Raw genomic sequence first — 60,948 nt, 5'->3', positions numbered from 1 at the left:
CTCACTTTCCTTGGTTTTTGTTTCTTGGTAATGTACCATGCCAGGGACCCCGGTAGTTCTGGAATGCAGGGCTCTCGGTCATCGGGTGCTTCTGTAGCCATTCGCTTGAAGTAACTCGTGCCGATAAGCCCCTTTTAAGGGATCACTCTCAAAATGTCAGCGCAGGGTTCATCGAGGCTTCAACAATGATAGGACTCTTTTCTTTTGAAAATAAGTTTCATTTATTGAATACACAATGTTACTCTTGCAGAAGGTCTTTGAGAGTGATAACGTGTAGGGAACAAGCACTAGCATTTATGGGGGTACATCAAAGCCTGGGGGCTTTAAATCATTCTCATAATAAAGTTGCATTCTACTTTCAGAGGTGTTTGATTCACACGCCTGTTATCTCTCTAGTTGGGCCATTTCCACTCCCCCTCCCGGCTGATGTCCTTGCGGCGCCTTGGAAGCGGCGTCGGTGTCTCTCTGCACTCCCAAGCCATTTATTGCCTTTGGCGCCCAATTCCCTCCCACCTTTCTCTTCCCCCCAGGCATGCCTAGAATTCTACTGGGGATCACTGGGGTTAGTCAAAAGCAAATAAACACTATAGGCAATATGGTTAGTCTCAATAGAACACAAGCTGACACCCAGCCGCCATCACTCAGCCCGGCCACCATTGCTTCCTGAAGCTTCCAGAAGCAATGGTGGCTGGGCTGAGTGATGGCAGCTGGGCAATGCAGATGCTCTGAGGTGCAGGTGCCACACCGTCATGCTCACCCATTTTCCTTGCCAAGGAGGTGAGGGTGGGGGGAGGACTCAAGTCGGTGCCTCCAGGCCACACCCTAGCCAGCCGCCTAGGGCTGCCTAACGGACTGGTCTGACAATAAGGGACGAAGGCATAATTTATTTAAATGCCCACAAAAACCTTCTGCATATCAATTACGGAAAATAATTATTTAGAAGCAAGGCACCCTCCAGAATGATTTTTTTTTCAGAGTGAAGCCTTAGGCTATACCACATCGCAATGGTTTAGCTTTGGGGGAAAAAATCATTCTGGAGGGTGCCTTGCCTCTAAATATTTTCAGTAATTGAGACACAGATTATTTTGTGAGCAATTAAATAAATGATGCCTTCATCCCTGAAGATCCACTGCAGAAGATACTTTGCAACAGGCTTAGTACCTAAGAATCCTGTGTGGACTTATGTGAACTTTTGCTCCCTATAGTGATGTAATGTACTTGTGTTTTGTAAACCTTGTGATGTTTCTAGACCCAGTGGGATTTCAGTTCTGTGTACTTGAATGACTGTATTATGTGAATGTATTTGGAAAGAAAAAAATAATAAACACACATATATGAATTGGTGTTTAAAAATTTATTAAGTGCTGTTGCAGCAATTCTTTTTCTTTCATGCTTTATCAGCTGTAATCCTTCTTATACTATAATTAACCTTTCGTAGGGCCTGTAAAACGGAGCTGTTCCACCAGGTTTTCAGGTGAGGCAATGGGCATCTATTCATTAGATCGGTTGGCCTCCCCTGCTGTACTATCCTACTGCACTGTTTTGCTGCATCGTATTGTTATGCCATCTGTCCTGCTGAACTATTCTGTTGGATGGTATATTGAAATTGGCTTTATTGTAATGCTGTTTTATTGTTATGTTGATTTTATTGTGATTTTACTATTTATGTTGTATTCCACCCTGAGCCCCTATGGGGAATAGGCGGAATATAAATAAACAGATGATTATTATTATTATTATTATTATTATTATTATTATTATTATTATCTCTTAGTAGTCATCTATCCTTTCTAAATGTTTCAAGACTGACTGTTTGATGATTTGTTCTAAAAGTTTTCAGGATAGCCAGTAGTTTCCTGGATCCACCTTTTCCCCTTCTTGAAGATGAGGACAACATTTGCCCACCTCTAGTCTTCAGGCACCTCACCTGTTCTCCAAGTCTCTCTCTCTCGGCTTGACTTCGCGAACGAAGATTTAAGAAGGGTGCAGTAGTCCACGTCTGCTGCAGGCTCGCTGGTGGCTGACAAGACCAATGCGGGACAGGCAGATCCGGCCACAGTGGCTGCAGGGAAAAGTCTGATTTGGGGTTGGTGCTGTAGCAGTGCGATTCTTCCTCAATCTCCTTTTGTCCTCAAGACCAGCTATGCGTGCGTTCTCAAAGGAAGAGACAGCCTGGTGGATGGTGTGCCTCCATGCTTTGCGATCTGAGGCTAGGTCAGACCACTGGTGATGGTTGATGCGACAGGTGCCAAGGAATTTCTTCAAGGAGTCCTTGTACCTCTTCTTTGGTGCCCCTCTATTTCGATGGTCGGTGGAAAGTTCGCCATACTGAGCAATCTTGGGAAGGCGGTGGTTTTCCAATTTTTAACATTCGATATCAAGCAATGAAGAGAATGCTTCACTGTTATCTCTCACTTAGTAAGTGCCACCATTTTAAAAAGAAGTAAGTAGTAAAAACTGCGGAGAAAAGGCAGATTTCATCCACTGCTGGTGGTCTTGCAGGCATATTCAAAAATTCTGGTTTTTGGTAGTTCAACAGATCAAACTCATCATAAATGTTAACATTCTACTTTCACCTTTTACCTTACTATTAAATAAAATACAAGATCTAAACTTAGGTAAACAAAAATTGGAACTGATTTTGATTTTAATCTCTACATCTCGATCCACCATAGCGGCAAAATGGACAGAACCTTCTCCACCAAAACTCGCCTATGGGATCAATTTATTTTAAATAAAGTAACATACTACATCCTCCGACAACTGAGTCAAGTAGTATTTCCTTCTGTCCATCCTGAACCTACTGCCCATCTTTTTTTTTTCCCTTTTTGCACTGTTCTTGCAGTGGATTCAGTGGTGTGTGCAAGCTTTTACTGCTGTTGGTAGTATTCTAAAGGTCACGGTGGGTGAATGTAAGCCAAGAAAGAAAGTGCAGACTAGGAAAATGCAACAGTGTGTTGCAGCTGTGTGCACATTGCACACAGTCACTATTGCATACCATGTGCACTTCCACCTCCCCCCCCCCCCAAAAAAAAACTTGGTGAGAAATCCCTCCCTCCAGCCTTGCACAGTGTGGGCCAAGGATCTGGTATACTTCAGTTGGACAGAGCTGAAGCGCATCTTGTCCCAGCTGCTGGAAATTACAATCAAAACTTTGCCCTACTCACTTACCTCAATTTGCTGGAATGGCCTAAACCAGGGTTTCCCAAACTTTTTTCCCCAGTGGCCCAGTTATTTTTACACTTCTCCTTCGTGGCCCACTGAAATTTGGGGGTGGAGCCAGGAGACTTTGGGGGTTGAGCTGGGAGACAGGAATTATGTCATTTCCTGTGGCCAAGTGATGTCGCTTCCAGGGCAACCAAAACTCCACCTTTTCCTGTGGTGTCACTTCCAGGGCACTCCCCCAAACCTGCCTCTTCTTCTGAAGTAACTTCGTTTTCAGAAAAATCTCTCTGAAACTCATGCTGAGCCAAAATGGGGGTGGAAAGTGGGCAGTCGGCAACCTTTTCATACATTCCCAGGGTCCCTTTCATACATTCCACACCCACACATGCATGCCCCTATCTGTTTGTGTATTCTTCTCCAGCTTGCAAGCACTCCTAATGCCCATGTTCAATTGCCTGCACCATCTGCACACCCCTTCCTCAACAGCACTGGCCTGTGTATGCAGTTGGGAGTGCTGCTGCCATTGCAATCAGAAATGCCAGCACTGTATACCACCTGCACTGGGCTCTGGCAGCTGCTCTACCTCAGATATACTGACACATTTAGTAGGCCCTTCCTTCAGCTGCTACTACTGGAACCCTGCCTCAAGCTACAACCAAGCTTCCTTGGTTTCAAGAAAATCTTTTGACAGCTATTTTTCATACTTTTCCTTGGCTGAAACACTGGAAGTTGCTGCAAAAGGTAGCAGAGAATTGTACTACAGTTAATGAATTAATTTCAAGTTATATGAAGTTCATACAAGCTTTTCTGCAGTTATCCCAAAAAGGATATTTATGAGGGGCTTGCAACTTTTTACTGGCTGTGTTTCCCATTCCTTTAAAAGCAACCTGTTGTGCAGACATTTAGCAAGTGAACTTTTTAATATCTACTGGCGGAGTTTAATTTTGGTGTCAGAAAGCTGTTAAAAGCAGGACAAGTAAAATGGTGCCAGGTTCATGGTACCATCACTTCCAGTGCTGTTGAGATATACCGCAGTAATCTCCAATAATCTCTTTCTGCCCCACACCTCTCACTCTCACTCGCACAGAAATCTCATAGAAAGGCCAGCTGGCTACAACTGGGGGTGCCAACTTTTCATTGGCAGAGCTCCTGTGTCTGCAGCAACAGTATGATGAACAGAAAAGTTTCATCCAGTAAAAATGGAAGGAAGGAAAGAAAGGGAAAGGGAAAAAGGGAAGGAAAGGAAAGGAAAGGAAAGGAAAGGAAAGGAAGACATGGAAAGAAAGAACATAAGGACCATGCTGGAGAAGCTATGTTGGATCAGGCCAGTGGACCATCCAGTCCAAAATTCTCTCACTAGGGCTGCCAAGCCCCCAGTCCGGACAGGGTTTTCCCCGCCCGGGAGGTTCCCATCCCACCAGCCCACACTGGGCCAGCGGGGGGAACCTCCCCCAATGTTGTCGGCACAATGACATCACCCGGAAGTGACATTGGTGTGTTGACACGCAGTGGCCACTCTAGGCGTTTCCAGGAAAACTCTACGGTTTTCTTGGACGCTTTAGTGATTTGGGAGGGGAAACTCTATGGTACGCCTAGAGCGGCTGCAAGTGCCATCGCCAGCACGATGACATCACTTCTGGGTGATGTCATCTTGCCAACAACATTGAGGGAGGTTCCCCCCACTGGCCCAATGTATAGAGACTTGAAGCAGATGTTTGAGCAGAAGGAAGTGGACAACCTACCCCCTCATAAACCAACTGACTACTATTGAACTTAAACGGGGAGCTGCTTCTGAAAGCCAGGCTGAGCAGGCATGAGAGGGCAGGCATGAGAGGGCAGAGCTGCAAAAATTCTTAGTGACAAACCTGAAACAATGATTTATCTGCCCTGCTAGTTCCCTACATGCAGCCCCAGTCTTGTTCTGGAAAAAGAAAGATGGGGGACTGAGACTATGTACAGATTATTCAGGTATTAACACAGTATTGATGTCGAATGCCTGAGGAGATATCAAGCAATACTAAATCTATCTAAATCCTTGTAACCATAACAAACATTTGCTTAGAGTTTTTCGAAAATTAAACTTTTTATTCTAATCAGTTTACAATGACATTCTTTGTGGAAAGAGATTGACCGGATTCATACAAGCACTGAGGAGATAGCAACTCTTGGTAACTATGTACTCTTAAAAACCTATGACAAATATCTACTTTTTCTTTTTGAGAAGATATCAAGCAATACTAAATCTATGTAAATCCATGTAACCATAACAAACATTTGCTTAGTGTTTTTCAAAAATTAACCATTTTATTCTAATCAGTTTACAATGGCATTCTTTGTGGAAAGAGATTGATTGGATTCATACAAGTACTCAGGAGATAGCAACTCTTGGTAACTATGTAATCTTAAAAACCTACGACAAAAATCTACTTACTGTTTTTCCATAATTCTATATAGCATTCTATTAAACTTACATTGGTGTTCATAGTGGAAAGAGATTGATGGGATTCATAACAGCACTGAGGAGATATCAATCTACTTACTGTATTTCCATAATTCTACATAGCATTCTTTTAAGCTTACATTGGTGTTCATAGTGGAAAGAGATTGAAGGGATTCATAACAGCACTGAGGAGATATCAAGCAATACTAAATCTATATAAATCCTTGCAACCATAACAAACATTTGCTTAGTGATTTTCAAAAATTAACCCTTTTATTCTAATTAGTTTACAATGGCATTCTTTGTGGAAAGAGATTGTTCGGATTCATACAAGCACTGAAGGGAGAGCAACACTTAGTAACTATGAAATCTTAAAAACCTATGACAAACACCTACATACTGTTCTTCCATAATTCTATATAGCATTCTATTAAGCTTACATTGGTGTTCATAGTGGAAAGAGATTGACGGGATTCATAACAGCACTGAGGAGATATCAAGCAATACTAAATCTATATAAATCCTTGTAACCATAACAAACATTTGCTTAGTGTTTTTCAAAAAGTAACCCTTTTATTCTAATACTGTTTAGAATATTATGTTTTTCCATAATTCTATATCGCATTCTATTAAGCTTACATTGGTGTTCATAGTGGAAAGAGATTGAAGGGATTATTAACAGCACTGAGGAGATATCAAGCAAGACTAAATCTATGTAAATCCAGGAAAGCATAACAAAAATTCGCATGGAGTTTTTCGAAAATTAACCGTTTTATTCTAATCAGTTTACAATGGCAATCTTTGTGCAAAGAGATTCAACAGATTTATACAAGCACTGAGGACGTAGCCGCACATAGTAATTATGTAATCTTAAAAACCTATGACAAACACCTATTTACTTTTTGTCCATAATTCTACATAGGATTCTATTAAGCTTACATGGGTGTACATACTGGAAAGAGATTGAAGGGATTATTAACAGCACTGAGGAGATATCAAGCAAGACTAAATCTATATAACTACTTGTAACCATAACAAACATTCGCTTAGTGTTTTTCAAAAATTAACTGTTTTATTCTAATCAGTTTACAATGGCATTCTTTGTGGAAAGGGATTGATCGGATTCATACAACTTCTCAGGAGATAGCAAATCTTGGTAACTATGTAATCATAAAAACCTATGACAAATATCTACTTTCTGTTTCTCCATAATTCTACATAGCATTCTATTAAGCTTATATTGGTGTTCATAGTGGAAAGAGATTGAAGGGATTCATAATAGCACTGAGGAGATATTAAGGAATACTAAATCTATGTAAATCCATGTAAGCATAACAAAATTCGCTTAGTGTTTTTCGAAAATTAACCGTTTTATTCTAATCAGTTTACAATGGCAATCTTTGTGCAAAGAGATTCAACGGATTTATACAAGCACGGAGGAGATAGCAACACGTAGTAACTATGTAATCTTAAAAACCTATGACAAACATCCACATACTGTTCTTCCATAATTCTATATAGCATTCTATTAAGCTTACATTGGTGTTCATAGTGGAAAGAGATTGACGGGATTCATAACAGCACTGAGGAGATATCAATCTACTTACTGTATTTCCATAATTCTACATAGCATTCTTTTAAGCTTACATTGGTGTTCATAGTGGAAAGACATTGAAGAGATTCATAGCAGCACTGAGGATATATCAAGCAATAGTAAATCTATATGAATTCTTGTAACCATAACAAACATTTGCTTAGTGTTTTTCAAAAATTAACCCTTTTATTCTAATTAGTTTACAATGGCATTCTTTGTGGAAAGAGATTGATCGGATTCATACAAGTACTCAGGAGATAGCAACTCTTGGTAACTATGTAATGTTAAAAACCTATGACAATTATCTACTTACTGTTTTTCCATAATTCTACATAGCATTCTATTAAGCTTACATTGGTGTTCATAGTGGAAAGAGATTGAAGGGATTCATAACAGCACTGAGGAGGTATCAAGCAATATTAAATCTATGTAAATCCATGTAAGCATAACTCAAAACCTTCTCACCATCCCCGGGCCTAAGGAAGTCCGTCTTAAGACAACCAGAGACAGGGCCTTTTCCATAATGGCCCCTACATGGTGGAACCAGCCGCCGGAAGAGGTGAGGGCCCTGCGGGACCTTGTTCAGTTCCGCAGGGCCTGCAAGACAATCCTCTTCCGGCTAGCCTACACCTGACTGAGAAATAAATGTAGCTTATTAGACTTCTGCGAACCATACTGTATAGATTTGATGTTAAGATTTTAAGGTTTTTAGGTTTTTAAATGTTCTGACTTTTTAAAATGTTTATATATGTAATAATAATCTAAACTCTGTTTTATTATTTGCTGTGAGCCGCCCTGAGCCATTTTTATGGGAAGCGCGGGATACAAGTCATAGAATGAATGAATGAATGAATGAATGAATGAATGAATAAATAAATAAAAATTTGCTTATTGTTTTTCGAAAATTAACCATGTTATTCCATTCTGTTTACAATGGCAATCTTTGTGCAAAGAGATTCAGCAGATTTATACAAGCAATGAGGAGAAAGCAACACTTGGTAACTATGTAATCTTAAAAACCTATGACAAACATCTACTTACTGGTTTTCCATAATTCTACATAGCATTCTATTAAGCTTACATTGGTTTGCATAGTGGACAGAGATTGAAGGGATTCATAACAGCACTGAGGAGATATCAAGCAGTACTAAATCTATGTAATCCATTTAACATAACAAACATTAGCTTAGTGTTTTTCAAAAATAAACCCTTTTATACTAATCAGTTTACAATGGCATTTTTTGTGGAAAGAGATTGTTCGGATTCATACAAGCACTGAGGAGATAGCGACACTTATTAACTATGTAATCTTAAAAACATATGACAAACATCTACTTACTGTTTTTCCATAATTCTACATATCATTCTATTAAGCTTACATTGGTGTTCATAGTGGAAAGACATTGAAGGGATTCATAACAGCACTGAGGAGATATCAAGCAATACTAAATCTATGTAAATCCATGGAAGGATTACAAAAATTCGCTTAGGGTTTTTCGAAAATTAATTGTGTTATTCTAATCAGTTTATAATGGCAATCTTTGTGCAAAGAGATTCAACAGATTTATACAAGCACTGAGGAGATAGCAAACTTGATAACTATGTAATCTTAAAAATCTATGTCAAACATCTATGTCAAGTCTGCTTTAACTCTGGTCAAGCCTGCACTCAATCTTTGGTTCAGGAGAGAAGCATCCTGGGTAAAAGCCATACTGTATGCCAATGCTGCTAACTTGAACTCTCCTCACCCCCTCCTTTCCTTTGTTATGTAGTTGTGCTTTGAAATGGGAATATGTGAAAGAGATTATCGTGCCTTCTCAGGCTGGGCATCGGGGGAGGTTGGAGCCAAGGAGACGCTCAAGGCCAAAGCAGGTCTAAGAACGAAATTGTAACATCAATGTGTGAATGTGCCGTGCATAGTACCCCTCCCTCAAGAATCCCTTTGACGTGTACCTTATAAGATTGCATTCTACTGTATGATCTTTAGTCTTTCAATCTCCTTGTAGTCAAGAACCATAATATCAATAAACTAGCTACTTTGTTCTCAACAAGGACTCATTATTGAATCTGCCGACTTGACATTTTGAAAGACTCCCTTTCGAAGCTCAACCTTTCCGGCAACTTTAAAAACTGATGGCCGAAAAGATTCCGGACAACGGAGAGCTTCCCAATGAAGAGGGGGAGACCAAGACACCGTGGCACATCCTTGACTCCAGGAGAACCGCAGCGTCCCCTCCCCAGTTCCAGTTGGTGATTACGCCCCGGCAGTACCAACTGCGGACCTCAACCACTACTATGGACGAGGCCCCGATCCGCCGGGAAGCCATCATGACCCGCCACACCCGGAGGGTCCAAATGGCCGAAACAGAGGCCACCAACCCGAGCACCATTGAGCCGGGGGAAGTGGACAGCATCATCATCGTCCAAGTACCAGAGGACGAGAGCGAGGGTGCCGAGTGCATGGAAGGCGGTGTAGGGGATCCGAGGCCGAAAGACATGCACAATGAGGACTACCAGATGTTCCGTTCGATGGTGCGCCAGGAGGTCGACAGAGTGATGCGGGGCCTGAAGGACGAGATGCGGACCCTAACGGCCCAACTAGGGAGAGCGCTGGGGGTGACCGGGTCCCAGAGACCACCACCGGTCCAACCGATGACCCAAGGCCGCCCGAGCCAACCGGTGCAGGCGGCAGCCCCCGCGAGAGGCGCAGCTCCCACGATTCCCCCGGCCCCGCGCGACGGAGGAAGAGGGCAAGAGCTGGACGCCACCTTCGACGGGGACCCCGAGGAGGTGAACTACTTCACCATCCAAGCAAACAGCTACATGTATTACTGGGGGAACTCCTTCCCCGACGAGTTCAGCAGGGTGGACTACCTGGGATCGAAGCTAAGAGGGGTGACCAAGCGATGGTACGTGAGCTTGTGTGAGGCGATGAGCCCCGATCTGGACTATGTGCACACTTTCCTGCAGGCCTTACTGACCCAGTATGAAGACCCCCTTCAGGAGGCCCGCGCACTGGCGGCCCTCTGTGACATGCAACAGGGGGCCCGATCCATCCGCGAGTACGCGGCCGAGTTCCGGGCGAATGCGGCCAAGGCCCGGGGCTGGAGTGAATTGATGAAGATTGAGCACTTCACCCGGGGGCTCAACGCTAGCATCCTGGACCGGGCGCTCACCCAAGCCCGTCCAGACACCCTGGTGGGTTGGATCCAGCTGGCAGGGGAGGTAGAGACCAACCTGAAGTGGGTGGCGATGCAGCGCCAACACCAGTCAGGCAAGAGCCAGCCGAAAGCCGCCCCGGGGAAAGCCCAGAAGCCCAAGAGGCCAGCGGCGGGGGTGCTGGTGGGACCCCGCCGATGCTTCAGATGCAGGGACCCGGGCCATCTCGCCTCCAATTGCCCCCAACCCCCGGCCGCCCGAGTACCCCGGCGGCCCCCAAACCCGGACCCCCGGGACCCAAGAAGACGACCGGCCGCCCTAAGGATGCAACGAAGAGCAGCGCGGTGGTGACCAAGAAATTGCTGGATGAGGAGGTGCTGGTGTCAGCGAAACTGGCCGACCTTGCCTGGGCGGACGAGCCGGCGGGAAACGAGACCGGCCTGCTCTGAATGGTGCCAACCAGCAGGTCGAGTGGGAAGAGTCACCACTGATGGTGAGAGTAACGGGACGTTTGTATTTTGCTACTGTGAAGTTGCTGAACCCCAAACTGAAAAGGTTCCTGCAAATCCAGGCCCTAGTGGACTCGGGGAGCAACCGAGAATTAATTTCCCCCAAGGTAGTGGAGGCACTGGGGCTCGAGAGCTCACAGCTACCGCATCCGATGCTGTTTGAGCAGATGGACGGGTCTGTGATGTGCGGGGAACCGTGCACATTGGCAACTCAGCCCTGCCCCCTGGGGATCGAGGAACATTGGGACCACAAAAATTTTTCATTGCCCCCTCGTGTTCCTACCCTGTAGTACTGGGTGTGGGCTGGTTGGAAAAACATGAGCCCAGCATCCAGTGGAGGGCCCAAACCATCCGGTTCTTGGACCTCCTGTGCAAAAGCCACCTATGGGACCCGGTGTGGGGGCCGCGCGCTCCCGTAGCCAAAGAGAGGGCGTGTGTATCGGTGGAGGAGGCATACCCCGTCCCGAGCGTCTACCGCAACCTGATGGGGGTGTTTAGTGAGCGGGAAGCCAACCAACTACCCCCCCATCGGAGCACAGACTGCGCCATAGAACTGATCCCGGGAGAGAACTTGCCAAAGGCTAAACTCTACCAGATGGGGTGGGCAGAGAAAAAGGAGTTGTGCAAGTTTTTAGACCAGAATCTGGAATGGGGGTTCATTAGACCAGCTACAGCCCCCCACGCCGCCCCGGTACTTTTCCGGAAGAAGGACGGCTCGCTTAGACTTTGTACGGATTTTCGTGGGATAAACGCGATTTCCATGTCCAACGCCTACCCCATCCCCCTCATCCGGGACCTGCTGAACACAGTGTTGGGGGGGGGAGATTTTCACTAAACTGGACTTGAGAGACGCGTACTTCCGAGTGCGCATCAAGGAGGGGGGTGAGTGGAAAACGGCGTTCAACACCCCTATGGGACAATTTGAATACTTGGTCATGCCGTTTGGGTTACAAGGGGCGCCAGGAGTGTTCAGGAACTTTATAAATGATGTGCTTAGAAAGTTTTTCTACAAAGGGGTGGTGGTGTACCTGGATGACATCATTATTTATTCTCAGGACGAGAAGTCCCATGTCAAGTTGGTGAGAGAGGTGCTCAACACTCTGCTGGAACACCAACTGTATGCCAAACTGTCTAAGTGCGAGTTTCACCAAACCGAGTTAGGTTACCTGGGGTTCCGGGTATCGGGGCAGGGGTTAGCAATGGACCCAGCCAAAGTACAGGTGGTGTTAGAATGCCCCCCCCCCCGAGAACACGTAGACAGCTCCAATCCTTCCTTGGGTTCGCAAATTTTTACAGGGCGTTCATCGAGGGGTTCACCCAAATCACCCTGCCCCTGACCGAGCTCTTTAAGACCAAGGGAAAGGGGCCGGAAGCCAAACGGCCAGGTGCCAGGCTGCACTGGACACCGAGGGGCCAGGAAGCCTTTGACCACCTAAAGTGCTTGTTCACTAGCGAACCGGTCTTGAGTCACCCTGATGAACAGCGGGCCTTTGTGGTGCAATGTGACGCCTCCGACATGGCCGTAGGAGCCATTCTCATGCAGAAAGATGGGGAGGGGAAATTGCGACCCTGCGCCTACATCTCCCAGAAATTCTCGGGGGAACAAAGAAACTGGTCAGTGTGGGATAAAGAAGCCTTTGCAGTCATGTTTGCCCTGAAAACCTGGAGGTCTTGGCTCGAGGGAGCTAAGGTGCCATTCGAAATTTGGACGGATCACAAAAACCTCGAAGCCCTGTTGGGGAAAAGGAAGCTGAGTGAAAAACAAATTTGGTGGGCGGGCTTCTTTTCTAAATTCGATTTCACCCTGAAGCACATCCCGGGAACCAGGAACTTTCCGGCCGACGCTCTCTCCCGGCTCCCGCAACACGAAAGCCAGAGGGAAGAGGTAGTGGACTCTCTAATTCCGCCCTCCCAAGTGGCAGCCATGGTCACCACCTGATCGCAGAGGAGGAGGGAGCTGGAAGGGATTAGCAGCGAATGAATAGCCATGGAAACTGAGAGGGAGGGAGGAATCCGGCCAGAGGGAGTGCTGAAGGGTAAAGACGGACTATGGTACAAGGGGGAAAAGCTTTACATCCCCGAGGGACTGCGAAGGGAGATCCTACAGCTCTGCCACTCCTCCAAAGTAGCCGGGCACTTTGGTTACGTAAAAACCCTGCACCTAGTCAACCGGCAATTCTGGTGGCCGTCCCTCAAGAAGGACGTGTCGGAGTTCGTGGCTAGCTGCCCAGTGTATATCATGGCCAAGCGAAGGGGGGGGAAGCCTCCTGGGCTCCTGCATCCGATAGAAATGGCCAAGTGGCCATGGTCGGTAGTGTCCATGGACTTTATAGTGGAACTACCCCCCTCCCGAGGAAAAACAGTAATACTAGTGGTGGTCGACACGTTCTCAAAGCAAGCCCACTTCATCCCGTGTGCCCAACTGCCCACGGCCAAGAAATTGGCGGCCCCGTTCTTTGATCACGTGGTAAAATTACACTCGTTCCCTGACAAGGTCATTAGCGACCACGGGCCGCAGTTCATTGCCACCTTCTGGCGGGAGTTTGAGCTCGGCCTATCACCCACAAACAGGCGAACAGATGAAGAGGGTGAACGGGGTGCTAGAGCAATATTTAAGGTGCTTCATCAATCAGCGTCAGTCAAACTGGGCTGATCTCCTCCCCTTTGCTGAATATGGCTACAACAATAGTGTGCATAGTTCCACCAAAGCCTCCCCCTTCCCTACCGTGTTCGGGTATGAGGGGAAGCCCATCCCACTGCTGCCGGGAGGGGAGGGCCAGGGAACTTCCTCAGCGTTCGAACAGTGGTGGCAGGGGCTGAGCCGAAGCTGGCCAACCATCCAAGAAAACCTAGAGGCTGCAAAGGAAACTTACAAAAAATACTATGACAAGTCCCATGCCCTCGCTTGGGATTTCAAAGTCGGGGATTCTGTGTTTCTGTCAACCAAGAACCTACCTATCTCACAGCCCTCCAGGAAATTAGCCTACAAATTCGTGGAGCCCTTCAGAATCAAAAGGGTTATTAATCCACCTGCCCTTGGTAAAATACACCCTGTATTTCATTGCAGCCTGCTCCGTCGAGACCCCGGTTCTTCGATTTGGCATCCTCAACCACCAGGATCCCTCCCAACTCAGAGGGAGAAAAAAAGCATTTCAATCCACGAATTCCGGGACTCTAAGACCAACCAGCCTCTTCCACTGCCTCGGGCTGTGGGGGGGGCAGTATGTCAAGTCTGCTTTAACTCTGGTCAAGCCTGCACTCAAACTTTGGTTCAGGAGAGAAGCATCCTGGGTAAAAGCCATACTGTATGCCAATGCTGCTAACTTGAACTCTCCTCACCCCCTCCTTTCCTTTGTTATGTAGTTGTGCTTTGAAATGGGAATATGTGAAAGAGATTATCGTGCCTTCTCAGGCTGGGCATAGGGGGAGGTTGGAGCCGAGGAGACGCTCAAGGCCAAAGCAGGTCTAAGAACGAAATTGTAACATCAATGTGTGAATGTGCCCTGCATAGTACCCCACCCTCAAGAATCCCTTTGAAGTGTACCTTATATGATTGCATTCTACTGTATGATCTTTAGTCTTTCAATCTCCTTGTAGTCAAGAACCATGATATCAATAAACTACCTACTTTGTTATCAACAAGGACTCGTTATTTAATCTGCCGACTTGACAATCTACTTACTGTTTTTCCATAATTCTACATAGCATTCTATTAAGCTTACATTGGTGTTCATAGTGGAAAACACTAAGCGAATTTTTGTTATGCTTACCTAAATTTACATAGATTTAGTATTGCTTGATATCTCCTCAGTGCTGTTAATAATCCCTTCAATCTCTTTCCACTATGAACACCAACGTAAGCTTAATAGAATGCTATGTAGAATTATGAAAAAACAGTTAATAGATATTTGTCATAGGTTTTTAAGATTACATAGTTACCAAGATTTGCTATCTCCTGAGAACTTGTATGAATCCGATCAATCTCTTTCCACAAAGAATGCCATTGTAAACTGATTAGAATAAAATGGTTAATTTTTGAAAAACACTAAGCGAATTTTTGAAAAACACTAAGCGAATAATTACATAGTTACTAGGTGTTGCTATCTCCTCAGTTCTTGTATAAATCCGTTGAATCTCTTTGAACAAAGATTGCCATTGTAAACTGATTAGAATAAAAGGGTTAATTTTAGAAAAACACCAAGAAAATTTTTGTTATGCTTACATGGATTTACGTAGATTTAGTCTTGCTTGATATCTCAGTGCTGTAAATAATCCCTTCATTCTCTTTCCACTATGAACACCAATGTAAGCTTAATAGAATGCGATGTAGAATTATGGAAAAACATAATATTCTAAACAGTATTAGAATAAAAGGGTTAATTTTTGAAAAACACTAAGCAAATGTTTGTTATGGTTATAAGGATTTATATAGATTTAGTATTGCTTGATATCTCCTCAGTGCTGTGATGAACCCCTTCAATGTCTTTCCACTACGAACACCAATGTAAGCTTAATAGAATGCTATATAGAATTATGGAAGAACAGTATGTGGATGTTTGTCATAGGTTTTTAAGATTTCATAGTTACTAAGTGTTGCTCTCTCTTCAGTGCTTGTATGAATCCAACCAATCTCTTTCCACAAAGAATGCCATTGTAAACTAATTAGAATAAAAGGGTTAATTTTTGAAAATCACCTAGCAAATGTTTGTTATGGTTGCAAGGATTTATATAGATTTAGTATTGCTTGATATCTCCTCAGTGCTGTTATGAATCCCTTCAATCTCTTTCCACTATGAACACCAATGTAAGCTTAAAAGAATGCTATGTAGAATTATGGAAATACAGTAAGTAGATTGATATCTCCTCAGTGCTGTTATGAATCCCGTCAATCTCTTTCCACTATGAACACCAATGTAAGTTTAATATAATGCTATATAGAATTATGGAAAAACAGTAAGTAGATTTTTGTCATAGGTTTTTAAGATTACATAGTTACCAAGAATTGCTATCTCCTGAGTACTTGTATAAATCCAATCAATCTCTTTCCACAAAGAATGCCATTGTAAACTAATTAGAATAAAACGGTTAATTTTAGAAAAACAATAAGCAAATGTTTGTTATGGTTGCAAGGATTTATATAGATTTAGTATTGCTTGATATCTTCTCAGTGCTGTTATGAATTCCTTCAATCTCTTTCCACTATGAACACCAATGTAAGCTTAAAAGAATGCTATTTAGAATTATGGAAACACAGTAAGTAGATTGATATCTCCTCAGTGCTGTTATGAATCCTGTCAATCTCTTTCCACTATGAACACCAATGTAAGCTTAATAGAATGCTATATAGAATTATGGAAGAACAGTATGTAGGTGTTTGTCATAGGTTTTTAAGATTTCATAGTTACTAACTGTTGCTCTCTCTTCAGTGCTTGTATGAATCTGAACAATCTCTTTCCGCAAAGAATGCCATTGTAAACTGATTAGAATAAAACGGTTAATTTTCGAAAAACACTAAGCAAATATTTGTTATGGTTATAAGGATTTATATAGATTTAGTATTGCTTGATATCTCCTCAGTGCTGTTATGAATCCCTTCAATGTCTTTCCACTATGAACAAAGTTAAGCTTTATTCGATAATCCATAAGTATCTGAGCGAAGAAGAAGATTGAGACTGATACAGTGTGGCCTTAGGCTGGCTATATTGGAATACATCAAAGGGAACTATACAGAGCTACAATTCTAAACATTGTTGAGGTGAGGTGCAACAATTCACACAGTCTTTCCCTCTTATCTCATTGTTGATGCTATTCTTCTGGGGATAGTCAAACGACTGTTCCTGGAGGCGCCTATCTTCAAAGAGGGGAATTTCTGCCTTTGTTAGTATCAGGGGAAAGAAAGGTTCACACTGAGCATTGGTAACATCTGCATTCTCTACTTTGATATGCAAGGGCTTTTCTCATGGTTAGTAACACAGTTTAAAGATGGCTACAGTTCAGCTAAGCAGTTTATCAGTAAAGTTACATCGGCTGACAGTCTGACATTCCTGGCATTTCATGGTGCTTTGCCCTGACTTGGGTGGCCTCGGCTCGCCTAATCTCAGGGTCAGCAGGGTCAGCCACGGCTAGTATTTGGATGGCAAAGTCCAGGGAAGTCCAGGGCTGCTACGCAGAGGCCAGCAAGGGCAAATCACCTTGGCTCCTCTCTGCTTGCCTTCCGGCCCCTTTCTTTGAGCAGCGGTGCTACCTGGGCATCGGAGCAAGTGACAAGAGGACAGTCTCTAGCAAAGCTTTTTTCTCACCTTGCCCAACAGGTGTTCATGACGGCGACTCACTCTCACGGTTCACCCTTTACACCCGTAGAAGAGGCGTTGTGCCCGATCCTCTTCAGCTCTGTGCCCTCTGGCCATGACGATCACCCTCATGACCACCACCATGGAGGCTCCCATGAATCGCCCTCTCCCCTTGCCCCCCTGCTGCCAGCCAAAACACGGAATAAGCTGAACGAAGGCATGCGGAAGTGGAAAGCCAAGAAGGCGGAATGAGCCACTGGCCAGGGGTCCCACCGGAACACACCTTTGGATTGGATCGCCTGTGCTGTTGGGCGGCTCCTCACCAGGGCCTTCCAAGAACATAATCGCCTGGAAGGGGGCTGGAGGGCTCAGCATTGCCCAGAGCCTCCCACCCTCAGGCTCCCCAGTGACCCTTCTTCCCTTTGCCTTCCCAGCCCGGATCAGTGGAAGAGCTGAACACTCCTGCTGCTGTTCCACCACAGTCTAAACCATAAGGAGGCCCCAGGCAGCCTCTCTGCACCAGCCAATCAGCCAGCCAAGGGTGCGCTGGGCCCAGCCAGCTTCCACCCCCACATACATTGGGGCACAGAGTCAGGGCTCTGCCTGGTTCCCCTTCAGAGAGCAAAGTCAGGGCTCTGCCTGGTTCCCCTTCAGGGAGCACACTCAGGGCTCTGCCTGGTTCCCCTTCAGATAGCAGCGGGACGTCTCTCTGCCATGTGACCCGCTTGGTGCAAGGTTTCCTGCATCAGATGGAAATGCAAGATGCACCATCTAGTGTTGCTGCCACTAGTGTGTGTGTGTGTGCATGCGCATGTGTGTGTGAAGAGCAGTGGCTCCAGACTGAGATCCAGTTTGGTGTTTACTTAAGTCTCTGTGCAAAGCTCAATGGGGGATCAAGTACCGGAACCTGGGGGAATTATTGATTACTTGATCATGACAAGGGTGATGAGTGAAGGATTTTGTAAGCAGGCATTTGCAGATTTGCTAAATGGGATTTCTGCATACTAAAGTCCCCCTCCCCTCACTAATCTAGCAGAGCTGCTCAGACCTGCTGGCTCCGGGAAGCTGGCTGCCTTTGCACCTCTTTCCTCTATGAAGAACAGACAGAAGAATGGCAAGCCAGCCAGGCCCAAGCCTCATAGAGTCTCTCTGGAGGGCACTTGAGTTGCCGGCCCACAGATGGGTGGCATTGCTGCACTCGCAGACATCCCTCTGAGAGGGCTTCACCAGATCCATGGCAAGCGCCTGCTTACCAGCTTCGGGGGACAGTAAAATAAGCCTGGACTTCCGCAAGGTCTGTTGCATTCCATTGGCTGAGGATTGAGGCACTGCTTCACAGAGGAGAGAGAGCAAGCCTTCACTTGATTGGCTAACAGAGGCAGGAGAAGGGGAATTGCCTTATCAAACTTTCCCTCAATTGGCTGAGGGCTCTTCCCTCTACTCCTCTGGGGAACCAAGCAGCCAATGGGTGTCAAGCATGGTGAGATTCCATTGATAATTGATTGTTATAGGGTCCTGCCTAACACTGGTCTGTGAAGTATCATGGGGTGAGGTCACACTTACATTAAATCCATCAGCAACCCATCTTTAAAGCGCCGTCATTTCGTATGTCAGATAATCCGCCGCATCCTGTTTCCCGATCAGACAGATGCTGCTCCAATGGCATGCCGTGTGGATCCCGTCCCCTGCTCGATCACACAGCGCCCTCCGGAACTTCTTTCAGATGGCGGCAATCCGCATTAGCGCAGGCGCAGTTGTGTTTGCGCTGGCTGGCCTAATTTAAAATGGTGCCAATCCAAAGTAACGCAGGCGCGGTGCTGCATTCTATGTTTCTTTCTGGCCACATGCGCGTTTGTGTTTACCTGTTTGCGCAGGCGCACTGCTGCCTGCTGCAGAGGGTGTGTTTCTGCTGAACGCATGCGCGTTTGCAGTAGCGGGGTTTCCGGCTATTTAAACCTTTTTTTTTTGTTTCCCCGGTAGCTCTATCGATATATCAATATATCGATATATCGTTGTGTCGAAATGGAATCTGATGGCCTTGTCACATTAGCGTGCGCGGTATCAAATGCCATGGCTCTCATTGCCATGCTGCTTTGTGCGTTGTTTTCCGAGAGACGCCGATTGAACAGGAGTGTTGTTATGAGGCGGCGGCGTGCTGTTCTGATGCGTCGTTATATCGCCATTCACAGAGCTCGCTTGCCGCTACTTGCATTCTCGTTGGTCCTTCTCTTGTTCCAGCATAACTCGAATAGCGGAGGAGGTGCCTGCCCGCCGGTGGTGGGTTTTCCCTAGGTCTTCGCAGTGGTGGAGGGTCTTCGTGAACTGGGTCTGGCAGGACGAGCAGTGGATTCTGAATTTCAGGATGTCCAGGTAGGTGCTGCGCTGTATGGTCTATCCCCATGGGAGGTTTGCCAAGTCCAATTCTAACAATATATTTTAACTAGTGGAGACTCTAATTGGGCTTGGCATACATATTTAAGGGGACGTAAAGCCATTTCCAATCCATCCAGCAATATATATGTATAGGGATGAATAGGGAAGCGTGCTGCCGCCTTGTGCAATGCTTTGGCTAAGGGGGAGGGGGGGCTACCTGCTATTCCAAATTTGCTGCCGAGTATCTGGGGCTATGTGGGGGACTGCTTTTTGAGATATAGGCACCAGATTTTCAGTACAACATGTAGTGCCTATCCCCAAAATACTCCCCAAGTTTCAAAACGATTGGGCAAGGCCGTCCCATTCTTTTAGCCCCCCAAAAATGTGCCTCTAAACTTCATTATCTCCTATTGAAGGAAGGCATTGGAGTTCAATTATGCCTGTGTACTTGGCAGGTGGACTTGGCAACCCCAACTATGGCATGGCCATGAAACATATCTTTCTTAAATTGCTCTTTGCTCTTTGCATGATCATCTAGCCATTTATTTCAAGCACAGTGGTCTGCCTGGAAATTGCATTCCTGCCCTACCCCAAGAACACGTAAATCAGAAGTAAAAGTGGGAAATCTGGTAGCTACTCTCTTATTAAGAAATAGAATAATCTTTTGAACATTGCCTATCACCTCTCTGCCAAGCAACCTCCTTGTTGAATGCAGCTTCTTTATTGAGAGTCAACTACATGTGCCATCACAGAAATTGTCCCATGACGGTTGAGAGGGGGAGGAGTGCGGTCTCCAGTCTTCATTTGCTGACAACACCTTTTTTCCTATCACACCTCTCAGGGCTACATTCCAGTGGCTGGTGGACGAGCTTCGTGAGCAACTCACAAGATCGGACATGGATATGCGCACAGCAGTATCAGTGGAGGAACGTGTCGCGGTGGCATTGTGGTGGTTTGCAAACACTACCAACTACCGCTTGGTTGGCAATCAATTTGGTCTCGCACGTTCGACAGTGGCAGGCATTGTTGCAGAGGTGGCACTTGCAATGGAGCTGAAGCTGCTGAAGAAAACAGTGCATTTGGGGCAACATGAACAGGTGAGTGAGGTCACAAATAAAATGTGCATGCATGTCTACATAACAATGACTTCTGTTTTTTCATTTGCCCCTCTTCTGCCTTTGCAACTTGCTGTACAGCTCCTTGTTCATGCAGATGTCCGGCAGATGTGCGTTAGTTCTCATAGCAGAAATCTACAAGCACAACATGATGTTATAGCATAGAGTTACATATATTTATAGGGTGCTAGCGATGTTCACGATTGCTTAATAATATCATCTTCTCTTGATCAGCACTATCAGGTGATGTAATATGTCTCTATATTGTTGCATTAACAATGTGACTAGCATGCTTCCTACTTAACGGCCAACTACCAATTTACCGGATTTGATCAGCCATTACGGATGATATTTTTTTTTCCCCCACTTAGATTATTGCTGGGTTTGCAGCCATGGGATTCCCGCAAGCCATTGGGGCCGTGGATGGATGTCATGTGGCGATACGCGCCCCCCCGGGGCAGGCGAATGAATATATCAACAGGAAGAAGTTCTATTCGGTACTGCTGCAGGGCACCGTTGACCATCGTGGACGATTCACCGACGTTGTGATTGGGCACAGCGGGAAAAATCACGATGCTCACGTTCTGCGTTGCTCTAACCTTATAGACCTAATGGATGCGGGGGTTTGGGTGCGAGGGAACCCCACAATCACCATCAACGGTGTACATGTGCCTCCTGTCATTCTTGCGGACTCTGCATATCCTTTAAGACGCTGGCTGATGACACCCTATGGTGGCAATGTAGGCCCACAAGAGCTTCGTTTCAACACTGTGCACAGTCGTTGTCGCAACATGGTGGAGAGGGCGTTTGGTCATCTAAAGGCGCGTTGGAGATGCATTGGCACTCTTCTACCAGTGCAGCAGGAGAACATTAATTCAGTTATAGCCGCATGCGTCATCTTACACAATCTGTGTGAGGAACGTGGGCACGCTGCACCTGACGAATCGGTGAACTCAAATAACAGCAATGTGGCCAATGACGAGGCGGAGCCTGACCCACCGCTCGATGATGAAAGACAGCTGCAGGAGGGAAGGCGGGTCAGAGCTGCCATAACAAGACTGATTTGGGAACGTCGTGGACGACGGAGATAATGTACACCTCACCACCTATGTGCCTACCTACATGCTGCTGATTCCAAATGTGCGATGATTTAATCTTTTCGGAGAGGGTGGTAGTGAGCTGCAGCCTTTGTTTACTTGTTGTGCATGCTGTTATAGCTGAGGGTGTCCCTACCTTAACTATTAATGCACAACAGCTGTACAGCTGATGTTGCCTACTTTGTTGCTTACATAAAGGAAAACTATATCTCAGGATTTCAACAATAACATTACTTTATCAAAACAAACAATTAACAACAACAACAGCAACATTATTTCACAGACCCCCCCCCCTTGAACCCGCCTTTCCAGTCGACGCAACCGTCGGTCAAATGTGTCCATCCTTCTGGTTAAGGCGCTGACTGTAAGTTAACATGAAAGCAAGTCAGTGCAAAGTCCTCAGGAATGCAATCAGAGCACTCAATCACGCACTCACACGATCTATTCAAAACATTTAGCACTCACATGTAGACCGACACAGTGCCTCTATACGCCTGATGTCTCCCAGCCAGGTTTCTGCAGGCACCACAGGCTCAGGCTCTGCCACCTGTGCAACTCTGGATGGCCCTGAAACACAATCACACCATGAATATTGGAAAATTTTAAGCATGCGATGCATTCCTCAATAAGCCTTGCCTACTTTGATTACTTTCAGGAAACTGGAGTTGTTGCTTGCGCAGGGCTCCGAAAGGAAAATTAGTATTGCAGCAGGAAGCGCAATCCTGTAATCATCTAAAACAGAGCTGCACATCATTTCAAGTTCAACCTTGCATTCAAATGCTACTGCTTTCTATCTGCAGCTCATATCCATGATCGCCCAAACCCACCTGCTTCCTCTTCAGCCGCCGCCACAGCTGCCGCTGCTTCTGCTGCTGCTGATGGTGATAATCCAGCCTGAACAACTTCCTCCTCTGCTGTGCCTCCTGGGCTACTTGCACCTAAGATTTGTAACATTAATCTGTTAATACTGTGGAAACAGCAGTTCTCATCTGCATTCCTGCGTATGGCCCTCTCAGTCTAACTTCCTGGCTCCACCTGTAAGCTCTGTACCTGCCACCCTCCCTCCCTCCTGCATGCATTACTGAATGCCTTCCTCAACCCCTCACCAACCCTTCCTCAAACCCTCACCAACCCTCCCTTGCTCATTAAATGAATGCGTGAGAGGCAATATTCGCAGTGCATGATTTTAAGCACTGCCCATTTTAATTCCACATCCGCTTGCTAAGACACATATTAGGTTTTGGAGCACCTGCGCACACCCCTGCTTAATGCGTTTAGTGTGCATCAAGCAACCCAGAGGTGGCTGCTTTGTCAGTTGATGCACCTTCTTGCTCCATCTGATGACCCTCCATTTTGGGGTCACCCTGCTCCTCTTCCTGCACAGGTGGCCCTGGCTGCTCCACCGCACCTCGTGGACGGTTGTGAACTGTGGTATGATATAGAGAAACATGCAATTAATAACACTGGGAGAAGGGGGGGGGGCTTTGTGTGTTGTGCTATGATATGGAAAAACATGCAAGTGATAACACTCATACATGATCACATGCAAGTTATGTGAGTGACAGCACACGTGTAAGGGCCACCATTGGCTAAACGGCAGTGCAATAACAGGCATTTGAGAAGCCATGTTTGTGCACATTAACCTTCACATTCAGCTCCATTCATTGCATCGCTGTGGGGTGGGGGGGCCTGAAGCATTACTGGAGAATGGGGTGGGGGGCTTTGTGTGTTGTGCTATGATATGGAAAAACATGCAAGTGATAACACTCTTACATGAGCACATGCAAGTTATGTGAGTGACAGCACACGTGTAAGGGCCACCATTGGCTAAACGGCAGTGCAATAACAGGCATTTGAGAAGCCATGTTTGTGCACATTAACCTTCACATTCAGCTCCATTCATTGCATCGCTGTGGGGTGGGGGGGCCTGAAGCATTACTGGAGAATGGGGTGGGGGGCTTTGTGTGTTCTGCTATTACTCACATTCTGGGTGCCTGTCCTCCCAGCGCGGTCTCCCCGCCAGCTCCCACAGACGCATCATTTCGTCATGGTAGGGTGTCCTCCCGGACACCCTAGGGATCCTGCCCCAGGCCTGCAGGCTGGCCATGAACTCGCAGCGGAGGCGTTTGAATTTTGACCGGCACTGCTCTGCAGTCCGGTCAAACCCCCTCCGCTGCAAGCTCCTGGCCATTGCCTTGTAAATCTGCCTGGTGTTCAGGTGAGTGCTGGACATCAGCTGGTCAGCGTTGCCGCTACTCTCCGCTATGGCCAGCATAGCAAGGACTTCCTCCCGCTGCCAGAAGGTCCCGCGTCGTCTTCGTGCAGCCATAACTTCGATATAACGAAATAACGCACTTTCGATTCAGCGCGAATAGGAACTAAATAGCGCCCACCCTTCTTTTGAATTATCCAATCAGGCGGCAAAACAAAAGGCAGGTCGAGAGGGCACAAACTATGCAGGGCAAGAGCGCATAACATCTCTGTTGCATGGTTGACAGGGCGCGTGGAGGAGTGAGCTCGCACACGTCTATCCAGGAACCGAAAAGCAGTTATCTGTATAAGCAGGCCCGTTCTCACATGTCTGCAGGCATTCTAACTCGGTAGACTGCTCGCTAACACGGACATTTCCCCATTTCAGCTACCCCTCCAGGCAGGGAGATGGCGACCGGCGTCCTGACATGTCATGCATCCCGCCGACCACCACCCTCCCTACCCCTTTGGGCTAGAGGGGGAACAGAGATGTTCTGGGAGATGGTCTTTGTGTGTTGGCTCCATATCTTCTAGTCTGGGGTTCATCTCCCTCTTGCTGACATACACTCTCTGGTTCATGTCTTCTATTCTTTGGGCTCTCATGCTCTTCCCAAAAAGTAAAAGAAAGATCTTGTGGGAAAAGGAAAAATCTGAGATGTTTTCCTGTGCCCTTGGTTTTGTTTGACAGATAACTCTGGACCTTGTGGTGATGGAGCTCCAAAGCTGCCATGCAAGTCTGCACAGAGCAATCCTCCACCTGTTTGGTTGCCAGGAGTTATTCCTGGCCATTTTGGAATTCTCCCCCCCCCCCATGCCTACTCCTTTGGTCTAGCAAGCCCAGCCTTTAATTGGTAAAAGATAGATGGGTTGAATAAATAAACCTGTTGGGATCATGGGGAAATGGCTTCAGGATTTCATAGCAAGCACCCTAGGGCACATGTGCCATGCATTCGCATGCTCTCCCCATGTGTAGAACCGCAGATGTGTGTCTGATTATAACCTGCAGAGATTGATTGCAGCTTGGAGAAACGTCGACTGCGGGGTGACATGATAGAGGTTTACAAGATAATGCATGGAATGGAGAAAGTAGAGAAAGAAGTACTTTTCTCCCTTTCTCACAATACAAGAACTCGTGGGCATTCGATGAAATTGCTGAGCAGACAGGTTAAGACGGATAAAAGGAAGTACTTCTTCACCCAAAGGGTGATTAACATGTGGAATTCACTGCCACAGGAGGTGGTGGCGGCCACAAGTATAGCCACCTTCAAGATGGGTTTAGATAAAAATATGGAGCACAGGTCCATCAGTGGGTATTAGCCACAGTGTATGTGTGTATATAACATTTTTTGCCACTGTGTGACACAGAGTGTTGGACTTGATGGGCCGCTGGCCTGATCCAACATGGCTTCTCTTATGTTCTTATGTTGATTGCAATTTTTTTTGGCTTACAGCATTTTATTTTTTTGTGGAAAGACTCCTAACAATGGTAAGCCTATCATTTATTTCTTGACAACTGCATTTACTTGTCAATTTCCCATAGTTTACATTTAAAAATTAAAGTTCAATAACAGATTACCTCAAACTGCATAACAGAGAACTGGTTATAAGGCAACATGCATAGCTGTTTTCTTCTCAAAGTAATAAGTAACTAAAGTGGTTAGGAGCATCTAGGAATGTAAGCAATGAACAACAATAAGGCGGCATTCAAAACATTGAATCAAAGCAGGATTTTCAACCTTGCTCAGCAAAGCAGCATGCCATGATAAAGCGATGCAGGTTTGAAAATAATGATCTCAGGGATCACGCTCCAGACATCAGCAGCACCTGCCTTGTGTCACTGTTTTGTAGGCGAATATGGAATCTTCCTCTTGGCGGCCCTACGTGACCTCTGCTGACTGCTGGACACAGTCCTCTGTGGTGCAGCAGATTGGGAATCATCATTATCACCCATTGCAAGCGCAGCTTGATTGCCCTCAAGGGGCGTACGCCTCGGTGTACCACCACGGGAGGAATATCTCGCACCTATGGCTTGTGCAAGAGGAACCATTGTGTTTGAAAGGTCCCTCAAGCAGTTCACTGCAGCGAGCACAAGAGCACTGTTGCTTTCCCTGGCCGCCCTTTCCTCTTGCCTGGCAGCCATTTCCGCCTCCCGGGATGCCCGCATCTCAGCCATGAATTCTTGGTGCTCCGCTCTTCCAGCCTCAAGCATTAAGGCGTTTTCCTTGCTAATCTGTGTTGCAAGTGTCTCCCCCACTCTCTGTATGGCAGACACCTTCTTGTGGCATGCCTTGATGAGAGCCAGCCGGGATTTGGGTGACAACTCCGCCATTATTGCTCCAGGCGGAATACCTAAGGTTGAAAGAAAATAATATTCACGTTAATACACACTTGCCTGATGCACGGTGGAATGATGAAAGCTCACTTTTTAAAGGGAAACAAGTATGATATACTCACGATCAGGGTCTCTTTCTGGGCTCCTAGATTTGCCTGTTGAAGTGTTGTTGTTTTTTGTTGCCTTCCTTCCAGATGTAGAGGGAGTTGGACCGTCCCCGGCACCGCCCTTATCCAGGACTGCAACGTGTCTCTCTGCTGTGTGAACTACAGCAGCTTCACTTCTTGGTTCTAGAGCAGAGTATGAACGGAGTGTTAGTGCTCTCACTTGATTTGCAATCGTTCGTATTCACTGGCTGGCTGCCTGGTCTGGTCTGGTAGAGAGGCCAGGCAGGGAGGCATGGTGAGCCACCCAGGTGGGAGAGCACTCTCAGCCTTCCTTGCCTCCCTTCCAGCCAAGCCCAGCCTCCCCTGGCCACCCCCAGGAAACTCCCTGGTCAACCTGGGCCAGGGGGGCTTTCCTGCCAGGGCTTTGGTGGGAGGGAGGAAAGGAAGCCTTGCAGTGCAATGAAGCAGGCTGCTAGTGCAATGTAAAAATTGAACCCATTCACATTCGACATGAAAACTTACCGTCCCCGGCACTGCCCTTATCCATGACTGCAACGTGTCCCTCGGCTGTGTGAACTCCAGCAGCTTCACTTCTTGGTTCTAAAGCAGAGTATGAGCGGAGTGTTATTCCTCTCACTAGTGGTGCAATGGCGCATCTTCACTGCCTGGCTGCCTGGTCTGGTAGAGAGGTCAGGCATGGAGGCAGAGTGAGCCCCCACAGTGGGAGAGCACTGTCAACCGTTCCTTCCAGCCCGGGCAGGCAGCCATCCCATGCACCCCAATAGGTATCCTTCCTTCCCTTTGCCAGATGAGGAAAACCATAACTTTTCCTGAGTGGTGTTGGCCCTGCAAAGGCAGTCAGGCAGCTGCCCCTCACCTTAGCTATCAAGTGGATAGCAGGTCTTTTGGGAGGTGGGGAGAATCTGCGTTGCAGGCCTGTGTAGCTAGGTAGGATATGCACGTAGACTTGCTGCATACCAGCCATCCACTTGGGGTTGCATTTCTGGGGAGAAAGGTCCACTTGACTTTGAAGATAGCCATCCTTGGACAGAGAGGGAGAAATCTGCATCACCCCCACTTATAAAGCAGCTATAGAAGAATCTTAGCCAAGACTCACCTTCCTGCAGTAGAACCTCGATTTGGGTTGGGTCGCTGTCTTCCAACGAGCCATCCACAATGTCTGAAACAAGGTACACAACATCTAAAATAAGGAAATAATGCACAGTTCGGATGAAAGGTTAGCTGTCTATAGATTGGATACGGGGAGTTGATACACAAAAAAGGAATCAGGCTGACTTTTGTCTGCTTATGACCTTTTAGACAGTCCCTGGGATAGGGACCCCAAGCCTCGTGGTCTGGAGTTGAGCTCCTTGCGGCTGGAAATGGCCGCAAAGGATAAGTTTTAGAAGTATGCAAGGTATCTCTTGCTACTGCTGGCATACTCTCTGGTTCGGTTCCCCCTCTCCCAGGGCTTTACAGCCCTCCCTTAAAATGTAAAAGAAAGATCTTAAAAAGTGAAGGGAAGAATCCCACACCCGGTGGGCACCGAGAGGCTGCGTTGCTTCTCGATGGTGAGGGGGCGATACTTCCACATGGCACGGAGATCGTCCACCTTCCAAGTTGGAGCAAATTAATCTATTGCGCAGTCGCGCTTTCAACAACCCCACGCTCAAATCGTTCCCGCACTAGCATCGACTTGAGTGCGATGCCCTTAATTTTTTCTCTTTAATAAGCGCGTCTGTGGCCATTACTACGTGATGACGAGTCGAGATTTCGATATATCGCTATTACGCAGTAAAATATAATAAATAAAAAAAATGGCCGGGCACGCAGTAATCAGGACTCACCTGCGCCATCGGTTGCTTCCACTTGCACCGTCTCATCTGCAGTCGGCCCCGTGAAAAGAAGTAGCGTTTCAGTCGTTTCAGTCGGTGCGGGTGCATTGGATTCTTCGGAGCTGCGGGGCTCCGGAGCATCAGAGCTCTGCGTTACCCTTTTGGGCCACACATCTGCATCCCCATGGAGTATGGCATCAATCTCTTCATAAAACGGGCAGGTCTTCCTATCTTGCCCTGACTTACCATTGAGCCCGACCACCTTCTTGTATTCAAGACGAAGGGATTTCGTCTTGTTACGGCACTCCTGCGCGGTCCTATTGTGACCGCGGGAACGCATCTCGGAAGCAATCTCCTCGTACAGATCGATGTTTCTGTGAGACTGCCTTAAAGCTACCTGGATCCTTCGCTCGCCCCAGATGGCAAGCAGATCCAGCGTCTCATCCTCCTCCACGAAAGACCTCGTGCAGCAGCCATGTCCCCTCGTTGCTGAGGATCGCGATGCACGCATCGCTTTTAAATGTGCCGATTCACACAGATGTGTTGCAGATGTGTTTCTCCGTTTGCACTACTTTTCGGAAAAGATCGCCTCACATACTGGAAATCTCGATACTCACATATCGAAATTTCGATATATCGCTATTACGCAATAAACTAAAACATTAAAAAAAAAAAAGCCGGCCACGCACGCTAATAAGCAATTTTTTCAAGTTCCTTCCTTCGATGGCGCAGTGATATGCATTTTGTTTGTGGCGGAAAGCTGGAAGCGGGAAGCGCTGTTGCGACTCAGCGACGATTGCCCGTTCAGATGCTCCAGAGCGCTCAGGAAGCGCTCAGGAAGCGTCTTGTTCCGGATTAAAAGCGGTAGCAAATTAATCCGCGAGCAAGGCGCATCAGCGTGGGACGGGCACGGGCTAAGCACGCTTGACAGATGCGGACGTGTGAACGTCCGGGTAAAATCCGACATGCTTGCGGGCTCAACTCATGCCCGTAGCGGGGTTTTTTGGACGTCTGACCGCACCCATGGAGGACCCAGCTTTGCTAGCTTTGTTATTCTTTCCCTTCCCCCTCCTTGCTTTATTGCCTGAAAAGTAGAAGCCGTGAGAAATGAAACTAACTTGAGAAGAAGTAATCAGCACCTTCCCATACATTCCTGGTAGGGAGTGTGACACATCTGGGGAAAGCAAGGACACAGTCCTGATAACACTGGGAGAATGTTTATGATAGTTTATGTGTGAGAGCTACCCCGCACCTCCATCCTTTGGAATACTTTTGAAGTAAGCCTTAAAAGTATTGTATCAATGTATATGCAGCATTACTCTCAAGAACCTGTTACACAGAAAGTATCAGTTTATCAATAAACGTAGTCTTTGTATCAACTTCGTCATTGAACCCGCATGCTTGACATTTTGAGAGTAATCTTGCAAGAAGTTTAACCGCCCTGGCAACTTTATAACCGAATGGCTGAAAAGATTCCAGTGAGCAGTGAACTTCCAGAACCTGAAGAAGGGGCAAGAGCACCAACACCACCGTGACACGTGCTAGATGCCCGGAGAGTCGCTGGAAAGGGCTCCCCTCTCCACATTCAACAACTCATGGTCACCCCGCATCAGTGGCAACCCCACGTACCTCTACCACCACGATGGATGAGGCCCCAGCGCACAGAGAGGCTGTCCTAACCAGGCATATGCGCCAGGTGAAGATGGCTAACGAAGAGGGTGAGTGGCCAGAGACTGGAGAGGAGGGGAGCGCAGCAGTGACCGGCGTGGAAGCCGACCCACCTCTGGCCGAGGTGGTTGGGACCCACGAGGCAACGGGCCCGAAAGAGGAGGAAGACGAGATTGCTCGAGAATTCCGAGCGATGGTCCGAAAGGAAGTCGAAGAGGTCGCCAAGGGGTTGCGGGATGAGATGCAAGCGATGACCGCCATGATGACCGGAGAGTTCAACAGGCAAGTCGACTGGATTCTGGGGACTGACCCGAGAAGAGCCCTGCAACCACCTGCAGCTAGACCCTCAGCAGTACCGCCACGGGCGCAACCGGTGGCACCCCCGGAAGCCACCTTTGACGGAGATCCTGAGGAGGTGGAGTATTTCACGATCCAGGCGAATAGCTACATGAATTATTGGGGGAACACCTTCCCTGATGAATTTAGTCGTGTGGATTTTCTAGGATCGAAATCGAAGGGGGCCGCCGAAAGATTGTACGTGAGCCTGTATGAGGCTATGAGCCCGGAGAAATGAAACTAACTTGAGAAGAAGTAATCAGCACCTTCCCATACATTCCTGGTAGGGAGTGTGACACATTTGAGGAAAGCAAGGACAGAGTCCTGATAACACTGTAAGAATGTAGACATTTATGATAGTTTATGTGTGAGAGCTACCCCGCACCCCCATCCTTTGGAATCCTTTTGAAATAAGCCTTAAAAGTATTGTATCAATGTATATGCAGCATTACTCTCAAGATTCTGTTACACAGAAAGTATCGGTCTATCAATAAACGTAGCCTTTGTATCAACTTCGACTCGTCATTTTTTTTATTATTATTATTTATTTATTTTTTTAAGGTTTATTGGTTTCTTAACACAAACATCAACCTCTTACAAAATACTGTATCGTTCTGCCATATCAGTCTTGGTGTATAAATACAAAACATAGATTTCTTCTTATAATTTCATCCAATTTAAGTACCAAAACCTCTAAATTTAGAATGTCTTATGCCTAAAACAGAGAGTGGAGATGGATTTAAACATCTAAAATTAACCACCTGGTTTTAAACTAAACATGGTATTATATCATTTATTCATCACACCGAATTCTTATTATCCTTCTCTTTTGTCTTCCTATCAAACCATATATATAACTTCTTCCATTTATTGCTTGCTACTGCTTTAGCCTCCCCTTTCAAGAGGGTTGAAAGTATATCCGCTTCAGCAGCTTGGAATACTTTTTCAATTACTTCTTCTAAATGTGGACACCTCTCTTTCCTCCAATATTTGGCTAATAAGATTCTAGCAGCTGTAAGAATATAGATTATCAGATGCTCATCTTCTTTTGGTATAACTTTGCTTACCATGGATAATAACATGATCTCTGGTTTAAACTGAAAATCTAAGCATAATACCTCCTTTAAAAATAAAAATACTTTCACCCAATATTTTCTCACAATAACGCAGGTCCACCATAGATGATAAAACGTACCTATTTCAGTACCACATTTCCAACAATTAGGCGACAAATTGTTAGACATCTTTGATAACTGGACTGGCGTAATATACCACCTATGGAACATTTTGAAAAAGTTTTCCCTATAATTAACTGGTTTGATGATATTATAATTATTTTTCCACAATTGCAGCCATTGTTCTAAGTCAATAGTCTTCCCCAAGTTCTGTGACCATTTAATCTTTTACCATTTAAACTTCTTTTACCTGTTCGTCTTCTAATTTTATTTGCATTATATAGTTGTACACTTTTCTGATCATTTTATCCTCCTTTGCCAACAATATTTTATCGAAATCAAAGTTCCCTTTAGTAAACCCACATACTTCATCTTTATTAAATTTAGCCGTAATCTGCAAATTTAGCCACCAATCTATTTTTATTCCTCTCTGTTCTAAATCATCCCTCTTTCTTAATTTATCATCCTCATCCAACAACTCCTGATATGTTACAATATTCATAAAATCCCATAATTGAGGTTTTGTAGATGCTTCTATTGGGGAAACCCATCTGGGCGTCTTATTATATATCTTATTTTTTATCTTTATCCAGACATCAAATATTGCCTTCCGAATCAAGTGATTAGTAAAGTGCTTGCTACCTTTGTCTGTATACCAGAGATTTGCGTGCCAACCCGTCAAGAGATCATGACCCTCTAAAGCAAGAATTCTCTTATTTTCCAGACTTATCCAGTCTTTCAACCAGACTGTTACATTTGCAATGTAGTAGGATTCCCAATCTGGTAAACCTAATCCTCCGTTTTCTTTCTGGTCACTTAATATCTTCCATCTAATTCTTGGCTTTTTCCCTTGCCATATAAATGCCCTGACAACTCTATTCAGTTTAATGAAAAAGTCCTTCTTAATTGCAAAATTAATTGTTTGAAATAAAAACATCACTTTCGGAAGAATGGTCATCTTTATAAGGGCAATTCTTCCCATGAAAGACAGTTGCAGACCTTCCCACTTCTTCAATAGATTCTCGATTTCTTTTAGCACGATCACAAAGTTGTTTTCATATATACTGCTACACTTGTTTGTCAAATTTATTCCTAAATATTTCACTTTCTTTGCACTTTTAAAACCAGCTCTTATTTCCAAATGGTTAATCTCCTGTATTGTCATATTCTTAGTTAAGATTTTAGATTTCTGTTTGTTTATCTTCAACCCGGCTACTTGTCCATAATTGTCTATTTCTTTCAAGACCTCTTCTATTGATTCTAATGGATTTTGTAAAATTAGGGCGATATCGTCGGCATATGCCAGAAGCTTATATTCTCCCCTTTAACCTTCAGACCACTTATATTGCTATTACGCCTAATGGATTCATTAAAAACCTCCAATGATAAAATGAAAAGTAATGGGGATAGTGGACAGCCTTGCCTAGTTCCTTTGCAAACCTTTATTTCCCTAGTAGTATCCCCATTAACAATTACTTTAACTTTCTGTTCACTATATATGGCTTGGACATTCCTTATGAAGTCCTCTCCAAACTCCATGATCTTAAGCTGTTGCAATAGGAAGGTCCAATCTAAATTATCAAAGGCTTTTTCCGCATCGAGTAGGATTAATGCCAGATGTTTATTACTATTTACTTCATAGTACTCTAGAATATCTAAGATGATTCTAATATTTGTTCTCAGATGTCTTTTTGGAAAGAACCCAGTTTGAATCAATACCATCAAAAAAATTTTTAATCTATTTGCAAGTATAGAAGCATAAATCTTATAGTCAACATTAAGTAATGCAATCGGTCTAAAATTTTTAATTTCATCGCAATCACCCTCTGTTTTCGGTATTAGGGCTATATTCGCATACCTCCAAGAGCATGGTATTTCTGCGATTTGCCACACTTCCTCTATCATTTTTTTTGAATTGGTAAATTAAACTTTCCCTAAATGCAATATAGTATTCGGCGGGAAGTCCATCTGGACCTGCCGCCTTATTCTTTTTTTGCTTGCTCCAGGCTTCGTCCACCTCAAACATTGTAATTGGGCTGTTTAATATTCTTTTCTGCTCATCCGTTAATTTAAAAAGAGGTCTGCTCAGAAGATAGTCCCTCTGCTTTCCCTGGTCTATTTCTACCGAGTTATATAGCTGAGCATAGAAATCCTTAATTATCTTTTTCAGGTCTTCTATAAGATATTTAGGGTTGCCATCTTTATTCTTCAATGTTTTGATTGTTCTTTTCTCCCGTTCTTTCTTGATTTTATACGCGAGCCATCTTCCTGATTTATTTGCATTTTCAAAGAAATGTTGTTTGGCAAAACGAACTTTCCTCTCCATTTCCTCCAAGAAGCTTACACGGATCTTATGTTGCAACAACTTTGTCTTATTTTTAATCTCTAGGATGTTTGGCGTCTTTTTAAATTGTTTTTCCTGTTGTTTCAAGTGTTCTGTTATTTCTTCTAATTCTTTATTTTCTTGCCGTCTCTTATGCACACAAAAGTTCTTTATCAAGCCTCTGACATAAGCTTTGCTTGTTTCCCACACAATTTTTGATGAGACCTCCTTCTGATCATTTAACTTAAAAAACCATCTCATCTCTTCTTTTATATACTCAATAAAATTCTTATCTTTAACTAACCTTGGACTCATCTTCCACCCTCCTGTTCTTTTTATACCTTTCATAGACAGTAAAATAGGATTATGATCTGCAAGGGTACTTGGTAAAATTTCTATGTCATCACCTGATTTCACTAAGCTCACTGAGATCCAACACATGTCGATACGAGACCACGAACTATGTCTGTGGGAAAAGAAAGTATAATCTTTCTTGCCCGGGTTTAGTGAATGCCATAAATCAACCAATACAAATTCCTCAGCCATTTTTTAAAAAGTTTCCGGTAAAATATTACTATTGGCTTTTTTCCATTTATTTTTCCCCTCCCCAGGGTTCCTGTCAATTTCTGGACAGTTTACAGCGTTAAAGTCTCCGCTCATAGATATATTTTCATATTCGTAGTTTCCCATGGTTGAATGCAATTTACCATAAAAGGCTCCCAACTTCTCATTTGGCGCATAAATATTTATCAGCAGAAATTTCTGCTGGCCCCTAGTTATCTCGATTCCTTGAAATCTTGTGTCATGAGAGGAAAATATCAGTTTGGCCTGTATGTCTCCTTTAATATAGGTAACCAACCCTCTCTTCTTTTTCCCTTTTTCTGATGTTATAATCGCTTTGCCCAATCTTTTATCCAAAAGTAAAGCTTCATCTTTTTGTTTTATGTGCGTCTCCTGGAGACAAATAATATCTGCGTTCATCTTCCTTAATTGCATAAACACTCTTCTCCTTTTATTAGGAGAGTTTAATCCATTAATATTTAAAGATAAAATCTTTAGTTGCCCTGCCATGATTGATTTTACAGCCCTCTTTGTTCTATTTGTAAGTGTTTCTTTTTTTTCTGGAGTCTTGTTTCAATCTGATTTGGTTCTTCACCAGGTGTGACCTCTCCCTCCTCTTGATCATATGTTCTTTTTGACCAATTTTTGGCTTGGTTATTTAAAAAGTCTTCTAGTTTAAATCTAGAGTCTATTTTATATCTAGTGTTGGAATATGTAAACATCAAACCTTCTGGGATAAGCCATTTGTACATTATCTCATTATCCTGTAGCATTGTCACCAGTTTCATATATTCCTTTCTATTTTGTCTTATTGTCCATGGAACCTCTCTCATTATTTTGATTCTTATTCCTTTAATTACATGTGGTTGCTCTCTTGTTCCTTTCCATTCTCTCTCCTTTATCCCTTTCCGAACAAATTTGAGATGTATTTCTCTAGGTAGGTCATTTTTTTTTTTGCGTATAAGGAATTTACTCTATATAAATAATTGATTTCTTTTTCTACCTCAAACTTTTCCATTTCCAAAATTGGCATCAACGCATCACAAAACAAACTGGTCAGATTTTCACCTTTTTCCTCCGGAATATTTATGAATCTTAAGATATAATCTGCATTCCCCATTTCTATCTTAGCCATTTTCTCAGTTAGTTCTAATTGTTTAGATTCTGTCTTATTCACACGGTGATCAGTTGTCATTAATTTATCCTCTATTGATTTAGTTATCTTAACCAACTCCATTATGTCTTTCTTCGTATCCTTTGAGCGGCAGTCTAAGTTCTCTAACTTATCTGCCAGCCCATTTATCTGCCCACTCAATGCATTGAAAGAAGAGGGAGAGAGAACAAAAGAAAGAAAGAAAGAAAGAAAGAAAGAAAGAAAGAAAGAAAGCAAAGAAGAGTGAGAGAGCGAGAGGAGAAATCTCTCTTTCATTCTCTCTCTCTTTTTCTCTTTCTCAGAAAGAAAGAAAGTAAAAAAGAAAAAAGAAAGAGAGCAAGGAACAAGAAGAAGAGAGGACAGATAAAGAATAAAAAGGAGAGAAAAAGAAAGAGTGAGGAAGGAAGGAAGAAAAAAGGAGAGTGCGAGTAAGAAAGAGAGAGAGAAGGAAAGGAAGAGAGAGAGAGGGAGAAAGAGAAAGAGAAAAAAGAGGAAAGAGAAAGAAAGAGAGAGAGAGAGAGAGAGAGAAAGACAGATTGAGAAAGAGTGAGACAGAGAGGGGAGGAGGAGAGAAAGAGAGAATTAGAGATATAAAGAAAGAAAGAAAAAAGAGAAAGAAAGAGAGAGAGAAAGAGAGTGAGAGAAAGAAAGAGAAAGAAATAAAGTAAAAAGAGAAAGCAAGTGAAAGAGGGAAAGAAACTCCTAATCTCTCTTTCTTTCTCTTTCTTTCATTCTCTCTCTCTTTTTTCTTTCTTTATCTCTCTGTCTCTCTTTCTCTCCTCTTTATCCTTTCTCTCTCTGTCTCTCTCTTTCTTTCTTCCTTGCTCTCTTTCTTTTTCTTCTTTCTCTCTCTCTCTCTTTCTTTCTTTCTTTATGGCTCTCTCTATTTGTCTCTCTCTTTCTTTATCTCTCTCTTTCTTTCTCTCTCTCAATCCCTCTTTTTCTCTTTTTCTCTCTCTCTTTTTCTTTCTATCTTTCTCTCTTTCTTATTTCCTTGCTCTCTTTCTTTCTCTTTCTCTCTTTCTTTCTTTATCGCTTGCTCTCTTTCTATCTCTGTCTCTTTCTCTCTCCCAATCTCTCTTTCTTTCTTTTTCTCTTTCTCTTTCTCTTTTTCTTTTTCAATCTCTCTTTCTTTCATTCATTCTCTCTCTCTCTTTTTCTCTTTCTCAGAAAGAAAGAAAGTAAAAAAGAGAGAAAGAAAGAGAGCAAGGAACAAGAAGAAGAGAAGGACAGATAAAGAATAAAAAAGAGAGAAAAAGAGAGAGTGAGGAAGGAAGGAAGGAAGGAAGAAAAAAGGAGAGCGCAAGTAAGAAAGAGAGAGAAGGAAAGGAAGAGAGAGAGAGGGAGAAAGAGAAAGAGAAAAAAGAGAGAAAGAGAAAGAAAGAAAGAAAGAAAGAAAGAGAGATTGAGAGAGAAAAAGAAAGAAAGAAAGAGAGCAAGGAAGAAAGAAAGAATGAGACAGAGAGAGAGGAGAAGGAAAGAAAGAGAATTAGAGATATAAAGAAAGAAAGAAAAAAGAGAGAAAGAGAGAGAAAGAGAGTGAGAAAGAGAGTGAGAGAAAGAAAAAGAGAGAAAGAAAGAAAGAAACTTCCCTTCCTTTCCCCAAATGTCTCTTTTTTCTTTCTTTATCTCTCTGTCTCTCTCTTTCTCTCTTCTTTATCCTCTCTCTCTCTCTTTCTTCCTTGCTCTCTTTCTTTTTCTTTCTATCTTTCTCTAGCTCTCTTTCTTATTTCCTTGCTCTCTTTCTTTCTCTTTCTCTCTTTCTTTCTTTATCTCTCTCTCTCGCGCGAGTAAGAAAGAGAGAGAGAGAAGGAAAGGAAGAGAGACAGAAAAGGAAAAAGAAAGAAAGAGACAGATAAAGAAAGAAAAAAGAGAGAAAGAGTAAGAAAGAGAGAGAGGAACAAAGAGGGAGTGAAAGAAAGAAAGAGAGAGAGAAAGAAAGAAAGTAAAAAAGAGAAAGAGAGAAAGAAAGTAAAAAAGAGAAAGTAGAAAGAAAGAGAGCAAGGAAAAAGAAGAGAGAGGGAAAGAGAAAAAGAAAGAAAGAGAGAGAAAGAAATCTTTCTTTCTCTTGTTCTCTCTCTTTTTCTCTTCCTTCTTTCTTTCTTTCTTTCTCTCTTTCTTTCTTTCTTTCTTTCTCTCTCTGACTCTCTTTCTCTCCTCTTTCTTTCTCTGTCTCTCTTCTCTCTCCTTCTTTCTCTCATTCAATCTATCTTTCTCTGTCTCTCTCTCTTTCTTTGTCTCTCTCTTTCTCTCTCTCAATCTATCTTTCTTTCTCTCTTTCTTTCTCTTTCTCAGTCTCTATTTCTTTTTTCTTTCTTTCTCTCTCTCTCTTTCTTTCTTTTTTCTATTTTTCTTTTTTCTCTTTCCCTCACTCTTTTTCTGTGCTTTCTTTCTTTTTCTCTTTTACTTTCTTTCTTTCTGTCTTTCTCTCTCTTTCCTTCTTTCTCTTGCTTTCTCTTTTTTAATTTATTTCTTTCTTTCTCTGTCTTTCTTTCTCTCACTCACTTTCTCACTCTCTCTTTCTTTCTCTCTCATTTTTCTTTCTTTCGCTCTCTGACTCTCTTTCTCTCCTCCTTCTCCTCTCTCCATGTCTCACTCTTTCTTTCTTCGTTGCTCTCTTTCTCTCTTCCTCTTTCTCTCTGTCTTTCTTTCTCTCACTTTCTTTCTCACTCTCTCTTTCTTTCTCTCTCTCTTTCAATCTCACTTTCTTTCTCTTTGTTTCTTTCTTTCGTGCTCCCTCTCTCTTTTTCTCTTTCCCCCTCTTTCTTTCTTTCTTTCTTTCTTTCTTTCTTTCTTTCTTTCTTTCTTTCTTTCTCTCTCCCTCTCTCACTCTCTTTCTTTCTCTTTCTCTCTCTCTCTTTTTTTCTCTTTCCCTCTCTCTTTTCCCTTACTTTTTTTCTTTCTCTCTCTTTTTTCTTTCTTTATCTCTCTATCTCTCTTTCTCTCCTCTTTCTCCTCTCTCTCTCTGTCTCTTTCTTTCTTTCTTTCTTTCTTTCTCTTTCCCTCTCTTTTTCTTTTTCCTTGCACTCTTTCTTTCTTTTTTACTTTCTTTCTTTATCTCTCTCTCTCCCATTCTCTCTCTCTCTTTTTTCTTTCTTTTTTCTTTCTTGCTTCCTTTCTTTCTTTCTATCTTTCTCTTTTTTTCTTCTGCTCTCTCTTTTTTCCTTTTTTTATTTTTCTTTCTTTCTCTCTCTCTCTTTCTTTTTTCTTTCTCTTTCTCCCTCTTTTTTCTTTTTCCTTGCCTCTTTCTCTTTCTCTTTCTCTCTCTCTTTTTTGCTTTCTTTCTTTATCTCCCTCTCTTTCTCTCTTTCTATCTTTCTCTCTCACTTTCTTCTTTCTTTCTTTCTTTGTTCTAACTCTTTCCCTCTTTCATTAATTCCTTCTCTCTCTCCCTTCCCTTCCTTTCCCCAAAACTCTCAATCTCTTTTTTCTCTTTCTTTTGTTCTCTCTCTTTTTTCTCATCTTTCTCTCTCTTTTTCTCTTTTTTCCTTTCTCTCTCTCTCTTTTTCACTTTCTCCCTCTCTCTTTCTCTCTTTCCTTCTTCCTGATTTTCTTTCTCTCTCTTTCCATTTATCTTGCTCTCTTGCTCTCTTTTTTTAAGTTTCTTTCTCGCTTTCTCTTGCTTTCTCTCTCTCTTTCTCACTCTCTATTTCTTTTTTCTTTCTCCCTCTCTCTCTTTCTTTCTTTCTTTCTTTCCCTCTTTCTTTCCCTCTTTCTCTCCTTTCTTTCTTTTTCTCTTTCCCTCTCTCTTTTTCCTTTCTTTCTTTCTCTCTCTTTTTTCTTTCTTTATCTCTCTGTCTCTCTCTTTTTCTCTTCTCTTTCTCCTCTCTCTCTCTGTCTCTCTTTCTTTCTTCCTTGATCTTTTTCTTTCTCTTTCTCTCTTTCTCTCTTTATCACTCTCTCACGCTCTTTCTCTCTTTTTTTTCTCTCTCTCAGTCTCGCTTTCTTTCTTTTTCTCTCTCTCTTTCTTTCTCTCTCAATCTCTCTTTCTTTCATTTTCTCTTTCTCTCTCTCTGTCTTTCTTTCTCCCTCTTTTTCTTTCTATCTTTTTCTTTCACTCTTTCTTTCTGTATCGCTCTCTCTTTTTCTTTATCACTCTCTTTCTTTCTCTCTCTCTCTCTCAATCTCTTTCTTTTTCTCTCTCTTTCTCTCTCTTTTTCTTTCTCAATCTCTCTTTCTCTATTTTCTTTCTTTCGTTCTCTGTCTTTTTCTTATTCTCCCTCTCTCTCTCCCTTTCTTTCTATTTCTTTCTTTCTATCTTACTTTCCTTCTTTCTCTCTCTTTTTTCTTTATCTGTCTCTCTTTTTCTCTCCGCTTTCTCCTCTCTTTCTCTGTCTCTCTCTTTATCTTTCTCTCTTTATCGCTCTCTCTCTTTCTCTCAATCTCTCTTTCTTTCTTTTTCTTTCTCTCTTTTTTTTCTCTCTCAATCTCCCTTTCTTTCTTTCTCTCTCTCTCTTTTCTTTCTTTCTCTCTCTCAATCTTTTCTCTTTCTTTTCCTCTCTCAATCTCTTTCTTTCCTTTTCTTTTTTCCTTCTCTCTCTTTTCTTTCTCCCTCTCTCTCTTCCTTTTTCTTCCTCTCTCTCTTTTTTCCTTCTCTCTCTTATTTACTCGCTCTCTCTTTCTTTCTTTCTTCCTCGCTCTCTCTTTCTTTTTCTTTTTTTCATTCTTTATCTGTCTTTCTCCTTCTTTTTCCTTGCTCTTTTTCTTTTTCTCTTTTTTACTTTTTTTCTTTCTGAGAAATAGAAAAAGAGATAGAAGGAAAAAAGGAAAGAAAGAAACAAGAGAAAGAGAGAGAGAGAATGAAAGAATGAGTAAGCAAGGAAGGAAGGAAGAAAGAGAGAGAGAAAGTGAGAGAGAACAAAAGAAAGAAAGAGAAAGAAAGAAAGAAAGAAAGAAAGAAAGAAAGATTAAGAAAAAGAAAGAGAGAGAAAAGATAGATTGAGAGAAAGAAAGAGAGAGAGAGACAAAGAAAGAGAGAAACAGAGAGAGAAAGAAAAAAGATAGATTGAGAGAAAGAAAGAAAGAAAGAAAGAAAGAAAGAAAGAGAGTGAGAGAAAGAGATTGAGAGAAAGAGAGAAAGAGAACGAGAAAGAAAGAAAGAAAGAAAAAAAGAAAAGAGAAGAAGAGAGAGGGAAAGATAGAAAAAGAAAGAGAGAGAGAGAGAAAAAAGAAAGAAGTAAAAAAGAAAGAAAAAAGAAAGAGAAAGGAAAAAGGAGAGGGAAAGAGAGAAAAAGAGAGAGAGAGAAAAAGAGAGAGTACGAAAGAAAGAGAAAGAAAGAGAGATTTATTTCTTTCTCTCTTTCTTTCTTTCATTCCTTCCTTCTTTCTTTCTCTCTTTCTTTCTCTCACTCTTTTTTCTTTCTTTCTCTCTTTCTTTCTTTCTCTTTTTCTTTTTTTCTCTCATTCCCTCTCTCTTTTTCCTTGCTTTCTTTCTTTCTCTCTTTTACTTTTTCTTTCTCTCTCTCTTTCCTTCTTTCTCTTGCTTTCTCATTTTTACTTTATTTATTTCTTTCTTTCTTTCTTTCTATCACTCTTTCTCACTCTCACTCTCTTTTTCTCCTCCTTCTCCTCTCTTTCTTTCTCACTCTTTCTTTCTTCCTTGCTCTCTTTCTCTCTCTCTTTCTCTCTCTCTTTCTCTATCTCTCTCAATCTCTTTCTTTCTCTCTCTCTTTCAATCTCACTTTCTTTCTCTGTTTCTTTTTTTCGTTCTCTATTTTTTCTTTTTCTTTCCTTCTCTCTTTCTTTCTTTCTCTCTTTTTCTCTCTTTCTCCTCTTTCTTTCTTTCTCTTTTTCTCTCTCTCTTCTTTTTCTCTTTCTGCCTCTCTTTCTGCATCTCCTTCACACTCTCTATCTTTCTTTCTTTCTTTCTTTCTTTCTTTCTTTCTTTCTTTCTTTCTTTCTTTCTTTCTTTCTTTCTTTCTTTCTTTCTTTCAAACTCTATCTCTCTTTCATCCTTTCTTACTTTCTCCATCTCTCCCTTTCCTTCCGTTCCCCCAAACTCTCAATCACTCTCTCTTTCTTTCTCTTTCTCAATCTCTCTTTCTCTTTCTTTCTTCCTTTCTTTCTCTTCTCTCTTCTTTCTTTCTTTCTTTTTTTCTCTTTCCCTCTCTTTTTCCTTGTTTTCTTTCTTTCTCTCTTATACTTTTTCTTTCTCTCTCTTTCCCTCTTTCTCTTGCTTTCTCTTTTTTACTTTATTTCTCTCTCTATCTTTCTCTCCCTTTCTTTCTTTCTCTCTCTTTTTTTCTTTCTTTCTTTATATCTCTATTTCTCTCTTTCTCTCCTCCTTCTCTTCTCTCTGTCTCTCTCTTTCTTTCTTCCTTGCTCTCTTCCTTTCTCTCTGCCTTGCCTTCCCTTGCCTCTCTTACTTTCTTTATCGCTCTCTCTCTCTCTTTCTCACTCTCTTTCTTTCTCTATATATATTTCGCTTTCTTTAATTTTCTCTCTCTTTCTCTCTCAATCTCTCTTTCTTCCTTCCTTCCTTTCTATCTTTTGTTTTCTCTCTCTTTTTCTATTTCTTTCCTCTCTTTCTTTTTTTCTCTTTTTCTTTTTACCTTTCTCTTTCTCTCTTTCTCTTTCTCTTTTTCTATCTGTATCGCTCTCTCTCTCTTTCTTTCTCTCAATCTCTCTTTCTTTTTTCTCTCTTTTTTCTCTCTCTCAATCTCTTTTTTCTCTTTCTTTTTTTCCTTCTTTCGCTCTCTCTCTCTTTTACTCTTTCTCCTTCTCTCTTTTTTCTCTTTCTTTCTTTCTTTCTTTCTCTTTCTTTTTTACGTTCATTCTTTCTCTATCATTTTTCTTTTATCTCTCCCTCTTTCTCCTCTCTCTTTCTCTGTCTCTCTCTTTCTTTCTTCCTTGCTCTCTTTCTTTCTCTTTCTTTCTTTATCGCTCTCTCTCTCTGTCTCTCTTTCTTTTTCGGTCTCTCTTTCTTTCTCTCTCTGAATCTCTCTTTCTTTCTTTTTCTTTCTTTTTCTCTTTCTCTCAATCTCTCTCTCTTTCTTTTTCTGTCTTCTTCTCTCTCAATTTCTCTTTTTCTTTCTTTCGTTCTCTCTCTCTTTTTCTTTTTCTCCCCCTCTCTCTTCCTTTCCTTCTTTCTCTATCTTTCTTACTCGCTTTCTCTTTCTTTCTTCCTTCCTCGCACTCTTCTCTCTCTTTTTTCATTGACTGTCCCTCTATCTTCTTTTTGTTCTTTGTTCTTTGTTCTTTTTCTCTTTTTTACTTTCTTTCTTTCTTTCTCTCTCTTTCTTTACTTCTTTCTTTTTCTCTCCTTCTCTTTTTTCTTTTTCTCTTTCCCTCTCTCTTCTTTTTCCTTGGTCTTTCTTTCTATCTTTCTCTTTTTTACTTTCTTTCTTTCTCTCTCTCTTTCTCTTGCTTTTTTCTGCCTTTCTCCTTTTTACTTTCTTTCTCGTTCTCTTTCTATCATTCTCTCACTCTCTTTCTCTCTATTTTTCTTTCTTTCTTTCTTTCTCTCTTTTTTATCTTTCTTTCTATCTTTATTTCTCTCTCTTTTTTTCTTTCTTTATCTTTCTGTCTCTCTCTTTCTCCTTTCTGTTTGTTATGGTTACCTTGAATTACATTGATTTAGTCCGGCTTTATATCTCCGTAGTGCAGGTATGAATACGTTCTATTGCTTTCCACTATGAGCACCAAGGGAAGCATAATAGAATGCTATGTAGAATTGTGGAAAAACAGTAAGTAGATGTTTCTTATAATAATATAAGAATACATAATTACTAGATATTGCTATCTCGTCATTGCTTGTATGAATACGATCAATATTTTTCTACAATGAAAGCCATTTTAAACTGATTAGAATTAAATGGAGAATTTTAGAAAAACACAGCAAATGTTTGTTATGGTTACCTTGAATTGTGTCATGCCTGCCCCTGACCCAGCCCCTGCTAGCTCAGAGCAGGCACCTTTAACAGCCCTGGACGTAAGTCCCGAAGAAGCAAGCCGGCAGCAGGAGCCACCTGGAACTGATCAGGCCACGCCGGGCCCCAGCTCATCCCCTCCGGAATCACCGCCACCTGTTAGCCGGCTCCGTGAAAGGAGACGACAGGAGATGCGAAGCAGAAGAAGTGAGGCACGCATGCGGGGGAGAAGAGATCTAAGCCCGGCATACTAATGAGTTAACAAGCCAGCACAGTATATCTGTAATCTTGGCCCTAGGGCAAACTGTGCTGGCAACGAACGATCCTACTGGGACGTGACCACGCTCTGCACCCTCTTGCTTGCTGAGAGACTCCGTGTACTCCTGACCCGGCTTGAACCTTGGACTTGGAACTCTGACCCTGCTTTGTGGACTGGCTTAGGTACTCTGACTGTATTCGGCTTGGCTTTCTCTGGCTTTCGACTCCCTGCATTCCTGTGACTACGCTTTCTGTTTCATCCTTCGGCCGGACTGATTTATGGTGTGACTAATTGGACTGTTTACGATAACCCCTGTGCTACTCCTCAGCCGGCTGCAAGAGTCCTGGCCAGCTGCCGGGACGCTGGCAGCCGTCGTTCCTTGCTTGAGACTCGAGCCGTGACAAATTATATTGATTTAGTCCTGCTTCATGTCTCTGCACTGCTGGTATGAATCCGTTCAATTGCTTTCCACTATGAACACCAATGTAAGCATAATAGAATGCTACGTAGAATTATGGAAAAACAGTAAGTACATTGTTATAATTACATAGTTACTCGGTATTGCTATCTCATCATTGCTAGTATGAATCAGATCAATCTCTTAGAAAAAGAATGGCCTTGTATACTGATTAGATTTAAACGGAGAATTTTAGAAAAACACTTAGCGAATGTTTTTAATGGTTACCTTGAATTATATAGATTTAGTCCTGCTTGATATCTCCGTAGTACTGGTATGAATCCGTTGAATTGCTTTCCACTATGAACACCAATGTAAGCTTCATAGAATGCCACGTAGAATTATGCAAAAACAGTAAGTAGATGTTTGTTATAATTACATAGTTACTCGGTATTGCTATCATCATTGCTAGTATGAATCAGATCAATCTCTTTCCACATAGAATTGCATTGTAAACTGATTAGAATTAAACGGAGAATTTTAGAAAAAAACTTAGAAAATGTTTTTAATGGTTACCTTGAATTACATAGATTTAGTCCTGCTTGAGATCTCCGTTGTGCTGGTATGAATCCGTTCAATCGCTTTCCACTATGAACACCAATGTAAGCATAATGTAAGCTATGTAGAATTATGGAAAAACAGTAAGTACATGTTTGGTATAATTATATAAGATTACATAGTTACTAGATATTGCTATCTTGTCATTGCTTCTATCAATCCGATCAATCTCTTTGCACAAAGAATAGCATTGTAAACTGATGAGAATTACACGGAGAATTTTAGAAAAACTCTTAGCGAATGTTTTTAATGGTTACCTGGAATTACATAGATTTAGTCCTGCTTTATATCTTCGAAGTACTGGTATTAATCCGTTCAATCGCTTTGCAGTATGAACACCAACGTAAGCTTAATAGAATGCCACGTAGAATTATGCAAAAAAGGTAAATAGATGTTTGTTATAATTGCATAGTTACTTGGTATTGCTATCTCATCATTGCTAGTATGAATCAGAGCAATCTCTTTCCACAAAGAATGGCATTGTAAACTGATTAAAATTAAACGGAGAATTTTAGAAAATCTCTTAGAGAATGTTAGCTATGGTTACCTTGAATTACATTGATTTAGTACTGCTTGATATCTCCGTAGTGCTAGTATGAATCCATTAAATCGCTTTCCACTATGAACACCAATGTAAGCATAATAGAATGCTACGTAGAATTATGGAAAAACAGTAAGTACATGTTTGTTATCATTATATAAGATTACATAGTTACTAAGTATTGCTATCTCCTCATCGCTTGTATGAATTCGATCAATCTCTTTCCATAAAGAATGCCATTGTAAACTGATTAGAATTAAACAGAGAATTTTAGAAAAACACTTAGCGAATGTTTTTTTATGGTTCCTTGAATTACATAGATTTAGTCCTTTTTATTTCTCCGGAGTGCTGTCATGAATCCGTTCAATCGCTTTCCACTATGAACACCAATGTAAGCATAATAGAATGCTACGTAGAATTATGGAAAATCAGTGAGTAGATGTTTGTTATAATTATATAAGATTACATAGTTACTAGGTATTGCTATCTCGTCATTGCTTGTATGAATGCGATATATGTATTTCCAAAAAGAATGCCTTTGTAAACTGATTAGAATTAAACAGAGAATTTTAGAAAAACACCTAGGGAATGTTTGTTATGGTTATCTTGAATTACATGGATTTAGTCCTGCTTGATTTCTCTGTAGAACTGTTATAAACACCAATGCAAGCTTAGTAGAATGCTCTGTAGAATTACCGAAAAACAGTAAGTAGATGTTTGTTATAATTATATAAGATTACATAGTTTCTAGATATTGCTATCTCATCATCACTTGTATGAATCCGATAAATCTCTTTCCATAAAGAATGCCATTGAAAACTGATTAGAATTAAACAGAGAATTTTAGAAAAACACTTAGCGAATGTTTGTTTTGGTCACATAGACTTTGTCCTTTTTATATCTCCGTAGTGCTGGCATGAGTCCGTTCAATCGTTTTCCACTCTGAACACCAACGTAAGCGTGATAGAATGCTACGTAGAATTATGGAAAAATAGAAACTAGATTATAATTATATAAGATTACATAGTTACTAGGTATTGCTATCTCCTCATCGCTTGTATGAATTCGATCAATCTCTTTCCATAAAGAATGCCATTGTAAACTGATTAGAATTAAACAGAGAATTTTAGAAAAACACTTAGCGAATGTTTTTTTATGGTTCCTTGAATTACATAGATTTAGTCCTTTTTATTTCTCCGTAGTACTGGTATTAATACATTCAATGGCTTTGCAGTATTAACACCAACGTAAGCATAATAGAATGCTAAGTAGAATTATGGAAAGTCAGTGAGTAGATGTTTGTTATAACTATATAAGATTACATAGTTATTAGATGTTGCTATCTCGTCATTGCTTGTATGAATGCGATATATGTATTTCCATAAAGAATGCCTTTGTAAACTGATTAGAATTAAACAGTGAATTTTTGAAAAACACCTAGGGAATGTTTGTTATGGTTATCTTGAATTACATGGATTTAGTCCTGCTTGATTTCTCTGTAGAACTGTTATAAACACCAATGCAAGCTTAGTAGAATGCTCTGTAGAATTACCGAAAAACAGTAAGTAGATGTTTGTTATAATTATATAAGATTACATAGTTTCTAGATATTGCTATCTCATCATCACTTGTATGAATCCGATAAATCTCTTTCCATAAAGAATGCCATTGAAAACTGATTAGAATTAAACAGAGAATTTTAGAAAAACACTTAGCGAATGTTTGTTTTGGTCACATAGACTTTGTCCTTTTTATATCTCCGTAGTGCTGGCATGAGTCCGTTCAATCGTTTTCCACTCTGAACACCAACGTAAGCGTGATAGAATGCTACGTAGAATTATGGAAAAATAGAAACTAGATTATAATTATATAAGATTACATAGTTACTAGGTATTGCTATCTCCTCCGCGTTTGTATGAAATCGTTCAATCTCTTTCCATAAAGAATGCCATTGTAAACTGATTAGAATTAAACAGAGAATTTTAGAAAAACACTTAGCGAATGTTTTTTTATGGTTCCTTGAATTACATAGATTTAGTCCTTTTTATTTCTCCGTAGTACTGGTATTAATACATTCAATGGCTTTGCAGTATTAACACCAACGTAAGCATAATAGAATGCTAAGTAGAATTATGGAAAGTCAGTGAGTAGATGTTTGTTATAACTATATAAGATTACATAGTTATTAGATGTTGCTATCTCGTCATTGCTTGTATGAATGCGATATATGTATTTCCATAAAGAATGCCTTTGTAAACTGATTAGAATTAAACAGTGAATTTTTGAAAAACACCTAGGGAATGTTTGTTATGGTTATCTTGAATTACATGGATTTAGTCCTGCTTGATTTCTCTGTAGAACTGTTATAAACACCAATGCAAGCTTAGTAGAATGCTCTGTAGAATTACCGAAAAACAGTAAGTAGATGTTTGTTATAATTATATAAGATTACATAGTTTCTAGATATTGCTATCTCATCATCACTTGTATGAATCCGATAAATCTCTTTCCATAAAGAATGCCATTGAAAACTGATTAGAATTAAACAGAGAATTTTAGAAAAACACTTAGCGAATGTTTGTTTTGGTCACATAGACTTTGTCCTTTTTATATCTCCGTAGTGCTGGCATGAGTCCGTTCAATCGTTTTCCACTCTGAACACCAACGTAAGCGTGATAGAATGCTACGTAGAATTATGGAAAAATAGAAACTAGATTATAATTATATAAGATTACATAGTTACTAGGTATTGCTATCTCCTCCGCGTTTGTATGAAATCGTTCAATCTCTTTCCATAAAGAATGCCATTGTAAACTGATTAGAATTAAACAGAGAATTTTAGAAAAACACTTAGCGAATGTTTTTTTATGGTTCCTTGAATTACATAGATTTAGTCCTTTTTATTTCTCCGTAGTACTGGTATTAATACATTCAATGGCTTTGCAGTATTAACACCAACGTAAGCATAATAGAATGCTAAGTAGAATTATGGAAAGTCAGTGAGTAGATGTTTGTTATAACTATATAAGATTACATAGTTATTAGATGTTGCTATCTCGTCATTGCTTGTATGAATGCGATATATGTATTTCCATAAAGAATGCCTTTGTAAACTGATTAGAATTAAACAGTGAATTTTTGAAAAACACCTAGGGAATGTTTGTTATGGTTATCTTGAATTACATGGATTTAGTCCTGCTTGATTTCTCTGTAGAACTGTTATAAACACCAATGCAAGCTTAGTAGAATGCTCTGTAGAATTACCGAAAAACAGTAAGTAGATGTTTGTTATAATTATATAAGATTACATAGTTTCTAGATATTGCTATCTCATCATCACTTGTATGAATCCGATAAATCTCTTTCCATAAAGAATGCCATTGAAAACTGATTAGAATTAAACAGAGAATTTTAGAAAAACACTTAGCGAATGTTTGTTTTGGTCACATAGACTTTGTCCTTTTTATATCTCCGTAGTGCTGGCATGAGTCCGTTCAATCGTTTTCCACTCTGAACACCAACGTAAGCGTGATAGAATGCTACGTAGAATTATGGAAAAATAGAAACTAGATTATAATTATATAAGATTACATAGTTACTAGGTATTGCTATCTCCTCATCGCTTGTATGAATTCGATCAATCTCTTTCCATAAAGAATGCCATTGTAAACTGATTAGAATTAAACAGAGAATTTTAGAAAAACACTTAGCGAATGTTTTTTTATGGTTCCTTGAATTACATAGATTTAGTCCTTTTTATTTCTCCGTAGTACTGGTATTAATACATTCAATGGCTTTGCAGTATTAACACCAACGTAAGCATAATAGAATGCTAAGTAGAATTATGGAAAGTCAGTGAGTAGATGTTTGTTATAACTATATAAGATTACATAGTTATTAGATGTTGCTATCTCGTCATTGCTTGTATGAATGCGATATATGTATTTCCATAAAGAATGCCTTTGTAAACTGATTAGAATTAAACAGTGAATTTTTGAAAAACACCTAGGGAATGTTTGTTATGGTTATCTTGAATTACATGGATTTAGTCCTGCTTGATTTCTCTGTAGAACTGTTATAAACACCAATGCAAGCTTAGTAGAATGCTCTGTAGAATTACCGAAAAACAGTAAGTAGATGTTTGTTATAATTATATAAGATTACATAGTTTCTAGATATTGCTATCTCATCATCACTTGTATGAATCCGATAAATCTCTTTCCATAAAGAATGCCATTGAAAACTGATTAGAATTAAACAGAGAATTTTAGAAAAACACTTAGCGAATGTTTGTTTTGGTCACATAGACTTTGTCCTTTTTATATCTCCGTAGTGCTGGCATGAGTCCGTTCAATCGTTTTCCACTCTGAACACCAACGTAAGCGTGATAGAATGCTACGTAGAATTATGGAAAAATAGAAACTAGATTATAATTATATAAGATTACATAGTTACTAGGTATTGCTATCTCCTCCGCGTTTGTATGAAATCGTTCAATCTCTTTCCATAAAGAATGCCATTGTAAACTGATTAGAATTAAACAGAGAATTTTAGAAAAACACTTAGCGAATGTTTTTTTATGGTTCCTTGAATTACATAGATTTAGTCCTTTTTATTTCTCCGTAGTACTGGTATTAATACATTCAATGGCTTTGCAGTATTAACACCAACGTAAGCATAATAGAATGCTAAGTAGAATTATGGAAAGTCAGTGAGTAGATGTTTGTTATAACTATATAAGATTACATAGTTATTAGATGTTGCTATCTCGTCATTGCTTGTATGAATGCGATATATGTATTTCCATAAAGAATGCCTTTGTAAACTGATTAGAATTAAACAGTGAATTTTTGAAAAACACCTAGGGAATGTTTGTTATGGTTATCTTGAATTACATGGATTTAGTCCTGCTTGATTTCTCTGTAGAACTGTTATAAACACCAATGCAAGCTTAGTAGAATGCTCTGTAGAATTACCGAAAAACAGTAAGTAGATGTTTGTTATAATTATATAAGATTACATAGTTTCTAGATATTGCTATCTCATCATCACTTGTATGAATCCGATAAATCTCTTTCCATAAAGAATGCCATTGAAAACTGATTAGAATTAAACAGAGAATTTTAGAAAAACACTTAGCGAATGTTTGTTTTGGTCACATAGACTTTGTCCTTTTTATATCTCCGTAGTGCTGGCATGAGTCCGTTCAATCGTTTTCCACTCTGAACACCAACGTAAGCGTGATAGAATGCTACGTAGAATCATGGAAAAATAGAAACTAGATTATAATTATATAAGATTACATAGTTACTAGGTATTGCTATCTCCTCCGCGTTTGTATGAAATCGTTCAATCTCTTTCCATAAAGAATGCCATTGAAAACTGATTAGAATTAAACAGAATTTTAGAAAAACACTTAGGGAATGTTTGTTATGGTTTACTTGAATTACATGGATATAGTCCTGCTTGATTTCTCTGCAGTACAGTCATGAGTCCGTTACATCACTATGAACACCAATGTAAGCTTAATAGAATGCTACGTAGAATTATGGAAAAACAGTAAGTAGATGTTTGTTATAATTATATAAGATTACATAGTTACTAAGTATTGCTATCTCCTCATCGCTTGTATGAATTCGATCAATCTCTTTCCATAAAGAATGCCATTGTAAACTGATTAGAATTAAACAGAGAATTTTAGAAAAACACTTAGCGAATGTTTTTTTATGGTTCCTTGAATTACATAGATTTAGTCCTTTTTATTTCTCCGTAGTACTGGTATTAATACATTCAATGGCTTTGCAGTATTAACACCAACGTAAGCATAATAGAATGCTAAGTAGAATTATGGAAAGTCAGTGAGTAGATGTTTGTTATAACTATATAAGATTACATAGTTATTAGATGTTGCTATCTCGTCATTGCTTGTATGAATGCGATATATGTATTTCCATAAAGAATGCCTTTGTAAACTGATTAGAATTAAACAGTGAATTTTTGAAAAACACCTAGGGAATGTTTGTTATGGTTATCTTGAATTACATGGATTTAGTCCTGCTTGATTTCTCTGTAGAACTGTTATAAACACCAATGCAAGCTTAGTAGAATGCTCTGTAGAATTACCGAAAAACAGTAAGTAGATGTTTGTTATAATTATATAAGATTACATAGTTTCTAGATATTGCTATCTCATCATCACTTGTATGAATCCGATAAATCTCTTTCCATAAAGAATGCCATTGAAAACTGATTAGAATTAAACAGAGAATTTTAGAAAAACACTTAGCGAATGTTTGTTTTGGTCACATAGACTTTGTCCTTTTTATATCTCCGTAGTGCTGGCATGAGTCCGTTCAATCGTTTTCCACTCTGAACACCAACGTAAGCGTGATAGAATGCTACGTAGAATTATGGAAAAATAGAAACTAGATTATAATTATATAAGATTACATAGTTACTAGGTATTGCTATCTCCTCATCGCTTGTATGAATTCGATCAATCTCTTTCCATAAAGAATGCCATTGTAAACTGATTAGAATTAAACAGAGAATTTTAGAAAAACACTTAGCGAATGTTTTTTTATGGTTCCTTGAATTACATAGATTTAGTCCTTTTTATTTCTCCGTAGTACTGGTATTAATACATTCAATGGCTTTGCAGTATTAACACCAACGTAAGCATAATAGAATGCTAAGTAGAATTATGGAAAGTCAGTGAGTAGATGTTTGTTATAACTATATAAGATTACATAGTTATTAGATGTTGCTATCTCGTCATTGCTTGTATGAATGCGATATATGTATTTCCATAAAGAATGCCTTTGTAAACTGATTAGAATTAAACAGTGAATTTTTGAAAAACACCTAGGGAATGTTTGTTATGGTTATCTTGAATTACATGGATTTAGTCCTGCTTGATTTCTCTGTAGAACTGTTATAAACACCAATGCAAGCTTAGTAGAATGCTCTGTAGAATTACCGAAAAACAGTAAGTAGATGTTTGTTATAATTATATAAGATTACATAGTTTCTAGATATTGCTATCTCATCATCACTTGTATGAATCCGATAAATCTCTTTCCATAAAGAATGCCATTGAAAACTGATTAGAATTAAACAGAGAATTTTAGAAAAACACTTAGCGAATGTTTGTTTTGGTCACATAGACTTTGTCCTTTTTATATCTCCGTAGTGCTGGCATGAGTCCGTTCAATCGTTTTCCACTCTGAACACCAACGTAAGCGTGATAGAATGCTACGTAGAATCATGGAAAAATAGAAACTAGATTATAATTATATAAGATTACATAGTTACTAGGTATTGCTATCTCCTCCGCGTTTGTATGAAATCGTTCAATCTCTTTCCATAAAGAATGCCATTGAAAACTGATTAGAATTAAACAGAATTTTAGAAAAACACTTAGGGAATGTTTGTTATGGTTTACTTGAATTACATGGATATAGTCCTGCTTGATTTCTCTGCAGTACAGTCATGAGTCCGTTACATCACTATGAACACCAATGTAAGCTTAATAGAATGCTACGTAGAATTATGGAAAAACAGTAAGTAGATGTTTGTTATAATTATATAAGATTACATAGTTACTAAGTATTGCTATCTCCTCATCGCTTGTATGAATTCGATCAATCTCTTTCCATAAAGAATGCCATTGTAAACTGATTAGAATTAAACAGAGAATTTTAGAAAAACACTTAGCGAATGTTTTTTTATGGTTCCTTGAATTACATAGATTTAGTCCTTTTTATTTCTCCGTAGTACTGGTATTAATACATTCAATGGCTTTGCAGTATTAACACCAACGTAAGCATAATAGAATGCTAAGTAGAATTATGGAAAGTCAGTGAGTAGATGTTTGTTATAACTATATAAGATTACATAGTTATTAGATGTTGCTATCTCGTCATTGCTTGTATGAATGCGATATATGTATTTCCATAAAGAATGCCTTTGTAAACTGATTAGAATTAAACAGTGAATTTTTGAAAAACACCTAGGGAATGTTTGTTATGGTTATCTTGAATTACATGGATTTAGTCCTGCTTGATTTCTCTGTAGAACTGTTATAAACACCAATGCAAGCTTAGTAGAATGCTCTGTAGAATTACCGAAAAACAGTAAGTAGATGTTTGTTATAATTATATAAGATTACATAGTTTCTAGATATTGCTATCTCATCATCACTTGTATGAATCCGATAAATCTCTTTCCATAAAGAATGCCATTGAAAACTGATTAGAATTAAACAGAGAATTTTAGAAAAACACTTAGCGAATGTTTGTTTTGGTCACATAGACTTTGTCCTTTTTATATCTCCGTAGTGCTGGCATGAGTCCGTTCAATCGTTTTCCACTCTGAACACCAACGTAAGCGTGATAGAATGCTACGTAGAATTATGGAAAAATAGAAACTAGATTATAATTATATAAGATTACATAGTTACTAGGTATTGCTATCTCCTCCGCGTTTGTATGAATTCGTTCAATCTCTTTCCATAAAGAATGCCATTGAAAACTGATTAGAATTAAACAGAATTTTAGAAAAACACTTAGCGAATGTTTTTTTATGGTTCCTTGAATTACATAGATTTAGTCCTTTTTATTTCTCCGTAGTACTGGTATTAATACATTCAATGGCTTTGCAGTATTAACACCAACGTAAGCATAATAGAATGCTAAGTAGAATTATGGAAAGTCAGTGAGTAGATGTTTGTTATAACTATATAAGATTACATAGTTATTAGATGTTGCTATCTCGTCATTGCTTGTATGAATGCGATATATGTATTTCCATAAAGAATGCCTTTGTAAACTGATTAGAATTAAACAGTGAATTTTTGAAAAACACCTAGGGAATGTTTGTTATGGTTATCTTGAATTACATGGATTTAGTCCTGCTTGATTTCTCTGTAGAACTGTTATAAACACCAATGCAAGCTTAGTAGAATGCTCTGTAGAATTACCGAAAAACAGTTAGTAGATGTTTGTTATTATTATATAAGATTACATAGTTTCTAGATATTGCTATCTCATCATCACTTGTATGAATCCGATAAATCTCTTTCCATAAAGAATGCCATTGAAAACTGATTAGAATTAAACAGAGAATTTTAGAAAAACACTTAGCGAATGTTTGTTTTGGTCACATAGACTTTGTCCTTTTTATATCTCCGTAGTGCTGGCATGAGTCCGTTCAATCGTTTTCCACTATGAACACCAACGTAAGCATGATAGAATGCTACGTAGAATTATGGAAAATCAGTAAATAGGTGTTTGTTATAATTATAAAAATTACATAGTTACTTGGTATTCCTATCACATCATCGCTTGTATGAATCCGATAAATCTCTTGCCATAAAGAATGCCATTGAAAACTGATTAGAATTAAACAGAGAATTTTAGAAAAACACTAAGCGAATGTTTGTTTGGGTTACATAGACTTTGTCCTTTTTATATCTCCGTAGTGCTGGCATGAGTCCGTTCAATAGTTTTACACTCTGAACACCAACGTAAGCGTGATAGAATGCTACGTAGAATTATGGAAAAATAGAAACTAGATTATAATTATATAAGATTACATAGTTACTAGGTATTGCTATCTCCTCCGCGTTTGTATGAATTCGTTCAATCTCTTTCCATAAAGAATGCCATTGAAAACTGATTAGAATTAAACAGAATTTTAGAAAAACACTTAGCGAATGTTTTTTTATGGTTCCTTGAATTACATAGATTTAGTCCTTTTTATTTCTCCGTAGTACTGGTATTAATACATTCAATGGCTTTGCAGTATTAACACCAACGTAAGCATAATAGAATGCTAAGTAGAATTATGGAAAGTCAGTGAGTAGATGTTTGTTATAACTATATAAGATTACATAGTTATTAGATGTTGCTATCTCGTCATTGCTTGTATGAATGCGATATATGTATTTCCATAAAGAATGCCTTTGTAAACTGATTAGAATTAAACAGTGAATTTTAGAAAAACACCTAGGGAATGTTTGTTATGGTTATCTTGAATTACATGGATTTAGTCCTGCTTGATTTCTCTGTAGAACTGTTATAAACACCAATGCAAGCTTAGTAGAACGCTCTGTAGAATTACCGAAAAACAGTAAGTAGATGTTTGTTATAATTATATAAGATTACATAGTTTCTAGATATTGCTATCTCATCATCACTTGTATGAATCCGATAAATCTCTTTCCATAAAGAATGCCATTGAAAACTGATTAGAATTAAACAGAGAATTTTAGAAAAACACTTAGCGAATGTTTGTTTTGGTTACATAGACTTTGTCCTTTTTATATCTCCGTAGTGCTGGCATGAGTCCGTTCAATCGTTTTCCACTATGAACACCAACGTAAGCATGATAGAATGCTACGTAGAATTATGGAAAATCAGTAAATAGGTGTTTGTTATAATTATAAAAATTACATAGTTACTTGGTATTCCTATCACATCATCGCTTGTATGAATCCGATAAATCTCTTGCCATAAAGAATGCCATTGAAAACTGATTAGAATTAAACAGAGAATTTTAGAAAAACACTAAGCGAATGTTTGTTTGGGTTACATAGACTTTGTCCTTTTTATATCTCCGTAGTGCTGGCATGAGTCCGTTCAATAGTTTTCCACTCTGAACACCAACGTAAGCGTGATAGAATGCTACGTAGAATTATGGAAAAATAGAAACTAGATTATAATTATATAAGATTACATAGTTACTAGGTGTTGCTATCTCCTCCGCGTTTGTATGAATTCGTTCAATCTCTTTCCATAAAGAATGCCATTGAAAACTGATTAGAATTAAACAGAATTTTAGAAAAACACTTAGCGAATGTTTTTTTATGGTTCCTTGAATTACATAGATTTAGTCCTTTTTATTTCTCCGTAGTACTGGTATTAATACATTCAATGGCTTTGCAGTATTAACACCAACGTAAGCATAATAGAATGCTAAGTAGAATTATGGAAAGTCAGTGAGTAGATGTTTGTTATAACTATATAAGATTACATAGTTATTAGATGTTGCTATCTCGTCATTGCTTGTATGAATGCGATATATGTATTTCCATAAAGAATGCCTTTGTAAACTGATTAGAATTAAACAGTGAATTTTAGAAAAACACCTAGGGAATGTTTGTTATGGTTATCTTGAATTACATGGATTTAGTCCTGCTTGATTTCTCTGTAGAACTGTTATAAACACCAATGCAAGCTTAGTAGAATGCTCTGTAGAATTACCGAAAAACAGTAAGTAGATGTTTGTTATAATTATATAAGATTACATAGTTTCTAGATATTGCTATCTCATCATCACTTGTATGAATCCGATAAATCTCTTTCCATAAAGAATGCCATTGAAAACTGATTAGAATTAAACAGAGAATTTTAGAAAAACACTTAGCGAATGTTTGTTTTGGTTACATAGACTTTGTCCTTTTTATATCTCCGTAGTGCTGGCATGAGTCCGTTCAATCGCTTTCCACTATGAACACCAACGTAAGCATGATAGAATGCTACGTAGAATTATGGAAAATCAGTAAATAGGTGTTTGTTATAATTATAAAAATTACATAGTTACTAGGTATTCCTATCACATCATCGCTTGTATGAATCCGATAAATCTCTTGCCATAAAGAATGCCATTGAAAACTGATTAGAATTAAACAGAGAATTTTAGAAAAACACTAAGCGAATGTTTGTTTGGGTTACATAGACTTTGTCCTTTTTATATCTCCGTAGTGCTGGCATGAGTCCGTTCAATCGTTTTCCACTCTGAACACCAACGTAAGCATGATAGAGTGCTACGTAGAATTATGGAAAAATAGAAACTAGATTATAATTATATAAGATTACATAGTTACTAGGTATTGCTATCTCCTCAGCGTTTGTATGAATTCGTTCAATCTCTTTCCATAAAGAATGCCATTGAAAACTGATTAGAATTAAACAGAATTTTAGAAAAACACTTAGGGAATGTTTGTTATGGTTTACTTGAATTACATGGATTTAGTCCTGCTTGATTTCTCTGCAGTACTGTCATGAGTCCGTTACATCACTATGAACACCAATGTAAGCTTAATAGAATGCTACGTAGAATTATGGAAAAACAGTAACTAGATGTTTGTTATAATTATATAAGATTACATAGTTACTAAGTATTGCTATCTCCTCATCGCTTGTATGAATTCGATCAATCTCTTTCCATAAAGAATGCCATTGTAAACTGATTAGAATTAAACAGAGAATTTTAGAAAAACACTTAGCGAATGTTTTTTTATGGTTCCTTGAATTACATAGATTGAGTCCTTTTTATTTCTCCGGAGTGCTGTCATGAATCCGTTCAATCGCTTTCCACTATGAACACCAATGTAAGCATAATAGAATGCTACGTAGAATTATGGAAAATCAGTGAGTAGATGTTTGTTATAATTATATAAGATTACATAGTTACTAGGTATTGCTATCTCGTCATTGCTTGTATGAATGCGATATATGTATTTCCAAAAAGAATGCCTTTGTAAACTGATTAGAATTAAACAGATAATTTTAGAAAAACACCTAGGGAATGTTTGTTATGGTTATCTTGAATTACATGGATTTAGTCCTGCTTGATTTCTCTGTAGAACTGTTATAAACACCAATGTAGAATGCTCTGTAGAATTACCGAAAAACAGTAAGTAGATGTTTGTTATAATTATATAAGATTACATAGTTTCTAGATATTGCTATCTCATCATCACTTGTATGAATCCGATAAATCTCTTTCCATAAAGAATGCCATTGAAAACTGATTAGAATTAAACAGAGAATTTTAGAAAAACACTTAGCGAATGTTTGTTTTGGTTACATAGACTTTGTCCTTTTTATATCTCCGTAGTGCTGGCATGAGTCCGTTCAATCGTTTTCCACTATGAACACCAACGTAAGCATGATAGAATGCTACGTAGAATTATGGAAAATCAGTAAATAGGTGTTTGTTATAATTATAAAAATTACATAGTTACTAGGTATTCCTATCACATCATCGCTTGTATGAATTCGTTCAATCTCTTTCCATAAAGAATGCCATTGAAAACTGATTAGAATTAAACAGAGAATTTTAGAAAAACACTAAGCGAATGTTTGTTTGGGTTACATAGACTTTGTCCTTTTTATATCTCCGTAGTGCTGGCATGAGTCCGCTCAATCGTTTTCCACTCTGAACACCAACGTAAGCATGATAGAGTGCTACGTAGAATTATGGAAAAATAGAAACTAGATTATAATTATATAAGATTACATAGTTACTAGGTATTGCTATCTCCTCAGCGTTGGTATGAATTCGTTCAATCTCTTTCCATAAAGAATGCCATTGAAAACTGATTAGAATTAAACAGAATTTTAGAAAAACACTTAGGGAATGTTTGTTATGGTTTACTTGAATTACATGGATTTAGTCCTGCTTGATTTCTCTGCAGTACTGTCATGAGTCCGTTACATCACTATGAACACCAATGTAAGCTTAATAGAATGCTACGTAGAATTATGGAAAAACAGTAACTAGATGTTTGTTATAATTATATAAGATTACATAGTTACTAAGTATTGCTATCTCCTCATCGCTTGTATGAATTCGATCAATCTCTTTCCATAAAGAATGCCATTGTAAACTGATTAGAATTAAACAGAGAATTTTAGAAAAACACTTAGCGAATGTTTTTTTATGGTTCCTTGAATTACATAATTTAGTCCTTTTTATTTCTCCGGAGTGCTGTCATGAATCCGTTCAATCGCTTTCCACTATGAACACCAATGTAAGCATAATAGAATGCTACGTAGAATTATGGAAAATCAGTGAGTAGATGTTTGTTATAATTATATAAGATTACATAGTTACTAGGTATTGCTATCTCGTCATTGCTTGTATGAATGCGATATATGTATTTCCAAAAAGAATGCCTTTGTAAACTGATTAGAATTAAACAGAGAATTTTAGAAAAACACCTAGGGAATGTTTGTTATGGTTATCTTGAATTACATGGATTTAGTCCTGCTTGATTTCTCTGTAGAACTGTTATAAACACCAATGCAAGCTTAGTAGAATGCTCTGTAGAATTACCGAAAAACAGTAAGTAGATGTTTGTTATAATTATATAAGATTACATAGTTTCTAGATATTGCTATCTCATCATCACTTGTATGAATCCGATAAATCTCTTTCCATAAAGAATGCCATTGAAAACTGATTAGAATTAAACAGAGAATTTTAGAAAAACACTTAGCGAATGTTTGTTTTGGTTACATAGACTTTGTCCTTTTTATATCTCCGTAGTGCTGGCATGAGTCCGTTCAATCGTTTTCCACTATGAACACCAACGTAAGCATGATAGAATGCTACGTAGAATTATGGAAAATCAGTAAACAGGTGTTTGTTATAATTATAAAAATTACATAGTTACTAGGTATTCCTATCACATCATCGCTTGTATGAATCCGATAAATCTCTTGCCATAAAGAATGCCATTGAAAACTGATTAGAATTAAACAGAGAATTTTAGAAAAACACTAAGCGAATGTTTGTTTGGGTTACATAGACTTTGTCCTTTTTATATCTCCGTAGTGCTGGCATGTCCGTTCAATCGTTTTCCACTCTGAACACCAACGTAAGCATGATAGAGTGCTACGTAGAATTATGGAAAAATAGAAACTAGATTATAATTATATAAGATTACATAGTTACTAGGTATTGCTATCTCCTCAGCGTTGGTATGAATTCGTTCAATCTCTTTCCATAAAGAATGCCATTGAAAACTGATTAGAATTAAACAGAATTTTAGAAAAACACTTAGGGAATTTTTGTTATGGTTATCTTGAATTACATGGATTTAGTCCTGCTTGATTTCTCTGCAGTACTGTCATGAGTCCGTTACATCACTATGAACACCAATGTAAGCTTAATAGAATGCTATGTAGAAATATGGAAAAACAGTAACTAGATGTTTGTTATAATTATATAAGATTACATAGTTACTAAGTATTGCTATCTCCTCATCGCTTGTATGAATTCGATCAATCTCTTTCCATAAAGAATGCCATTGTAAACTGATTAGAATTAAACAGAGAATTTTAGAAAAACACTTAGCGAATGTTTTTTTATGGTTTCTTGAATTACATAGATTTAGTCCTTTTTATTTCTCCGGAGTGCTGTCATGAATCCGTTCAATCGCTTTCCACTATGAACACCAATGTAAGCATAATAGAAGGCTACGTAGAATTATGGAAAATCAGTGAGTAGATGTTTGTTATAATTATATAAGATTACATAGTTATTAGATATTGCTATCTCGTCATTGCTTGTATGAATGCGATATATGTATTTCCAAAAAGAATGCCTTTGTAAACTGATTAGAATTAAACAGAGAATTTTAGAAAAACACCTAGGGAATGTTTGTTATGGTTATCTTGAATTACATGGATTTAGTCCTGCTTGATTTCTCTGTAGAACTGTTATAAACACCAATGTAGAATGCTCTGTAGAATTACCGAAAAACAGTAAGTAGATGTTTGTTATAATTATATAAGATTACATAGTTTCTAGATATTGCTATCTCATCATCACTTGTATGAATCCGATAAATCTCTTTCCATAAAGAATGCCATTGAAAACTGATTAGAATTAAACAGAGAATTTTAGAAAAACACAGCGAATGTTTGTTTTGGTTACATAGACTTTGTCCTTTTTATATCTCCGTAGTGCTGGCATGAGTCCGTTCAATCG

The 60,948-nt window shown here is 40.0% G+C and overlaps 1 protein-coding gene across 1 annotated transcript; it reads left to right on the top strand.

Moving 5' to 3' along the window:
• The first annotated feature begins 20,426 nt into the window (after positions 1-20,426).
• LOC132577468 (putative nuclease HARBI1) lies at positions 20,427-21,736 on the top strand. The gene is made up of 2 exons (XM_060247255.1): positions 20,427-20,627; positions 21,017-21,736. Exons 1-2 carry the CDS (start codon positions 20,427-20,429, stop codon positions 21,734-21,736), a joined length of 921 nt encoding a protein of 306 aa, XP_060103238.1.
• Positions 21,737-60,948: the final 39,212 nt, after the last annotated feature.

This window comes from Heteronotia binoei, chromosome 9 (genome assembly GCF_032191835.1).
Source record: "Heteronotia binoei isolate CCM8104 ecotype False Entrance Well chromosome 9, APGP_CSIRO_Hbin_v1, whole genome shotgun sequence".
NCBI classification, from domain to species: domain Eukaryota; kingdom Metazoa; phylum Chordata; class Lepidosauria; order Squamata; family Gekkonidae; genus Heteronotia; species Heteronotia binoei.
Note: the sequence above shows the minus strand (reverse complement) of the source record. Positions and strands in the feature narration are given on the sequence as shown.

Excerpts from the sequence above, each read along its gene's own strand:
- LOC132577468 (XM_060247255.1), top strand. The coding sequence starts at position 20,427 with ATGGATATGCGCACAGCAGTATCAGTGGAGGAACGTGTCGCGGTGGCA. Across the intron at positions 20,628-21,016 it reads ATTTGGGGCAACATGAACAG|ATTATTGCTGGGTTTGCAGC; the intron begins GTGAGTGAGGTC and ends TCCCCCACTTAG.